The sequence below is a fragment of the Leptodactylus fuscus genome, chromosome 4 (genome assembly GCF_031893055.1).
Source record: "Leptodactylus fuscus isolate aLepFus1 chromosome 4, aLepFus1.hap2, whole genome shotgun sequence".
NCBI classification, from domain to species: domain Eukaryota; kingdom Metazoa; phylum Chordata; class Amphibia; order Anura; family Leptodactylidae; genus Leptodactylus; species Leptodactylus fuscus.
In genome coordinates this window covers 105,078,170-105,150,258 of record NC_134268.1, presented here as the reverse complement: position 1 = coordinate 105,150,258, position 72,089 = coordinate 105,078,170, and the positions used below count along the sequence as shown (strand labels likewise).

Below are 72,089 nucleotides of genomic sequence, written 5' to 3'. Positions count from 1 at the left end.
CAAAGGCAGTAGAGTAATCCAACTGTCATCAGTAACCCTAGGTTCACACCTGCGTTCTGGTCTCCGTTCTGTGCTTTCTGTCTTCTGCATGCAAGAAGACGGAAAGCAAAGACCGGGTCCGGCCGTGAGCAGCGGTGAGCATTTGAATGGGTGAGAAAGACTCCTGCAGGTTTCCATCTCCTGCTCTGTTTTATGCAGGAAACGGAAACCTGCATAACGGAGTGCCGGCGCAGATGTGAACGAGCCCTAAATCTGTTAAATCTGTTCATCAATTCAAATGAATTGCCAGGCAGTGCCTACCACCTCCTCCCCCCAGCCCCAATCACACCACCTCTGCTGCTGCATACAGTAAAAAACAAATCATTAGTGGAACAAATCATAGTGGTCATTAAACATTGAATGATTGGCCCACGTGAATTTAACGCCAAAGCATGGGGCTATGGGGGCTGCTTGCGTCCACTATGTCTTGGATTTTTTTGTTTTAATATTGCTCTAACACTAACGGTGTGAATGTTATCCTTGTAGTGTGACGTCACTGTGTCACAATAGTGGATGAAATCAAAGTGGGGCAACTGCTACTGACAGTAGTTGCTACTGCCTTCCTATTCAGGGCTTTGGGGCTAAACTCAAATGGGACAAAAAGCCAAATCATAACTGTAGAGGCTGATACCGACTATATACAGTATACACAATACACCTTACACACTGATATATATATATATATATATATATATATTTACACACACACAAACAGTATATATATGACACTCATATGGACACAGACACCATAAACATTCAGAGTTCTGAATAATCACTATTACAGACATCACTAACAGGGCCGGCTCCAGGTTTTTATGGGCCCTTGGGCAACAGAGCCTCAGTGGGCCCCCTTGTAAAGGAGGTGGGGGAGTCGAGACGCTCTGCGCGCCGCTGCAAATTTAGCTCCACCCACTTTTATGTTGATTCCACCCATTCTCATTCATTTATTGTGTGCTCCCACACAGTATAATCCTCCTACAGTCACCCGTAAATTATATGCCCCCCCTCCATCTCTCCCCCAGTTTCATATACACCCTTCCTCTGCCCCCAGTTTCATGTCCCCCCTCCATCTCTGTCCCCAGTTTCATCACGTTCTCCCCCTTCATCTGCCCACAGTTTCATGTCCCCCGTCTCTGCCACAGTGTCATGCCGTTCCCCCCCTCCCCTTCATTTGCCCCTTCAGTTTCATTGGGCCCCCTCCATCTCTGTCCCCAGTTCCATGCCGTTCTCTCCCCACCCCCTCCATCTGCCCCAGTGTCATGCTGTTCTCCCCCCCTCCATCTTCCCCAGTGTCATGCTGTTCCCCCCTCCCCTTCATTTGCCCCCCAGTTTCTTTGGGCCCCCTCCATCTCTGTCCCCAGTTTCATGCCGTTCTCTCCCCACCACCTTCATCTTCCCCAGTGTCATGCTGTTCCCCCCTCCCCTTCATTTGCCCCCCAGTTTCTTTGGGCCCCCTCCATCTCTGTCCCCAGTTCCATGCCGTTCTCTCCCCACCCCCTCCATCTGCCCCAGTGTCATGCTGTTCTCCCCCCCTCCATCTTTGTCCCCAGTTTCATGCCGTTCTCTCCCCACCCCCTTCATGTTCTCCAGTGTCATGCCGTTCCCCCCTCCCCTTCATTTGCCCCCCAGTTTCATGGGCCCCCTTCATTATGTTTCACCTTAATATGTAATACAAACAAACACTTACACTCACCTTCCCTCGTTCCCCCGATGCTCCTCTCTCCAGTCACATACGCGATGCAGGAGCTGTGAGATCAGCTCCTGCTTAGCTCCGGCCCGGCTTGCGTGTGTAAGCGTGATGCGATGACGTCATCACGCCTACACACGCAAGCCGGGCCGGAGCTTTAAAGCAGGAGCTGATCTCGCAGCTCCTGCATCGCGCATGTATTTCAGCTCATCGGCGGACGGACGCCGATGAGCTGAAATTGTGACAGGCAAGTGCCGGGGGGCCCCCAGAGGCTCTGTGGGCCCCGGCACTTGCCCGACTATGCCGTGCGCTGACGCCGGCCCTGATCACTAATATAGTCTCATAAAATAAAAGGTATGCACATATTACATATATATGTATACATGGATATGAAGATCTCCCATATGGACATTACATATGGGGTATCTTGATACAGTTTTCATTCTGTTTTGTCCTTTGAAAAAAAAAAAAGCGGCCATGTAAGTTAGACACCAACAACATTTATTGCAAATAAGAATAAGGAACAACCACACTACAAAACATGATATATGAAATTATAAATTTTATTAGTACCCACAATAAAATCATATAAGGATACACATAACATCTAACAAAACAAATGATAAGGGGTAGACATGAGAGACTAAATCTCAGCATATCACAGTGGTGCTGAGTATGGATGTAGCAGAATCACACCAAGCATATAGGTAATTGTGTCCTAGTTGAGAACATGAATAATGGATCCCATTCTATAATGCAACTATCAGGTATAGTAATGAACTAAAGGTAAATAAATAGGGAAGCCACTAGCAAAACCAACCTTTATGTTAAGAAGGAGAACCCGACAGGGTGATGGTGGAAGGGGGGATGCAGAGCTACAAGTATAAGCAATGTTATTAGTCATTAATCCCATTACAGGATGAGAGCAATGGGCATTAATTGACAGATGTAAATGGACCCCTCCTGTCTACATTCACCTCAGTCTATAAACATAATGGGAGCTTTCTTCTGTCATGTGTTTCAGTTTTCTGACGGCAGAAAAGTTGTGCATGCTCCATGGCAAAAATAAAGAAATAGAACAGAAGACAGCGACCATCATGTTGTTTACATTGGAGTCAGTGGGAATGGACACAGACAGAGGGGGCTATGTCAGTGTCTGTTACAGTAAATGTCCTTTGCTGTCATCCTATGATGGATTTTAGCAAAAAACATTGACAATGGTAGTGTGAACATAGCCTTAGACCTCTGGTGGATGTCTCCAATGCATCAGGTGGATATATCACATAGAGATCACTATTGTACAGCTATATGCTGCAGTTTACATTTCAGGTTGTAATTTCCTATAAAGTAAAAAATAATCATACTGTCTATATACTGACTACAGGTATATAGCAGCCAAGTTTGATATCTGTTGAGCCTATAGGTTGAGTTCTCTTAACTATGTGGAATAGCAGAGCTGACTGCGCTGTTCTGCCTGCCCCATAACAACACAAAACTGACCGAGCAGAGAAAACTGATGAAAACTGATTCCACCGGCCAGAGGAAGAAATATTACAGAAATGTCTTGCATTTCATTAGATAAATGAGCATAAAAATGTACAATGAAGCTCATGTGAACAGAGGCTAATACTGGTCATTACTGACACGTCACCCCAGACTTTATGTATAATATGTGTAATATATGATAGGATCTTCAGTATTAGGATCAGACCCCACTCTCTTACCACAGACGTCCCCCCAGAGTTACTATCGCGCTGAGCAGAGCCGAGCACTCACCTCCATCACCGAGTAACGGACACCAGTCAACTGATTTTCCAAACTCAGATCCTGCAATTCTATTGGCTGTAAGTGGCTGCAGTTACCATGGTGACAAACAGCTGAGGATTTAACTCTTTAAGTGCCAACCCTGTTTTATTATTAAGGCCTTTTCTAATTTCCCATCCATATTGCTGTATTAGGGCTTGTTTATTGCAGGACGAGATATAATGATTGATTTTTATTAACACTTTGTAGGGAGTGGAATGTGAAGCAATAGCAAATCTACCACTGATATTGTATTTTACATTTTCCACAGTTCACCATATTAACTTCAGTCAAAGCAAGCAGCACTTTTCTCTCCACATATTTTGTACAGAAACTGAGCGGAAAATACATGGACCCCATTATAGTCTATGGGGTCTGTGGATTTCCTTAGGTAACTTTTTTTTATGCGTATAGGTTTCCTTTTGGGGGGGTGCCCAACAGACTCCCCAACAGAAACCCAAATGCAGATGTGAATAGGGCCTAAGATGGAGATCCTATCCTTCCACAGCTGGCATCAAATGTTTTAAGAGAAGCAGGGTTTGGACAAGCATGGTCACTGAAAAAAGCAGAATGTTATACATTATACAGTAGCTGTGCTTACTGTTACTGTTCAGCCCCATTCGATTGAATGGGACTGTGCTGCAAACAGACCATGAGTGATAAGAATAGTGTTACATGGCCAGCAGTTGAAGTGGATAGATTGGCCTCAGCAGTCATGTGTCATAGGACTTACAGCCAGGAAAATCACAGCTGGCAAGAAATTCACCGGACACCGGAGCATGAGGACAGGTGAGTATGATTATTTTTTTTCCACTTCCCCCAGTCTAATTGGTAAATATTATTTAGCCTGGACAACCTCTTTAATAGGCATTATTAGGGTATGTTCACAGAGTTTTTTGCAGGCAAATTTTGAGGCAGAAGAGGGGACTTGTTCAGACATGCCTGTGACATCTGCTAGGGGCAGATGGGGGGCTGGAGGGGTCATAGGAGGATTGTAGGAGGGCAGAGGACCTGTGACAACACAAAGGAATGGGGGCGGAAAGGGGCATGTTGGGGCGTATTGACAAGAAGTGTTTTGACAGCTAAGGGGTGGGGTTTCAACAAGGGCGCGTGGTACCTGTCACTTTGATGAAAAGTGTTGAACTTCACTACTCATGGAGTAGGATGAAAGGACGACAATGCTTTATGTTTAAGTCTAATGGTAGAAATAACTGTAGGATGTGATAGTGCCCTTGATAAGTGGAGTCTAGCCAAGGATCTGTTGTCAAAGAGATGTCATGAAGGGTGGTGTCCATCTCGACCCAAAAGTCAATCAAGTATTCTGGACAAGTGTACAGCCCTGTAATAGGCCCGGATATTATTAGTTAAGCTGAAACCCCAGGGTGTCTGGTGATTCTGGCTGGTTTAAAGGGGCTCTATCACTGGGAAAAGTCATTTGTAACTAATCACATCCTTGCATAGGCTTTAGAAAGGCTATTATACACCTACCTTTAGTATGTAAATTGCCTCAGCGGGTTTCTGAATAAGTCAGTTTTATGCTAATGAGCTTCCAGCCTGCACAGGAACTTCCCAGCAGCACTCGTCTCTTCTATTATCTCCTATGTGTGTGTGTGCAGACAGGAAGCTGAGTCATCATCAGCAGCAGCCTGTGCTGTATACACTTATAGGAAACAATAGCAAATGGGGTGCACGATGCATTGTGCACCAGTCTAATTAGCATATGAATAAAAACGGACTTATTCAGAAACCACTGAGGCAATTTACACACTAAAGGTAGGTGTGGAATAGCCTTTCTAAAGCATATGCAAGGATGTGATTAGTTAAAAATGACTTTTCCCAATGATAGAGCCCCTTTAATCAGAGTTAAACTGAGCAACTTCTTTTTTTTTTTTGGTTTCTAAGTAGATAATATTCTATAAAGAAATAGTATAGGCAAATGATTTGGATTACAAAGATTTATCCAGGTTTTGGGATATGTCCAGTGCTGTCCACTACTGAAGAAAGCACAGATGTTATATTCCCTGGTGACACATAGAATGATGGTTTTAGAGAGGTTATATTCAGCAATGTCTAATGGGATGGAAATAACAACCATAGAGGAGGCAGCCAAATATCTCCTGCTACTTGTTTTGCAAATGTGGTTGGCAGCAAGTCCATGGTGAAACACTGACCTCACCGGTTTGTAAGTTCAAGTTTTTTGTGTTTTTTTTAAGTCAGCAAGAATGAGAATTAAGTGCTTAGAAGTGGATGTCAATGGAGGATAGAAAAAAGTCTTAGGTTTAGTTCACACAGAGTTTTTTTTGGTCAGGAACCTGCCTCAAAATCCACCTCCAAAAAAAGTCTCCCAATAGAGTTCTACTGTATCCACATGATGCATACTAGCTGCTCATACAGTGTTCCTTACCACATTGTGACTTTTCAAATTGTGGTTTTGAGATATCACAGATCCCTGCAATTGGCCCAAAATGAAAAAATTGCTATTCACCTGTCCCCCAAGGAATCTAGCACTGACACGGCCTCTTCTCTGGTCCTCCCGATGTTGGTTTATTTTCACCAATCAGTGGCAGCAGTGGTTAGGTGCCCTCTTACTAGCACTGGTTATTAACCCAAAACAGGAATCACTCAAGATATAAAAATGTAAAATACATTTTAAAAAAAAACCTATATGTTTGAATTGGCTCTCATTTTGCGGGAAGTGGCTGAGAGCAATTTGATTACACAAAAACAACTTCCTTATTGTAACATTATACTGTGTGCAGAGGTGTAAATACCGGGGTAGCAGCGGTAACAGGCCCGTTTTACTTACCAATCCTCGTTGCTGCTCACGGCTGTCTGCGCTTCCCCGGAGGTGGCTGTGAGCAGGAGCAGGGATTGGTAGGTGAGGTCCAACAAGCTTTGCTACCATTATAGTCTGCGGTCTTTGCGCACTACATTGGTCAAGGAGAGGTAGACTTCTTCCAATTTAAGGCAATATGGATACGTGCAACCATCAGAATATATTGGAGTGGTTTGCATTGGCTGTAGGGGAGACTAGTGAGTTTGAGACTCAGGGGGCATTCACACGGGGCAAAATGGCTCGGATTCTGGCGCAAATTCCGTGCGGGATTGCTGCCAGAATCTGCGCGGTTACAAAGCATCCCCATAGAACTCTATTGAGAGGCTTTTTAACCGCGCAGATTCTGGCAGCAATCCAGCACAGAATTCACGCGGATTCTGAGGGACAAGATAGGAATTGTGCACAAACTTTAGAGTTTCATCAGGTGACCTGCCAACTGCCCTTGCTAATGGACATGCAACAATCAGTCCATTGTGCAGGGGTTAAAGTTAACTCAAGGTCCCGTTCCCAGGCCATCATAAAGTCTAATTTGCAGTCAGGTGGAGGGCTATTCAACAGACCATATATAAAAGATAGAGGTACCCTATCAGCAACTCTATACAAACAGTCTCTCTCAAAATGAGTTGGAGAGATATCTAGAGTTAGTGGATTGATGGAACGCAAAGAATTGAAAGACCTGTATTATCGAAAAGGGCTCTGTGGGAGGCGGGGAGTATGTAGTAGTGAAATTACCTTTGGTGAAGACCCAATGGTTACAGAGGAAATAAATAAGATAGCAAAACCGGATGTGTCTCCAAATGAACACCTCAGAGGATAGGCCATGAGGGAAGAAGGGGTTGAGAAACAAGGGGATCAATGATGAATTCAGGCTTTGCAGTTGATTATGCAAGCGAATCCTCTGCCACAGTTGCAGCATATAATCTGTTACCTTGGCTTTTGCTGGGATTGTATAAGGAGCAGATTTTGGGTTCCAGAGTAGGGCATGCAGGGAGGTCAGGGCAACTAGCACAAACTCATTGCGGCCAATCTGATGTATTATAGATAATAGAGAGTTGAGAAAGTTGGGCAGCTATGTAATAGTTCTATAAATGGGGGGCTGACAAACCGACAAATCGAATTCCTATGTGATCAGTATGGATGAGGGAGGCAGGATAGAGGAAAATAATTTAATATCTAAAGTATAAAAGTGGGATGGGTCTGTAATTAGCTGGGGTGGTTGCACCTTTGCTGGGCTTAGGGATAACAGTGATGGATGCACTAAGCATGTCTCGGGGAAACTTACCACCCTGCAAAATGTGATTAAAAACATCTGAAGATGTGGAGAGAAGATAGTCTTAAATTTTTTGTCGTACTGAGAAGAAAACCCATCGGGATCAGGAGCTTTCCCATTTTTAAGAGCATTAATAGTGGTGTCCAGTTCCTCTCCAGTTATGGGGGCACTTATGGCAGTAGCACGGGAGGGCAAGACAGTAGAGAGATGGCGTGAATGGAGAAAATCAATCTCAGGGGGACTTGCTTTGGTAGAGGCAGATTAAAATTTCTAATAGAACTGATGGAATTGGGCATAGAGTTTGGGTTCTTCCAGTCCATGTAGATGCAGTGTTCATTTCACTGTGGATAATGACACACTCTTACCAGCTTCAGCCAACATGTTCACAAGGTATTATGCTTTTGTTCTTGGGTTGATATGCACATTTCATACCAAAGCACGTTCTCCTCTCGGACACAGAACCCATCTCCTTTCTGAGCGGTATGATGGCTGGACTTTCCCATTTTGCATATAATTGTTTTTACAGATGAGCGAGACACCTTCAGGTATCTGTAAATTGCACCCAAAGATGAACCAGACTTGTGCAAGTCCACAATTCTCTTCCTGATATATTGACTGATGTCTTTAGACTTTACCATGATGTTAAACAAAGAAGCAGTGTGTTTCTGGTGTCTCTAGCTCAGATGTTGCCAATAAACCTAATCAGAAGTTTGCAAAGATTTGATAATATAATCATATGGGCTATCCCAAATTGTTTAAAGGCATAATAATCTTAGTGTATATAAACATTTGACTTTGTAGAAAGTAATAAAAATGCCAAAAAAAACCCAAAACCTCTCATTCTGGAATTTGTCAAATATAAATAACTTTGGTAATCCTAATTGATCTAAAATAGGAAAGGTTTATTCTGATTTTATGTCATTTTGTGAGAAAAACAAACATACATAAAAATGTGTCATTTTATATAGTGTATGATAACTTCTGGTTTCAACTGTATCTACCAGTACAAGGTCATGATCCGACCAGGCACAGGGTATTTGGCATGCCTGGTGTAGTTAAGGTTGGGGAGCATCAAGATGGAGAGATGAATCCCATCTAACCTTGTATAGTGGTGGTGAACAGGAGAAAAGTGAATGTAACCTTCCCAGTTCCCATTGTACTCGCACTATGCATCTGCAAGTTAAAGGGACTGCATGGCTGACCGAGTCTCATCTTTGGAGGAGAGTTTGTCTGCAGAGGGGAAGGAGAGATCTAGAGTACCATTAGCAGTAAAGTTAAAGTCCCCACACCAGACTATTTTAAAGAAATCTAGTTTGTTCAGCAAATTATATCGTTCATGAAAAAAAGGACACCAGAGATTGAGAGGGGGCATAGGAATGAACCAGGTATAGATGTGACATTGGAGAATGTTGTATTGGCTCTAGGGATCTGTAATCGTGTCAACTACCTGCAGTAGGACGGAGGCAGCTGACATAGCATATGAGGATACAGTGAGAATGAAAATATGTGGTAAATGAAGCGGACGTTAAGAGAGATTCTTGGCTACACAGAATGTCAAGTTTCAGACATTATGTGAGAATCTTACACATAAGGGGGATTGAAGAGCGCTAAATAGCTTTCTAGTGAGAAGGGCAACACAGGTCAGGCAGTTAGGAGGAGGGTCAGGCCAAAATTTAAGGTATACATTTACAAATAGTACAATGGCAGCAATAAATACAGAATCAATGCACGCACTCCAGGGTTAAGTGAAGCGCAGGGGTAAACATGAGAGCCACCATCATGGCTAACCTCCATATATTGTAATCGGAAGGGAAGGATGTGGAGGAGGTGTTAGCTTGGACGGTGGTTCCCAGGTCTGCTCTGTGCTCCACTTAATCCCAGAGTACACACCCCGGTTTTTCACTACTAATGATCATTGTTATTGTTTTTTTTAAACACCCTACAGTATTTGTTTTTAAGCTATGCAGAGTGAAAGCTAAGAATTCAGGGGCAACGCCTGGGAAATGGCAACAAACATAACCGTAAAATCATGGTACAATAGTAGCATGTCAGCAGTGGGAACAAGAGTCCCTCAACATCATGTCCTGAAACACGTAAGCTGTGCTTCCTTTTTTCTTGTTCCTGGAGCATGTATATGTTTCTTTTTTTATATTTATTTAATGAAGTAAAAGTTACATTTTAAATAATCTGATTGCCGGACGAAATCCTTTTTGAATGATTGCTGTTGACCCCCACAGTCTGGGGTTGTCCGTTGCAATTGTTGGACATACATAGTCAGATGTAGCGGTTAGTTTTTGGAATTTTTTAACAAGACAGAGAATCTATTGTCAAGAACATATAGCAAAATATGGTCAAAGCCAAGAAAGAGAGAAAGGAGAGAGAGAGTGTTATGAGTGAGAAAGAAAGAAAAGAAAGACCTTTGCTGAGGGATGAACAGGGAGCATTGGCGGCATCCATGAGCGTGAAGTCCACTGAGGCAGTGGGTCAGTTGGAGCTGGTTTATCTACCTCCAGTCGCTCATCATAAAACCTGGAGGCCTTGGATGAGAGTCTCTCTCATTAAGGGTACAGGCCATATGAAAGTGAAAACCCCAACAATATTGGATCTGAGCTTTTAGTAGTATAGATCCACTGGGCATAGGGTGCTACACCTAATCAAAGTGGCCAGAGGTAGGTCCGTAACGAGCTGCACTGTAGGAGTTATGGCTGCTAGAGGTTGTAAATTCCAAGCAGCTGCAAGGATTTGATCACAGAACTCTTGGTAGTGCAATTTAAGGATGATATCTCTGCATATATTTGGGTTCTTAGAGTGTCCCAATTCACATTGGATAAGGTCCATGCAAAGCAGGGAGGGATCGACCTTGGGAAGTAGTGTCAGAGTAGAAACTGGGTCGCACAATGTTGTTACGGACTCTGGTACTCCTTGGACAGGGATGTTATCCCTCCTGGACCTATTCTCCACGTCCTCCTTTCAGGCCAATATAGTTTCTAGTCTTTGGGCATAATTATCAAGCCATTGGCAACTTCAAATATTGTGCCCTCCACTACTAATACTCGTGGGCCAAGATCTCGTATCTGTTTGGTACAGTCAGACACAAATTTAGAGAGTTCAGTGGAAAACAAGAGTTGTATTTTAATGACAAGAGCTGATGACGAAAGTCAAAAGGTACTGTGGTGCCTCCATAGTTTCATGGTCATAGGTAGCGAGTGATGTGGTAATACTGTGACGCAAGTCAGGAGCAGATCCAGAAGGGAAAGGAGATTTGAGGAGTTCAGGCAGGGTGTGCTAGGTTATTGAGTCTTCCCTCAGTTTAGGATTTTTTTTGGTTTCTGGGATTAGTGGACATGGAAGCAAGTAATAGGGCATCTTAGAAGCTGCAGTTAGGTGATACCGGGGAAGCAGTGACTGAGTGCTGAATTGTTAAACAGACATTAGATATGGTGGGGGAGGGAAACAAACCAGGAGATGCAGTCGGGCATCCGGGGAAAACAACGCATAAAAGCAGAATGTCCAAGATGGCCACTTGGTTCAATCTGTCAGCAGGGTTAGGCAGAAAATCGAGCAATGGTGTCTGGATGTTGTAGGAGCATGACCGTTATAGCTTTAAAAAGGTCACTAAACCCTGAAAACCAAGAACAATCAAAAAGCTTCATAACACGGTTCTGCAGACATAACTAGAGATGTACTAACTGCTATAGAAATGGATTGGGCAGATATACAGGTAGTTTCCTGCCTTTGTGTAGTGCCATTACCAGTTGAAGACAAGCTATAAGGCACTAGCATATCACAGGAAGTTCATGAAGGGGTGGAGCTTAGATCCTATTCAGTCTAATGATGTAATGGGCACAATTCAGTGTAACAGAGAGAGCAGCTCCAGAGAATGAATTACATGTACAGAGTGGAATTTATTTATTTAAATGAGGTATTCCCCATCACAGTGTCACATGCTATGCTACCCAGCTTTCCCAGACCCCTGAAAGATAAATCAAGCAAAATTTAGCATGATTTGGGAGCAAATAAGTTTTTTTTTTTTTTTAATAAAAAGGTACACAATATTCATCAGTCCCTATTACTGAATTACCTGGTAAGTTACCCAGCTTTACTGGGACCCTGGAAAGGCAGTCTGGGATAATATGCCATACTGTATAGTACATATAGCATTGGGGTAATAATTAGATCTGGCATTCAGAATACCTATCCATTGGTTAATAGATTTCCAAAGCTCCTGAAAAAAAAAACATGCATAAGATCTCAGGAATAAAGTTAAGAGGGGAATTATTAAAGCATAAAAGTATTTGCCAATCAGTAGGCTAGGAAAGTTGGGCGACTTTTTGTATGGAGCTGTACTGTTGCTGTACAGAGTCTGTAAGGTACAGCTGGCTAGATTCACTGTACATATCCTGCTTCTACTGTTTTTTTTATATTTCACATTGTACACCGTTACTTGGTAGATCCCTTCCAACAAAATAATCACGCTCAATACAGAGACAAAGTGTGCAATTAGCATTAGAAAAGGAAGAATTTTTTTTGATTTGGGGACTATGACTGCTGCATAGGAGGACAATATATTGCTTTTTATATTTATAATTACAAATCATGAAAATAAGACTAACGGATCACTTTTGTATAATACATCCATGGGCTTCCACAAGGATTAATAGCCATTGTGTCAGTCATTTGAAACGTCATATTTCAACTCCTATTTCTAGAAAAGTTTAAGAGGGAGTCTTTCAGCAGGAAAATATGTAACAAACTAATGCCAGTACATCAAAGGGGGACTTTACACTTTCCAAAGATGTCTTATTCTGCATTGCACCTCCAATTTAATTAAATTCAGCATTAGTATGCAAATTGAGCAACATCTTCCATTTGGTCACACTTTGTCTTCAGTTAAGGGCGGTTATCTGAATTAGAGAGTTCAGCTCTGGTGAGAAGATAAACTGTAAATGGCTTTAGAGATGTATCTGCATAAGAATAAAATGAAGATTTGCATAAAAATAGAGCTGCAATGCAGAATAAGAAAGGAATCTTTGGAAAGAGAGTTAAAGCCACCCTATGCTCCTGTCAGTTAGGTTGATATTGATTTTAATGCCGACAGACTCCATATAAGAAAAGGGGAAGACAAGTTGGTAAGAAAGGACACAAACTTACTCTTCACCATAGCGGCCCATCTCCCTGAAATACTTCATATACATTAGTACTTCTTTAGAATGTCCTCCATGATATTTCTGTGCAAGCACTAGAGAACTAGTCAACATATGGAGAAACCAGGTAATCTCTGTCTTCTGGTCATAAAAAACCAAGTATAGAGTCAACATTGGAGAAAAACAACTAAAAATGCCATATACAAGTCATAATGGACAGAAATAAGGCTACCCTTTCTGTAAACACGGCACGTTATCCCAAAGTTATCCAATGGGTAGGATTTCATGTTTTGAATATTCAGAACATGGCTGCATCTTTCAGTTATATACACTAGTTAGAAGTTTCCATTTCTCAATAAATTCAGTTCACGTAAGTGAAATTGCATTTTTATTTATTTTCTCCATAATTACAAAAACATACTTGTATGGGATGGCACGGCACAGGCAAGTAGAGCAGAAACTGTGTTAAAAGTAAGTCATTTGGTGAATGCAATTACAAATGCGCTGGTATTTTCTTTCCCAATTCCTAATCTCTCCCAAAGCAATGTTACCAAGTATACTACTGAACAGTTTGGACCTATTCTTCATAGTAAAGTCAGCCAGACATGTATATTCACATTAAGGTTTGGGTAAACTCACAAAAATGTTGGCAGGATTTTTTATGTTTGCACATGTCACAATACTGACCAGCAACTCTGATTACATAGCGGGTGGGAGAATAAACAAATAAAAAAACGCTTCAAAGAAACAGATGAATGGCATTTAAAAGGGAATCTGTTAGAGCGTTTTGGGATGCTAAACCATCCACAGGTCCTTATAGAACCAGTGATTAGTGTCCCAAATCACCTTGTAATAAAGCCATCTGTGCTGCAATAAAAAAAAAAAAAAAAAACGTTATACTTTGCACCTTTGTGGGGGACACTGGTGTAGTTCTTCACTGAAGCCAGGGGAGTACACCTCGGCTTCAGTGCACATGCCCCGTACCTCTGGAAGCCTGGGAGTACTTGCTTAGCCTCACTGAACAACTGTACAGGTTCTGGGAGCACCAAAGAAAAGTCTTGAGATTAATCAGACTCATTACTATGCAAGTACAAAGGTTTATTTTTAATTTCAGGCATGGATGGATTTAAGGCAGGGCGATTTGGGACACTAAACCAAAGGCGTATTAGGGCCTTTGGGTGTTTAGTGTCCCAAATCGAATTGACAGGATCTCTAAACAAACCATTAACCTATGTGATGTCAAAGTATGTATATTCTTTGGCATAAGAAAAGGTTTTGTTTGGTCTTTAAAAAGAAAAAGCTCTGGTATTCCTGTATTTTATATTTACAGCTCACATAATATGCCATAACTGCTTGACAGGAGGTTCATAACTGCAAAGCTACATGGGGAGTTACAGAAACTGCTTGTATGCAACCAACACCTCAAGAGGGAACAAATATGCAGATGCCGCAGCACATTACCTCCTCCTGTTTGTTTCCATCTAATCTAGTCATGTCAGTATGTCATATATGAACAAAAAAAAAAAAAAAAAACTTTTTTATATTGTAATAAAGGTGAGCAATATGTAGCAGTATTAATAACATTTACTACTGAATAAGCTATATTTGGATGCAATATGAAAATTCATTGTTTAGTATTTGGAAAATACGCACACTTTAGAATTTCAATGTGTAATAAAATGATTCACATTTCTATGTATACTTATGACAAACTTATTTACATGTTGCCTTGTCAGTAAAGCAAATTACATTTGACATCTTTTAATGCATCTATTCAAGCGAGTGCTTATTGCTGAAATGCTAGTTGATCTCAGCTGTAATGGTAAGGTGAACTCCTTAGCATTTGGAACACACAGTAGAAGAAATTATCTCAGAGTTAGTCATCTCTAGCAGGCTCAAACAGAAGATTATGAATCACTTTTTGTATTATAGTAATCTATGTAAATATTAATCTATTCAAGAACCTAAGGCACAACTCTTAAAGCATACTTCAAATTATAAACTTTTCATAACATAATAGCACATGTGAATATAACAAACTTACAATATATCTTACAGGACTGGTAGCCCCTAGCATAACAGGATTAGGGTGCATTCACTCGGAGGAAAATGGCGCTGAATTTGGTGTGGAATCCGCGTCAGATTCGGCGCTAAAAAAAAAAAAAAAAAAAAAAAAAAAAAAAAAGGAAAAAGCTTCCCATTCCATTTTCTACTGAGAAACCCACTGAAGTCAATGGGAGTCTTTTATTCAGCGCTGAATCAAACACAGATTCCTTAACAAATTCAGCACTATTTTCCGCCATGTGAATGCACCCTTAAAGGAGTTTCCTCATTCACAGAATAGTAGAGGGTAGCAACTAGAGATGAGCGAGTAGTATTCGAAATGGCAGTTTCAAATAGCACGCACCCATAACAATGAATGGAGCCGGCCAGTTGCGTCCATTCATTCCTATGGGTGCATGCTATGTGAGACTACCTTTTCGAATACTACTCGCTCATCTCCCTTCTCAATAGACCAATATATAAAAAGTAACATTGCTTCTTAACTGAAGGAAACATATCTAATAAGATATTACATAGTTGCTTATATTCAAATGTACTACTTATGAAAAGGCTTTTAGAATTGAAGATATGTTTTAATATACTTTTGTAACATTGGCAGGATGAAGTGCATAAATGTACAGCTTCCACTGGAGCTAAATCAGATTTTTACTTTTTTTTTTTTTTTTTTAATATCCCCAAAGACAAAAATTTATTAAATCCCACCGTACAGGATTTATGGAAAAAATAATTCACAGTAAAACAACATATCTAAAAGAAAAGAACACAGGAGTTTTCCTAGCAAGGCCTATACAAAGAGCTGCGGCTATGATGGCACAAGTGAAAAAATATATCTAATACCAGGTCAACAATACATACTAGAAAACCTAATACATCAGCACTAATTTTTATTTTGCAACAGTGTCATGCTTACGCAAATTTTGGGGTTAAACTGACACCTCATTCACTTAGATTAGTTGTGATGTCGCAGGGTTACAGTCATCTTTGGTCACGGCAACCATCTCACATCCAAAGTCATCATGCAAGTCTTACCCTCAATTTACAGAGAAAACTACAGAGAAAACTACAGGAACTTGTTTACTCCATTGTTCTGATCCTCTGTGAGCAGTTCTGTCAATTTTGACAGAGTCAAGATCAGCATGTGCCTATTTTTGCTCTAAAAAACAAAAAAAACTACAGAAAATGCAATGGCACCTCAAAAATCAATAAACGTCAATAACTGTATTCAGTCATAAAATAGGTAATAAAGAGAAGCAACTATTCCAGTAAGAGCATATTCCAAAGCCAGGTTGCAAATATTGTAGTTTTTTGCAGATTGGATGCCTAAAAACTGCACCCAAAAACTCCGACCACTTTAATTTTTGAAATTTTCCAGTAGCTGCTGCATCCCGCCCCCCCCCCCAGCTTATACTCGAGTCAATAAGTTTTCCCAGTTTTTTTGTGGTAAAATTAGGGGCCTCCGCTTATATTCGGGTCGGCTTATACTCAAGTATATACGGAATATAGATATAATTGAAGCAGAAAGTCTGCAGAGGAAAACTTTGCAGACTTTCTATGAAAAGCACAGCATGAAAAACTGCTTGTCACAGCTGTTCCTGCAGCACTATGTTACTGTGGCTTGCTAAATGGCGCCTTAGGGAGCATTCACACTGGGCAAAATGGATCGGATTCTGGCACGACTCCGTGTGGGATTGCCACCAGAATCCGCGTGGTTAAAAAGCCTCCCCATAGAACTCTGTTGAGTGGCTTTTAAACCGAACGGATTTTGGAGGTCCAAGCTCCATCCCCATGTTAAAGGACACGACTGTTGACGGCTCAAAGTTTTATGTTTGTGTAATGACAGTCACCTCTATTACAAAAGTGTCTGACCTCTGTACAAGCAATGCCGCCCCTGCTACCTCTTGTGTCACCCCCTCTACCTCATAGATTGTAAGCTCTTGCGAGCAGGGCCCTCAGTCCCATTGTGTGAAATGATTATTTCTTTGTAATGTATCTTTCTATCTGTATTTGAACCCTACAAATTGTACAGCGCTGCGGAATATGTTGGCGCTATATAAATAAAATGTATTATTATTTATTATTATTATGGGGGCAATTCCGCACGGAATTTACATCGTGTGAATTCCGCATGGAGTCGAGCCAGAATCCGAGCCATTTTGCCCCATGTGAATGCCCCCTTAGCCTTAAGCCAGTTCATCAAACACCAGCAACACCCTGTGTTAAAGTGGTGAAAAGTCAACATTTTTAAAATTACTCTAGACACCCTTAAAGGGAGGTTGACAGCAATAAATTGATTAAAAACCTAGCCTTGTAAAAGTGATTCTGCCGCTCTCAAATATGCCTGTCAGCTAGCTTTGTGAGCCTACTTTCGTGTAAATTGACATTTTATGTATATGCAAACGAAGGGAAGTGTCACCCCCCCCAAGAATCTAGATCTGAAATGGGTCTCCAAAGCTGAATTACAGAGGCCTATTTGTAAATCCCAGAACCATTTCACAACTTCACATTTGATACAGTATGAAACATTCCTGAACAGTGCAAATATGCCTACAATGCGGGATTCTTAGATATATTGCCAATTAACAAAAAAAAAAAAAATTAAAAATATTCAAGCTTTACACATACACGTTAAAAAATAAAATAAAGCATCTACACTATTATTGCTGATAATGACAACCACTAAACACTTGTTTATGCTGCTGCAGTATCAAACAGAAATAACGATTGGAGCTCTACTTCAAAAACTAAAGTTGCTATATCATCAAAATTTCCTGGTTAAATCAGGCTCTTAAAAGAAAACCTGTCACATGAATTTGGCCCTATTCATTGACTGATCGCTATATTTGTATGCACATATAAAAGATAAACTGTCTACTCAGATAAACTGTGTAGAATTGCTCACTGGACCCGTAAACTGAACACGAGCAGAGATTTAAATGAAAAAAAAAAAAAAATGACAAAGTTGGAACTTTCCTAACAAAACTATATATCAATGTGCTCCAACACATGCTGCCAGCAGGAGCAGGGTGCACTGCATTTTCAGATTAACAACTTCCTTTAATAATAAGGGCGGGTTCACACCTGCGCCCATGTCGGCTTTAGGCAATCCTGCTGGGTTTCCGTCTTCTGCCCCGAGAAACTGGGCAGGGGACGGAAACCCGGCAGTCAGTTTTCAATCCCATTCACTTGAATGGGTTTGCACAGTGATCGCCCGTGAGCGCTTTGTGCCTGTCCGTGGCGATAGTTTTTTGGTTTTTTTTTTTGTTTTTTTTTTTAAAACCGGACACAAAGTCCTGCATGTCTGACTTTATGTCTAGTTAAAAAAAAAAACGGTATCACCGCAAATAGGCACAAAATGCTCACGGGCGATCACTTTGCAAACCCATTCAAGTGAATGGGATTGAAAACTGACTGCCGGGTTTCCGTCCCCTGTCCAGTTTCTCGGGGCAGAAGACGGAAACCCAGCAGGGTTGCCTAAAGCAGGCACGGGCGCAAATGTGGACCCGCCCTAAGGAACAACACACTGCCTAACGTTATGTGCTCTTCAATCCAATGAAATCTGACAGCCTTGGTGTAACATTTTGGTATTCTGAGGGTGCAAAGAGGTAGAAAACAAACAGACATTAACTGAATACTAGTCACCAGGTCTCAAGAGCATGAAATACACAAATTCTTCTGAAATATCATAAAATTAGATTTTTGGTTCATAATTTTATCCATATACAAGATATAATTTATATTTTATTTATTTCAAAGTACTAGACTAGTTCCCAGGTTATCAGATGATGAAAACCATGCCTGTGACAATCAATGTCACAGCACCAACAAAAGGAACTAAGAACAAAGTTCCAGAAAATTTGTGAGGCACAAGAGGGTGAACAGAACATGACTTCATTACTTTGCACACCAGTAGTTTGCCTAAAATCTACAAGACAGCGTTGGCTATGGCATCACAATGTTATTTACAGGAAACTAGTGACTCCAAAGAATGGGAAAGGGGGAGGAGTTTAAAGAGTTAGGTATAACAGTAAATAAAGTGGCATAGTATGCACCATGCCCAGTTCATCAACTTTTCATCTGAAAGAAAAAAAAAAAAGAAAAATAGGCCTTTCAAGAGTTTGCATAGTATTATGCTGGTTGCCAGCAAACATATCAGAAATGCACTTTCATGATCTTTGTATACAAGTGCCACATCAGGTAAAGTAAGAGTAGTAGTGAGGGGGGGGGGATTTTTATCAGGTTGTGTGCTCTATAGCAGCAAGCATAAGAAGTTCTTGGCGGTTCAGTCAGTCTGTTTTCTCTTCTTTCTCACAGTGCTCTCTTTGCATCATGCAACGACGGACAATGCTATCAAAACTTCCAAGGTAAAACAATGCAATTGTTCTAAAAAGTCCCATTGTGACAACCTGTAATGAAAAAAACAAATTTAGTAATCTGGTCAAAGCACAGCCATTAATACAATACACACGTGGACAAAATTGTTGGCAGCCCTCGTTTAATTAAAGAAAAACCCACAATGGTCACAGAAATAACTTGAACCTGACAAAAGTAATAAATAAAAATTCTATGAAAATGAACAAATGAAAGTCAGACATTGCTTTTCGCTTCAACATTTAAAAATAAAAATAAAACTCAGGAAACAGGCCTGGACAGAAATGATGGTTGCCTTAACCTAATATTTTGTTGCACAACCTTTTGAGGTAATCGCTGCAATCAAACAATTCCTGTAACTGTCAATGAGACTTCTGCACCTCTCAACAGGTATTTTGGCCCACTACTCATAAGCAAACTGCTCCAGTTGGCTCAAGTTTGAAGTAAGCCTTTTCCAGACGGCATGTTTCAGCTATTTCGAAAGATGCGTAATAGGATTTAGGTCAGGGCTCATAGAAGGCCAAATACGAATAGTCCAATATTTTCCTCTTAGCCATTCTTGTGTGTTTTTTAGCCGTGTGTTTTGGGTCATTATCCTGTTGCAAGACCAATGACGTGCAACTGAGACCAAGCTTTCTCACACTGGGCAGCACATTTCTCTCTAGAATCCCTTGGTAGTCTTGAGATTTCATTGTACCCTGCACAGATTCAAGACACCCTGTGCCAGATGCAGCAAAGTAGCCCCAGAACATAACAGAACCACCTCCATGTTTCACAGTAGGGACAGTGTTTCTTTTCAAGATGCTTCATTTTTCCAACTGTGAACAGAGTTGATGTGCCTTGCCAAAAAGTTAGATTTTTGTCTCATCTGTCTATAGGACATTCTCCCAGAAGCTTTGTGGCTTGTCAACATGTAGGTTGTGGTTATTATTACTTTTGTAAGATTCAAGTTATTTCTGTGACCATTGTGGGTTTTTCTCTGATTAAATGAGGGGTACCAACAATTTTGTCCACGTGTGTATGTGCATAAAAAGGGACACATCTGTCAGAGTAATTTTAACACAGTATTAATAAGAAACATTTTAAAACTTGCATAAAACACTATCAAACCCCCCCCCCCCAAAAAAAAAAAAACAAAAAAAAAAACTTAAAGCTGAACCTGAAAAGCAGGGTAGAGTAATGTCAAAGTACAACCTGCTCAAAGGCAACCTCATAATAGAAAGATTAAATGAAAACTATACATAGCTGTTAAAAACAAAACAACCCCCCCCCCCCAAACGTAAAGGTTTTTTTTTTAAAAGGTCTGTTAATGCCATTAATGGGTTAATAAGTGCTTCTAGATACCTTTAGCAGTGTTTTGAGTGAGTTATGTGTTTCTCTGGGAGCTCCTGGTATCTTCTGCATTTGTTTACAGCTTCTTGCTGTCTTACCTAAAGCATCATGGTACTTGTAGGCGGACTTGTTCTCTCCCCCTCTCTGTCTCTAGCTATCCCGCCCACCACTAGCCCTTTCCACCCCTATAGTTAGTCTGAAAAGAAAAAAAAAACAAAAAAACACGCAAGTATGATGGGGCGGAGGGGAAATATTAGTGACGTTCCCAGAAACAGGGAACGTCACTGGATAACAGAAAATATCGATAGGGCGGTCCTCAAGGATATGGTAAATATACATCTTTGATAAATTATGTAATTTAGAAAGTAAGCAGGGAGAGGGCGTTTTAAATTAGTGTAGGAATTATATTTTATCCCAGACAACCCCTTTAATACAATAATATACATTTATGAATTTTTGCAACGTGTTTGCGCGCCCCCCTGCCCATGCTGAATCCCTTGTTACAACTGTGGTCTGAATACAAATATCAATGTATTATTTTAGTTCCCCACTTTTCAACATAATAAGAAAATATTTCTAGACTTTACCAGGATGGGATATTAAGGAACACAAGATTAGAGAATAACAAAATGTAAAGAGTCTAAAGCCTTTCTGATTGCATTGTACATATATCTAATTCAGTGCAGATCATTTTTCAGGAACATGTACAGTGCTAGTTGTCAGTTTTGAAACCCAACTCTTAGTTATTATCCATCAAAAAAGTTCTACCCATAGATGTGCTCTTCAAAGTGAAGAACTGTGTGTAAACAATCACCTTACCCAAAATTTTTAGCTAAACCCACGTCGGAATATCCTTAAGAAAGGCTATTTTTCCCTTACCTTGAGAAGTCCTCTCTTGCAGCACAGGGGACACCCATAGTGCTGTGAGAAAACTCATTCCTGGATTCTTCATTATGGTAATAAAGGACGGAGGTGCGAGAAGACTTCTCAAGGTAAGGGAAGAATAGCCTTTCTTAAGTCTATTCCAACGGGGATTTAGCTAAAAACGGGATTCTAATGATAGAGTCCCTTTAATGCAAATCTACCACCTACAATATCACTTCTAGAACACTCCCATGCTGTTGTAGAGGCTGCTAGATCTATATCGAACACCTGTTAGAGTACCTGTTTTTAAAGTCAGTAGGAAAATCTGAAGAAATGAAAGACAGTACTTTATAGGATTGCTTCTACACTTTCCAAAGATGCCTTTCTTATTCTTCATTGCAGCTCCAGTTTCATGAAAACCAGAGTTTTATTCTTATGTAACTTACATGAGAAGTGCTTTATTGGGGTTTCACTCTCTGTCTGAAGTTAGGGTTGGTTATTGAGAGCAAAGTGGTAAGTGTCATTTAAGAAATGGGAGTACAAAGCTGGTTGACCAAGGAGATTAGAGTGAAGAGTGAAGCCCCAGCAGAAGTTAATTTGTATAAGGATAAAATCCTTACCTAAAAAAAAGGTGCCTTCTGCTTTACAGCTCCATTTTCATAAAAATTGGTGGTTTAGTCTTAAGAAAATATGCAAAAGGGGCTTAAGAGGCATTTCTTCCACTGAGGCTCCACACCCTGCTCTAGATTTCTGTCCCTAACTGCAGCCCGGTTCATCCCCTCGTTGCTTGAGTGAGATCTCCCACTTTGTCTACAGTTAGGGGTAGTTATCTTTAGAAAGTGTATAAAACAGCCCTACAAGGTAGTGTCATCAATTAGCATCAAATTAATATTTGAAAACAATTTTCCTTTTGACAGACTCCCTTTAAAGATAAATAAATATCGCATAGTAACCACCCACAGGTGCTTCAGTAGTGGCATCTTCATTTACATATGGATTAAAAGTTGATTTTCTCAGCAGCAAGACTGCAATTGGACACTACAACACTATATACGTAGTTTAGAAATATGGTAGTGATAGACTCCCTGTTTACACCATAAGGCATACTCTAAAAAAGAACAAAAGGACGTATAATGCTCTGGCTGCATGAAAACAGTTTCATAAAGTATATGGTTTATGCTGTAGTGTCCCACTAAAATACAATGGGTCACAGCTATACCTTGTACAGTTGGGAAAAAGCTGCTGCAATTTAATTATGCATTAAAGTAAAATATAAAAAGTTTGAAAACAGTTTAGGCTTCTAATTCACACAGGTTTTCCATATACTTCTTAAATAGTTGCTATTCTTCAATAGATGCCAGGGTTGGTGCAGTCATCAAAGCACTTAGGAAGTGTTAAAAGTGCTCCCACTTGGTTATAAGGAAACTTAACAGGGTTATCTATCAAGAAGAAGTTAAGATTTTGTATTTGAACTATGGATAAGACTGAAGAAAGAAAGTAGCTTTAGAAGTAGCAAGTATTTTACAAACTGAGGCGGAGTTCACATCAAGTTTTTTTGGTCAGGATCTTGAGACCGTACTCGCCTTTAAAATCCTGACCAAAAAGACAGCTCCCATTAATTTCAATGGGAGCCGGTTGTTTCTTTTTTACGGGAGCATGCTCATTCTTCAGGCGGAATCCACCTGAAGATACTACAGACTAGGCCCATTCATTTGGGCCTAATCCAGTCGCGACTACCCAGTATTTTGGACCGGATCCTGAGGCGGCCTCCGTGTCAAATTCCGGTCCGAAATACTCCGTGTGAACTCAGCCATAAAGAGGTTGTCCAGGATAAACTGATAATTATCCCCTAAACTAAACTCCCTCCCAACCTAATTTCGAATTTACTTCAATTAAAAAAAAATATATAAAATTGTATAATTCCCGATATCTCTGGAGCAGTAATGTGACCACTCCAAGGACACTTTCTGATAATCCATGGACATTCCATTTCACCACTTCCGAAACAGAACATCACCATCACTTCCCAATCCCCAATCAAAACTTACCAAGTCTTCCTTTGTCCGGGGAACGGCTCCTCCCCCTTTTCCTGTCTTCTAGTAGTGGATGGAATGGGTTAGTAATGAAGACGGTGAGGGTGGGAGGGGCTAGTAATGTGTGGGATCGATAGACAGTGAGATACTGAGGGTTGGACGGGCTAGTAATGTGCAGGATGGGCTAGGCTTATTGAGATGGAGGGTTTTGTAACGGAGTGAGGGGAAGGGGGGCTGAGTGAGAGGGAATTAATGTAGCAGCTACACAGGAAGCTGCACAGCAGAAAACTAAGGCTCCATTCCCACGGAATAACGCGCCGCTCATTTAGCCAAGTAAACACGTGTCAGAGCGAGGCGCGTCAAAACAGATCCCATTGACTTCAATGGTTGCCGGCTTACGCGCGCTACCCATTGAAATCAATGGGTTATAAAGCCTCCTAATGATTTCAATGGGTAGCGCACGTAAGCCGGCACCCATTGAAGTCAATGGGATCTGTTTTGAAGCGCCTCGCTCTGACATGTGTTTGTGTGTCTAAATGAGTGGCACATTACGCCTAACAGCATATAAACAAACACTGAAGATGCAGCAACAACCAGAGACACTCAGAAATCACTCCAAACACTGCTAAAGATACAGGGGTGTACTTATTAACCCATCACTAGCACTAACAGACCTTTCAAAATCTTTTTTTTTAAATAAAAGTTTTTCTGCCCGGAAAACCCCTTTAATTGATTTGCAGGCCATTGCAATCTTTATCTTGTTATTCAGGTCTTCAAGAGCTTATAAATAAAATTACATGAGCAACTTACCTGCTGAAGGCCCTCTGTTATAGTGGTGACAGGTGACATACCACATGTTAGGGATGACAACATGTAACCATCTGAACCAACAGAACTGTTGAAGTTACCTTGCTAGATATGGCAAACCAGAGAGCAAACATTAAGAAAAGTGTACATGGCAACAAACATTTTAAATGTAAAGTCAAGTTCACACACTGGGGGAACATTATAGGAGGCACTAAGGGGGTATTCATGCCTAACATGTTAACTCACTCAGAACATTCATGACCACCCCAGAAAAAGGGGTGACCTACCAGAAGACTGGGCAAGTCTCAAACCTAGTAGAAAGCTCAAGGGGGCTCTTGATAATTTTCTATAGGCATTATATGTCAATCAAATCTCAAATAAAGGAGCAATGGTGGAAATGCAGTTGGAAAAACACTGAGTATTATAGCACCTGCAAAGTGGATGGCATTCTGGCTAATCCCATCCACATACTGCAGAGAAAAAATAATTTAGCGAAAAAGCTGCAGTTTCAAAAACCATTGCATTTTTGTGAGTTGCAGCATTTCAAAGCATACCTACAGAAATGCTGGAGTTTTCCATATAGGTAAAATAGAAGCAGAAAGTCTGCAGGAGAAATTCCCCCCCCCCCCCCCACAGTATTTTTCACAAAATGTCTGCAAACAAAAAAATGCGTTGCATTTCCACCATGGTCTTTTCTATTCTGTTCGTTGGCTCACTCCATGGGGCCTTAGCATAAAGAGGCATATGTTTATTGAAAGTTTTCAGACAAAAGAACTTTTTTTTTTTTTTTTTTAATCACATACTTACTACAGCATCCTTAACAATTAGTCTGGCCACTTGGTCTGCTTGACAAAGACTTGAGGTCTCAGAAATGAGCTTAGTCTCCAATGGCTAGGGAAAGGAAACAGACATGGTCAACTTCATTATGCAAAAACCTTAAAACTTAACTAAACTGACAACTTTTGATTTTCTAGCTGTATTTGTGGCATTAATAAATTTTGTAGTATACTTTTCTTAACACATTTTGGTTCCTTTCTGTGAACTCCTGTACCTCTTTATTCTTCCCTTCGCTTCTGCACGGAGAGCTGTTCCTGCCTCTCACAGAACAACTAAGTATGTTTTTTTTAAATAAATCGGGAGGGGGGGGTATGTTTTTTTTAAATAAATCGGGAGGGGGGGGGGATTTCTATACAAGGACCCTCACAATGCTGCTGGAAGTATTGCAGTACTTTCTGAATTGACAGAATATGATAGGATTTATTAGCATATCAAAATAGCCTAGACAAAAGCGTTGTGTAGTCTGGACCAGTAAAGTTTATGAAGTACAGGCATGGCAAAGGAATTATTTACAAAAGTCCAATAACATTTTGTTTCAGCCCTGATAAAGGCTCTGCTATACACCACGTTCCAAATTTATTATGCAAATGATATCTTATCCTGATTTTCCTAAATGGTTGATGCAAGTCATTATAACGTTCAAGTCTTCAATCTTCAGAATATAAATTAAATTGTACTGATGTAACATCCCAATGATTTTTTTTTATTTGTGAAAAACAAAAAAAAAACAAAAACACAAAATAAAAAACAAAACCCTAATTCACTGTTCCAAATTATTATGCACAACAATAAATAAACATTTTATAGGTTGTAAAGAAATGAAATTGGTTATTTGTTGAATTTGCAGCATTAAAGAGGACCTTTCATGTCCTCTGGCACATACGGTGTAATACACTGCTACAAAAGCCAACTTTTCCGTTATGTGCCCCTGGAGAAGAGATATCAATGCCGTTACCGTAGCTTTTCAGTGTCAGAAGGACGTTTCTGACAGTCTGTGAGGAACGCCTCTCCTAACAGTAGAGTCTATAATACTGTACTGTCAGAGGGGGCATTCCTTACCGCCCAGCGATGACGCCAAGCAGCGAGGAACGCTCACACACACACACACACACCTGACAGTGCTCTGCCATAGACTTTATTTGGTTTATTTTATATTTTTCACCTTCCTCGGCCTAATTTATAAAAAAAAAAAAAAAAAAAAAAAAAAAAAATCTACAATGTTTTTCTAACAAATACCATACAAATATTACTGAAAAATAAGTGCAGCAGAAATTATGCTATTTACAAAACCTCTGCGGACTTTTTGTGAAAAGCACTGCGGGGAAAAACTGCAATATGTTTCCACCATAGTTTTTCCCACAGTGCTTTTTTGCTGCAGCCTGCCATCTGAGGCCTTAGCCTTAGGCTGAGTTCACACAGAGTTTTTTGGCAGCAGGTTTTGATGCAGAATATGCTTCAAAATCCGCTGCCAAAACGGGCTCGCTTCTTTTTTCCGCTACCTAGTAGCGGATAAAAGAAGAGACATGACCATTTTTTCAGTGGATTCCACAGCTGAATCCGCCGTGGCGCAACACTCCCCTCCAGACTAAGGCCATTCACTTGGGCCTAATCCAGTCATGGCTAGCCGTTTTTTGGACTGGATTCTGAGGCAGACTCCGGTCCAAAAATCCCTGTGTGAACTCAGCCTTAAGTAGATTTCCTTTAATTGGGCTCACCTGGTAAATTAAATTACAGGTTTTTGATATTGACTTCAGTTAACCAGAGAGCTTTGAGGCACAATACCCTCCAAAAGTTCAGTTGGAAAACAAAAAAAAGGTTTTCAATTTTTGTGACAATTAAATCCTATTTGCATAATAATTTGGAACACAGCGTACACTGAGGCAACATACTGAATAAAGTGGACTCCAGGGCTACGGCACATGTCAAAAAGCTATCTTAAATGTCCCCCCACCGTCAGAAAGGCAGTTCTTAAAGGAACAACAACAACAAAAAAAAGGTCTAAAATTATAGGTGCCATAATACGGTGACCCCAAGCAAGTTATTTATTCATAAAAAAAACCAAATTATATATGTGTAAAAATTTGTTAAAGCGGACAAGCTGCAGTGTTATTTTTAGTGCAGTGAAAGCTAATCAAAACATTATAGGTATCACAAAATGGAGCCAAACAAAAATAAAAACTTATCCGCAAGAAATAAGCTCTCATATAGCTATGTCAAATAAATTTGGCAGAGATGGAAATTATGAAGAGGAGTTACACATTCAAAGCCAAACTACCCAGAGTTTTTAAAAGGTTAAAAGCCTTCAACACAAAGTGTAGAATTGGCTTACCTTAGATTTATTTTCCTCAGCAAACCCAGGTGTATCAGTATCCGGAGGATAGGCAACAGTCACATAAACATTATATGGCTTAACCTGGAAAGGTAAACAAAACTTATAACATTTTAATATATTCAAATCTTATAGATTTTAGTTACAAGACCCCCACTTATAATACTTTATTCATGTTGATCAACACATCAAAATATCTAGATAAGTGCCACTCAGTACCTGTCAGTCATTGAAGCACAGCTCTAGTCACTTGAATATTAACCACAAAGTAGACATGGCCAATTTATAGGAGATACAGTTTCTGAAAGAATGCCGCCATGTTTTCCTTATCTACATAGATAGATGCAGCAAAGCACTTATAAATCAAACGTACCTCCATTTGAAGTGCTTCTGCAAGGCCTCGAAGTGCAAACTTAGTTGGAGAGTAAGCAGTGTAACCAAATAACCCCAACTGTCCTGCTTGTGATGAAACAAATACAATTCTTCCCATCCTCCTCTCCTTCATAGTAGAGATCACTGCCCGGCTGGGGTACACACTGCCCAAATAATTCACCTCCATTAGTCTCTGAATAAAGAAAGACACAGATAAACAAATCATATTTAAAGCATACCTCCAGTTTGCATAAATGAATAGTACGAGTTTTCTTCTACATCTTACGGGCTGAGTTACTGTCTACATATAGGTCTATGAAGAAAGGAGGCGGGGGGGGGGGGGATGAGGCTTCTAGAAAAGACACTCAAATAACTGCTGCTACTACACTGATACTCTATGCTCTTTAAATATAAAACAGGAGAGAGAAAATCTTTTCTTCACTTATACGGAATCACATATGCACAATCAAGAGATAAAGATGGACCAACAAAAACAAAAAACACATACTAAGTTTGTGTCCGTCAAACAACGAGCTGAAACTGAATATACCGTATATACTCGAGTATAAGCCGACCCGAATATAAGCCGACCCCCCTAATTTTACCACAAAAAACTTGGAAAACTTATTGACTCGAATATAAGTCTAGGGGGGAAATGCAGCAGCTACTGGAAAATTTCAGAAATTAAAATGGTCGGAGTTTTTGGGTGCAGTAGATGCTGGGAGGGCGTGTTTTGGTTGTCTGTCTGCCCCTTCACTGAGCTTGAGGACTAGGGTTTTTTCTTTCCCCACTTGGAATTCAGCCTGGCTGAATATAGGGTATCCTCCTATTAACCCCTTCCCGACGGAACAGGAGCACTGTAGATCCCCTATATTCAGTAGACCGGGCACTTTCAGACACAGGGATACCTAATGTGTTTGTGTTTCACAGTCATTTTCTACTTCTGTATGTATTCGAGGGAAAGGAGTGATTTAGAACTTTTATTTTTTAAATTTTTTTTTTTTTTGCTGACACTAGTATAAGCCGAGGGGAGCTTTTTCAGCCCAAAAACTGGGCTGAAAAATTCAGCTTATACTCGAGTATATACGGTAATAGCTCTTTTTTTTTAGTCATACAAAATTTTAAATTATATAAAATATCTATCTCTAGGTAAATTGATTCATTTGCTGCCGTTTTTGGATCCATTCATCCAATAAACTGTTCTGCTACTTGGATGTTTTTGTTTTAAAAAAAAACAAACAAAAAAAAACAAACAAAAACAAAAAACAACCTAAATGGAAACCATCACTGCTATGTGTCGGGAGAAAAGTCTACCACTGCATACAATGAGGCAATACATTAAAACATGGCCGCCTCTTCCCCTTCTCATCCATAGAGTTCAGTGTTTGAGCTGGAAATAGACTATGTAAAACAGTGAGTGAGGATATGGAGGAGGAGAGCAGAATAATAAACAGAGTAGGAAACAGATTTCTTAATCAAGTTCCGACATCCGCCATACTATTACAGCAGATGCTGTTACTTTAAAGGGGCTCTATCACTGGGAAAAGTCATTTATAACTAATCACATCCTTGCATAGGCTTTAGAAAGTCTATTCCACACCTACCTTTAGTATGTAGATTGCCTCAGTGGTTTCTGAATAAGTCCATTTTTATTCATATGCTAATTAGACTGGTGCACGATAGATCGTGCACACCTCTCCTACTGTTTTCTATGGGAGACTGATGATGATGATGAATTCCTGCTTCCTGTTTGCTTCACACACATAGAAGATAATAGCAGAGAGGAGGCTGCTGGGAACTTCCTGTGCTGGAAGCTCATTAGCATATGAATAAAAACAGACTTATTCAGAGACCACTGAGGCAGTCTACATACAAAAGGTAAGTGTGGAATAGACTTTCTAAAGCCCATGCAAGCATGTGTTTAGATGAAAATGACTTTTCCCAGTGATAGAGCCCCTTTAAAGATGGCGACCACTCTGTAGCAGAGCAGCATTGTATCTACAATAGTGTACAGTGGAAAACCAGAGCTAATGCCTGCAATCAGAATGAACTACTACTCAAGAAGTACCCCCCCAGCGTATTTAAGTCCCCCACACCTGTTATAAAACTATGGGATATGCTATTAAAAGAGAGCTAATGAAACAGTTAAAAAAGAACAAAAACAAAACACACACAAAACCTAAAAATTCATATCACTCCCTTTTCCCTATATTTGAGCCAAACCGCCATTTTTTTGCCATTTTCATTTAACATAGAAATTTTTATGAAAAGCTATGAAAACATCAGACATTCCACCCAAAATAGTATAACTAAAAAGTACATCTAGCCTCCATCATACAAACCAATAGAATACAGGTGACTTGTCATTTTGATTGCACAGTGAACACTAAAAACCAAGCCTGTAAGAAAGTGGCAAAACACACACACACTTTCTCCAGTTCCACCCCATTATTAATTTTGTTCTCAGCTTGCCAGGATATCACATAGAATATCAAATGGCACCATTGGAAGCACAATTTATCCCACATATATTAAGTGCTCATATGGCTCTGCTTTCATTTCTGAAAGCAGGTTTTATAATTGGAGGTACGCTTCAAGATTACACTATAGTCAATGGGCAATTTTCTGAAGACTGACGTTAATGCCAGTCTTCATAACCCCAGAGTCACGCTTCATTTATAGCAAGGGGCACACCTCCTCAAATGAAACACACCCTCCACTGGCATACATTTCCTTCATCAATCCCGCCATGTTTCTGGTGTAAAGGATAATAACTCTATACGCCTCCTTTATGGGAAAGTGGTAAAGTTGATACAAAAATTAGAAATTTTACATTTTATGTGAAAAACCATGATTTGTACTCAAAAAGATTTATACATACAAGGCATGATAAAACTGCTCCAAGGTTGCTACAAAATGACATTTTGGACAGTTCCTATCTATTTGACTTCAATCAGGGAAATAGGTTAAACTTTTTAATGGTAGTACTGCCACCCTGCTTTACATTTAGGGACCACTAACAAGTCTTCCAAAAGAACAAAACTTACTGAGAATCGCTCAATGTCTATTTCTTCAAATTTTCCAGCAAATGATGTTCCAGCGCAATTCACCAACATATCCACTGGTCCAAGTTTTTCCTGAGCCTAAAATGAACAATGCAACAGCTTTTTACTATTTAAAGTTAAGACAATCACTCAATTTACTCAACGTCATCTTCATATAGGGAGAAAGAAGAAGAGGCTTACATACAGTATAATATAAACAATAAAAGTATAAAAATAGATTTTTGTACTCACAGTAAAATCCTTTTCTCCTTCATTTGGGGAACCATGGAACCTGACCACTAGGAGACTGACACTAACAATAGCAAAAGATGTCAGCTCCACCTCAAAACTATACCCTCTCCACATACACTGTGCTAGTCAGTTTGTCCTGCAGCAGGCGGAGAGAGACAATATAACCAAAAAGAACACAGAACCAACCAACCAACCACCACATCCTAAACCCGAAAAAAACTAGAGACCCGGGGCATGAACAATAAGAGTGGGACCTGCATCCCCCAACGAATACAATGAGAAATAATTGCAGAGTACACAAATCTATTTTTCTCGCCCATTTCATTGTGGGGGTGGGAGGTCATGTCCTAAAGCAGTCCGAGCGGGTGGGAACTACATGGCCAAGAGAGCAATTTAGCACACAGGCGCTCGCAGAACCTGACAACCTAAACTAGGAGGGTGGATCTGTGAAGAGAGTGCTCACACAGGTGCTTGGGGGTTTGGAGATCCTACATATGGAAGCAATAGCTGATAAGGTCAGAGTCACGTTTATGACTAATTGACCAATGACCAATAATCCCGGGTAACTGTCCTTGTCATAATTAATTAGGCTGAGTGCCAGACGGTAAGGTAAAGAAGTCACACCACTCTGTATTGGTATTCGTTCTTTTCTCAACCAAAGAATGTGTGCGGACGCACTTTTTATTGAAACACGGGGGTTAAATAGTAGCAGAGAAAGGAAGTGATATAACAATGTAAGTTTTCATATTCATTCCTGATTGGTATGGTACATCTCAATCAAACAGAAAAAATTTAAAGCAGTGCCATATATAGCCAGCTACTCCCAGGCCTGCGTGGTAACCTTGGGGAGCTGTCTTGTGGCAGCAAGCCAAGCATTTGCTTTTCTTGCACCCATCGTGGATGCAGACGCCAACTTCTCATTTAACATTATACCTGTTTCAAGCATAAGCAACTATATCTAGCATTCAGCTTTTAAGGATAACAATGTTTTTCATACATTACATGGTTATAAACTTCACATTGCTACCAGGAAGGCAACCTCCAAGACAGAAGGCAAAGAGGGATCTCATGCAAGGGCTGAAAAAGGGGAGCCAGAAACACCACAAGAATGAGATTAAAGGTCCCACGGTTCCAAGGGAGATTTCCAGACCTGATTATGGTCTGGATAACAGGCTCCGAAAAACCGCAACAACTCAGGACCAAGGAAGAGGGCAGGAAGCCATTTGCATGGCCGCACAGCTCCTGTTGCCCCACTGATTGATGAAGTATGCGAACAAGGTGGAGTTGTCAATCTGGACTTTGACTGGATGTCCCTGAAGGAGAGAGATCCAATGAGAAGACTACGAAGAGGGCCATCAGTTCCAGTATCTGCTTTGGACCACAGGCCCTGAAAAGATCAAGGCACCAAAGACTGCTCCCCAGCCAGAGACTGGCATCAGTGAGATTACCTGCCAACGGAGAGGAGACGGACCCCATAAGACTCCTGGTGAAGAGAGTTACCAAAGAATCGCTTGACTAACCCAGGAAGGCAACAGAATCAGCTGGTCAAAGCTGTATAGAGACTAGTCTCAGCAGGACAGAATTGACATTGCAGAGGAAGCAAAAGGAACTGAGGAAAAGGGACAACCTTGATAATAGAGACCAGGGCACCAAGGACCGCATGCAGAACTGAAAAAGAGCACGGAGAGTTCCTCCGAAGGTGTGACACACTGGACCAGAGGGCCAGGATCTTGGACTCCAGAAGAAGGATGTTTTCCAGGAGCAAGGCTAGAAAAATGTACAGGAATTCCATGCACTAAGAGGGCACGAGACAGGACCTTTTCTCGTGGATGAGCCAGTCGAACCTGCGAAGGAGGTCCAAGTGATCCGCAAACTGATCAGATTGTCAGTCTTGAAGGGAGCCTTCACCAGAATGTCATCCAAGTATGGAAACATGGCAATTCTTCTGGAACGGAGGACAGCCATGAGAAATGCGATCACCTTAGTAAATACACAGGGATACGGAGGCCAGACAGATGGGGAGAGCAAGAAGCTAAAAATTATGCACACCCACCGCAAAACGAGGAGGAGCCACCAGACTCCAGGGATGCCACCAACAACCACAAGGGCTCCATGTGAAAAGCTGTGTACATGTGAAAAGCTGTGTACATGGATAAACCTGTTGAGCACCTTCAGAAGCAGGATGGGGCAAAGAGCCATCCTTCCTGGGAACGGTGAACATTGAATAAAAGCACCGAAAAACGCTCTGAAGTGGGAATAGGAACAATGATGCCCTGCTGCTTAAGCATGGAGACTGCCTGATGAAAGGCAGTTGCTCGAGCAGGGAAAGAATGCAAAGTGCAAGAAGACATCTTCCATTTGAAAGGGAGGGAAAGATGATCAACGCCACCTCTTGAACCTAGACATTGACGACGCCGGGAAGCAAGATCTCCAGAAGGAGAACAAAGGAGAATCCCTGAGCAGGGTAGACAGTCATGTAGTGGAAGGCTTGGAAGAGGAGAGCCTGGAGGACTTGGTGGGGGACCTTCTAGGTAGGTCTGGGCCTGAAAGGGGACTACTCCTGGGAAAACACTCCTCCAGAGTGAGAGGTGGAGCCACAAAAAGGAACAAAAGCTAAAAGCAGCTGGAGGAGGGAAGAGATTTTTTTTCCCCCCTGTAGCCGGAGATTAGCTTTTCTAGGCTTTAGCCAAAACAACAGCTTTGGTCGTCCGGAGAGAAAGGAAGAACCACTTCTTAGAGATTGATGGGCGTTCTAAGGAACTCTCAACACGCACCTTATCCACCGTCTTCAGGTGCCACAGAGACACGCCTAAAGTGAGCCTCACACATGGGAGCAGGGTCAGTGGCATTCCAGCCGCTGATTTAGCAAGTGAGAACTAAGTGACCAGCAAGGTGTTCTTTGGCAGAGGGCTGAGCCCACAGTGGGGTAGGACTAGAGTGGGGCAAATGCTAAAGATTTTCCTGCACCTAAAAGAAAGCGATCAATAAAAACAATGCAAGACAAAACGGCCCGACTCTGGTTTTGTCTGCGTCCTACGGACACTAGGTTAAAACTGACTAGCACAGTGCTGTGTAGTGGTTACAGCCTGGAGGCAGAGACAACATCTTTTGTTATTCCTAGTGTCAGCCTCCTAGTAGCACACATACACACAGTCACAATATTCACAAAGGTGAGTACACCCCTCACATTTTTGTAATTATTTCATTATATATTTTCATGAGACAACACTGAAGATATGACACTTTGTACACTGAAATATTTTAGATTGTATCAGTTTTTACAACAGTGTAAATTTGGTGTGCCACCAAAAATCACAGCCATTAATGTCTAAACCCCTGCCGTTAACAGAAGCCCCACAAACTCAATAGGGTTTAGATTTGGAGACATGCTTGGCCAGTCCCTTTACCCTCAGTTTCCTCAGCAAGGCAGTGGTCATTCTGTTGGGATACTGCCCTGTGACCCAGTTTCCAAGGTATGGGTAGGCATGCTTCATCTCTCCACAGCCAGCAGCACTTAAATCATGACACGCCCACCACAATGCTTGAATGTAGGCAAGACACGCTTGTTTTTGAACTCCTCACCTAGTTGTCGCCATACACAATTGACACCGTGTGAACCAAATAAGTTTATCTAGGTCTCATCAGACCACAGGACATGGTTCCAGCTTTCCTGTGTTTGATAGAGTGCAGCGTATGGTCCAAGCACTGACTGGCTGGACTCCACCACTTTAACTTCTGCAGCAATGCCGACATCCAGATGTTGTTGTTGCAAAATAGATGTAGGACGTTGAGCACGGGCACACAATTTCTTTGGTCCACCATGGCGAGGCCTTTACAGAGAGGAACCTGTCTGGTTAAACCAAAGGTCTTTACCACCGTGCTGCAGCTTAGTTCAAAGGTGTTGGCAATACTCTTATAGCCTAGACCATCTTTATGTAGAGCAACAGTTCAATTTTTCAGAACCTCATAATGTTCATTGACGTGTTGCCATGCTAAACTTCCCATTGACCAGTATAAGAGTGTGAGAGCCGTAACACCAAATTTAAGTCATCTGCTCCCCATTCACACCTGAGACCTTGTAACACTATCGAGTTACATGACACCAGGGTGGAAAAGGGCTAATTGGGCACAATTTGCCATGAGTTTAGACATTAATGGCTGTGTATTGAGTGATAAGTGAGCTCAGCTTCTCTTCCTTATTCTATGCTCAGACAGGAAAGCAAAAATCATCTGTAAGCTACTTTAATTCATCCTTTAGCATTTTGAGGGACAATCTTCTAGTAAGCAACATTCTTGGTGACACAGATTACTTGTAGATGTATCTACAAATCCAGATTGCGATCTGAAAGCAACCAACCTGCATACATAGTCATGTTACCTGTTTTATGACATTTTCTACTTGTCTGTAATCTTTGGACACATCCACGGATATACACAAGACTACCTAAAGGGGAAGAAAAGGATTATAGAGTTTAACTAAAATGTTATAAAAAACAAACAAACACAAACAAACTACAAGCAACACTAGCGCTGGGTAACGATAGTGGACATTTCTCTCCACAGATTTCAGGCAGAAACCAGGCACGCCCCATTAGTCTACAGGGTCTGCCAGTTTCCACTTTTTAAGTAGATAGGATTTCCGTTTTTAGGGTCCCCAAGCAGACCCAAAGAACGGAAACCCGAACGCTAATGTGACCCTAGCGTCATACACCAATTAGCTACAAAATTAAACAAACTGAATATTTTTTTTTTCTCTTTCATGCCTCCAAAAAAGCTCTGGTCCACTGAGGCATCGCCTACACAAGACCTGTGCCTGTGTCCAGTGGCATCCTGAACTAAGGCATTAGAAGTGGATCTATAAGTCCTGTGAGCTTCAAAGTCTAACTAATATCATGTATTAAATGATCTCCAAATCTTTGCAGTGTGCCAGTTCACAGTAACCTGCTGAAAGAAGCCACTGACATTAGGCAATACCATTGCCATAAAGGGTGTATTTTGTCTAAAATAATATTTAGGCAAGTGATATATGGCAAAGCGACATCCAAATGAATGCTAGGATCAAAAGGTTTACAAGACCATTTAACGCTGCCTCCACTGGTTAGCCTTCTCCCTGTAGTAAATCCCCAGGTAAGTAATTACAAATACTTGGCTAAAAACATATTGATTCAATAGGTGAGGTGTTTTTACCTGTGGAAAGAGGTCAGCATGGAAACTCACTGCCTTACAAGTCTCTCAGACTTGAATAGAAAATGGAGCTACCAGCAAGTCCAATTTTGTACTGTGAAACCCTCAATGTACTGGGAAGGGAAACATTTCTCACAGTGTCATCACTTGGTGGTAAGGAACGCTCCTTCGGACAGTACAGAGCCAAGGACGAGTACTGTCAAGAGATTGGGAGGTGTTGCTCATACCCCATCGATGACACTGGGTATGAGAAACACCCTTCTGACTGCAGGGGGATATTGGTGCCTAAATTAACGACATCAATATCCCCAAAGCACATAACGGAAAAGCAGACAGTGCACTGAAATCAACACAGTCGGCTTTCTAGTGGTATATAAAACTGCATATGCATGACGACATGAAAGATCCTCTCTGCAAACACAACATGGCATCCAAAACCCAAAAACCTGCACTGTAAGAAGAAAATGGCACTCCTTCACTGCATCATGTTGTGTGCCCAAACAGCATTTTATGTCCACATATAACATCGGGGTATCCTAGGATACCCACTTAATGTCATATGTGGGCATAAACTGCTGTTTGGGTACAATGTACTCCAAAAATAAAATAGTGCTTCTGTACCCAATTGTTTGGCATTTGGATGCTGGCGAAATGCCTGCAAAGTTGGAAACTGCATCCCTCAGGAAATTATCCCGGTGGATAAATGCTCACTACACTCTAGTGTTGAATTATTTTCCAGAAATGAAAGTACAGCTGATGGTGAAAAGTTATTTTTTTTCTAGAAAAAATAAATAAACAGCATAATATGTTGTGCTCATGCTTGTGTCAGATGAATATTCCATAGGCTGTTTTAGGGAGTGATTTTCTGCTAGGCACAAGATATTGCTCACTGAAATTACTTATATCTAGAAAATTGTTAATACTCAGCTGCACATTTATTTCTTAAAATAAATTAATGCAACACCCAGAGCAGCTGCCCAGGGTAAAATTTATTAATTTCTTTTAATTAACAGAAAAACCAAAACAAAACACACAACCCCCCCCCCCCCCCCTCACACACACACACACACACACACCACCACCACCACCAGCACCAGCACCAGCACCAGCCTGTCCCCAATGTTCCAGTGCCTCCCAGCATAGTCAGGTCCACAGCACCATTGTTTTCTTCCAGAAGTCCCCACCATGATCAGCCACTGAAGCCAATAGACAAACTTCTGATTTTGGCTTACAAATACTGGTCAGGAATATACGGTAGATGAAATACCGACTGTGTGAAATTGGCCTAAGGGCCATGTTGGCAGCTGGGTCATCCAACTTGCATTGTATTGAATATACAGCTTTTAAACACTTGTTTCCTTAAAACAGTCCTTACCTGTTTGTCATTTATAGCATGTTTTTCCACTTCTTTTTTGGCCTGGACTAGTTTGCCCTAAAAAAATAAAATGAAATGAATTAAAAAAAAATAAATAATAATTATATCCGTATATGATCGAGTATAAGCCGAGGCCCCTAATTTTCCCACAAAAAATTTAGAAAACTTATTGAAGAGTATAAGCCGAGGGGGGGAAATGCAGCAGCTACTGGAAAATTTAAAAAATGAAAATAGTCGGAGTTTTTGGGTGCAGTAGATGCTGGGTGCTGGGGAAGGGGAGGGGGTGTTTTGGTTGTCTGTCTGCCCCTTCCCTGAGCCTGAGTTTTTTTTTCCCCCACCTGGAATTCAGCCTGGTTGAATATAGGGTATCTGCAGTGCTCCTATTAACTCCTTCCCAACAGAACAGGAGCACTGCAGATACCCAATATTCAGTAGATCGGGCACTGTCAGACACAGGGATACCTAATGTGTTTGTGTTTCACAGTCATTTTCAACTTTTATATGTATTCTAGGGAAAGGAGTGATTTAGAACATTTTTTTATTATATTTTTTTAAAGCTTTTTTTTCTTTTTCACTATTTTATGGGAGATTCTATAAATTACTATTGCGGCTGGTCATAGACCCCCCCCCTCCCAAATTTTTTTTAAAAAAATGCTTTTGTTTCTTTTTGCTTGACTCGCCTATAAGCCAAGGGGGGCTTTTTTCAGCACAAAAACTGTGCTGAAAAATTTGTGTATACACACACACACGTGTATATACACACAAACTACAAAAGTATGTCTATTACATTAACAAGCCTAGTTATTTTTTGCAGAATATTTGCCAGACAGATAAGAGTGAAGTCTAGTTCAGTACAGACATTAGATAATACAGGTTGAAGTCCAGTCAGCTATTATCATCTTTGTGCATGTTCAAAGTTTACATTTAGAGGCTACAATGAAGATCAGCTATCCAATTCTACATACTTAAAGGGGTCTCCCATGTACATAATCATATCTATATTTGTAGATAATTAAAAGTTAAACACTTTTGCAAATATAAGTAAAAATTCTGCAACGTTTTAAAGATTTTCTCCAACCATCTTAGTGGTGACAGTCTGTTGTCTTGATTGGTTGCCAATGGTTACGACCACTAATGCAGAAACTTTCTGTGGTCTGGGACTTGTCAGGAACCCAGTCATGATTTTCTTATTGTAGCTGGGTTATCAGGCAGGGACACTACATGTATGAGAAAATATCCTGGCCACAATAAAGAAATCATGGCTGATTTTATGACCTTAGAAAGTTCCTGCATTCATGGTCGTATCCACTGGCAACCAATCAAGATAACAGACTGTGACCACAAGATATTTAGAGAAAATCCTTAAAACTCTGCAAAATGTTTACCGTATTTTCAGACTATAAGACGCACCTAGGTTTTAGAGGAGGAAAATAGGGGAAAAAAAATTTTGAAGCAAAAAATGGTAAAATATTTAATATATGGGAGTTGTAGTTTTGCAACAGCTGCAAGGCCACATTGACAGGTGACCCTGCAGCTGTACGGGGATGCATAGAGTGGTTTTTTTTGCAGGGCCAGAAGTACTTTTTAGTTATACCATTTTGGGGAATATCTATTGCTTAAATCACCTTGTATTGTAAAAAAACCCGGTGGTTTATGATATATGATTTTCTACTTTTATATATATATATTCTAGAGACAGGAGGTGATTTAGAACTTTTATTTATTTCATATTTTTAAAGTTTTTTTTTTTTTTTTTTTTTTACTATTTTATTCCCCCCCGGGGGCTTGAACCTGCGGTCGCTTGATTGCAAGTCCCATAGACGGCAATACAACTGTATTGCCGTCTATGGGACATTCTGTCTATTAGTATTACGGCTGGTCATAGAGACCAGCCGCAATACTAATATATAGCAGTGACAGGCCTGGGAGCCTCATTAGGCTCCCGGCTGTCACCCGAACAGGTCGGCTCTTGCGATATCGCCGCGCAGGAGCCGGCCTGCAACTTTACAGGTACGGGGCCGGTGGGGACCGGCCCCAGGGGAGAAGGGGCCACGGATACTGACCCGGCATCCGCTGTACTAGAGAGGCGGATGCCGGGGAGGGATAGACGCTGGCACAGGTGCCGGGGCCTGAGACATCGCTGCGCTCCTCTGCCCTGCATGAAGCCAGCGGCGGGGGGACGGAGGAGCGGAATAGCATCACTCCTCCCGCTGCTGGCTTCATGCAGGGCAGAGGAGCGCAGCGATGTCTCAGGCCCCGGCGTCTATCCCTTGCCGGCACCCGCCTCTCTATTACGGCGGGTGCCAGGCGCCACATTCAGACTATAAGACGCACCCTTCTTTTCCCCCCAAAAGTGCGTCTTATAGTCCGAAAAATACGGTAATTACTTATATTTGCAAAAATGTTTAACTTTTAATTATCTACAAATTTAAAAATAATTATGTACATAATAGTACACAGTAGACATTCCACAAGAAATAAATAAATATTGTCATAATCTAATCTCCACATGCAATTTGGGCAACTGTTCATAAGCTTTCATCAAAATAAAAATAAAAAAATTAAAGCGGTTGTCCAGAAAAACAAAAAACCTACAGTGGTTTATGGCCTGTTAATAGTAGATCAGCCTTGTGGGAGATGGAGGGGAGAATGATAAAAAAAAAACAAAAAAAAACGCACACGCACTATATACCAAAGACAGTCTCAGGACTGTCATAAGTGGGAGCACAATAAGGACACTTCTCCTGTGGTAGGTGTTCAATCGCTGGGAATGGGAACCCTCAATCCCCCGTTCTGAACGACAGGGGATAACTTGCTGGTCATTGGGCATCCCATTGCTGGAACCCTCGTTGATCTTGGGACACAGGGAGTTTCGAACCCTGGTCATACAGTGCACTCTGCTCCATTCATGGGAATGGATGGAGACTGCTGGAGATAGTAAGTATTTGGCTATCTCCAACTGTTTTTAGTGGTCCTATCAAAATGCGTACACGTAATGAAATCATAAATGAAGCAGAGGCACACACCAGTACAACCACTTAGCCAACGCAGAAAAGCACCTTCTGTCATAAATGGAGGTCCAGCAATGGGGCCCCTCACCACCGAATTTAGACCAAAGCCACACAGTGGAGACAACATATTTGGTTATTGCGGAGAGGCAGAATTTCAGGCTGTGTTCACACATAAGAATTTGCTGCAGAATTAGGGGTTGATTTCGTCCTCCGAATCCAGAGCAGATGCCTCCCCGAACCTGCTTTCCATGGTTTTCAAAGGGAGGCAAAGATCGCAGTAAGAAGTGGAAAAAATAAGCATCCTGCTTGATCACAGTGGGGATGGTGTGCTCAGGGTGATGAGCAGTGTTACTTTTCTGCCACACATAGCGCTTTACATTTAGGTCAAAAAGTTCAACTTTGGTCTCATCTGACCAGGGCACCTTCTTACACAGGTTTTCTGTGTCCCCTGTATGGAAAGCTGCAAACCGCACTTCTGATGTCTTTCTTTCAACAATGGTTTTCTTCTTGCCTCTCTTTCATAAAGGCCAAATTTGTGGAGTGCACGACTTATAGTTGTCTTGTGGACAGATTCTCCCATCTGAGCTGTGGATTTCTGCAGCTCCTCAGAGAGACCATGGACATCTTGGCTGCTTCTCTGACCAGTGGTCTCCTTGCTTGATCTGTCAAATTGGCCATGTCTTGGAAGGTTTGCAGTTGTAGCATACTTTTTCCATATTTGGATGATGGATTGAACAGTGCTCCTTGGGATGCTCAAAGCTTGTGATATATTTTTATAACCTAACCATGCTTTAAACTTCTCCACAACGTTATCTGACCTTTTTGGAGAGTTCCTTGGTTTCATGATGCTGTTTCTTCACTAGTGTTCTCTAAAACCACTGAGGCCTACACAGAACAGGTGTATTTATACTAAGGCCTGTTCACATCTGCGTTCGGTAATCCGTTCGGGAAATCCGCATGGGGACCCCCCTGAACGGACTACCGAACGCACTGGCAAGTGGTGTGCAGCGAAAGCACACAGACCCCATAGACTATAATGGGGTCCGTGTGCTTTCCGCACAGAACATGAGAACAGAAAAGTACTTCATGATCTACTTTCCTGTCTGCACGAATGCATTATAGTCTATGAGGTCCATGTGCTTTCACTGAACACCACTTGCCAATGAGTTCGGTAGTCTGTTCGGGGGGTTCACATGCGGACTTCCCGAACAGATTACCGAACCAGGTCTGAGACAAAATTACACACAGCTGGACTCTATTAACTAATTAAGTGACTCCTGAAGGCAATTGATTGCACTGGATTTAATTTAGGGGTATCAGATTACGGGGGGGCTGAATACTTTTAGATGTCCCACTTTTCAGATTTTTATTTGATTAAAATTTTGAAAACCATGTATCATTTTCATTCCACTTCACAGTTATCTGCTACTTTGTTTTGGTCTATCACCTAAAATCTCAAACTACATTTAAGTTTGTGGTTGTAAGGTAACAAAATTTCAAAGAGGTATGAGTACTTTTGCAGGGCACTGTAAGCCACTCCAAGTTAACACACAAACGAGGTCAAAACAGTAAATTTTGAAACATTAACTCTGCTAGACTGCTGTACAAAAAATAAATAAATTACAAAATCTAGTTAAAAGGTCACATGTCAAAAAAAGAAAAAAGTATTTCTAGTCACAATTTCATCTGTACTATGTATTTTGGGACAGTTACCCCTTCTGCAGGTACTCTAAGGGTATGAAAAACTGATTTATATGAAAATGTTGCTGTGAAGCAGAAGAGAAAGCATATTTGTAAACTTGTAAAGGGTACTATTTATAAAAATTTTTTTTACTGTTGAGAGATCCTTTAAAATTCACACCAAAAAAAAGACACAGCTAGCCCCCGAGTCTCTTTAATTTATTAATAGATACACCATTTAAATTTAGCTATATTTAAAGGGGCTGTCATGTTATGGCCGACTCGCCAAGTCCCCAAATGAATTCCCCCAAGGCCTTCTTATGAATGTCCACATCTCCATAGAAATGAATGGAGCCCTCACCGATCAGACTCAAATTAATTGTCGTTTCACTTTCTGAAATGTGAAAGAACTGGCAGCCCTAGGATTGAATGCAGATGCATCATAAGTGCTGCACATCGGGTGGAGTAGCGCATCAAAGTACTGTACATTGAAATTTTCTTCCCCCTCCCAAAAGATGCAGATATCCTGATTTTAATAAAAGTTTATCTTCAGCTCTTGTACAGATTCAGAGCATGCTTGTAAATGTCAATAAAACATTCCTGGTACCTTTATCTTACCTCATCACGAGCAACCAAAGTAATAAAAGCGCCTTGCTTGAAACATTCAATTGCAATACATTTGCCAATACCGCTGGAGCCACCAGTCACCTATTTTGGGAAATGGGAGGGTTCAAAAAAAGAAAAAGAAAAAAATGAATGACAATGTATCTTACTATACAATATTCAGTCTGGTGCAAATTAGAACATTTACATCAAGCAGAATTGTGACGGCTGATGATAAGCAAGACCATCGCATTACAAGAAACCAGATGTAACACAATATACAATAGTTATACATATTCAGTTGGCAAAAGTGTCAGTACAATGCAACCGCTGCTAGATTTGTGATCCCTTGTCCAGACTTGAGCAAAATTTTCAGAACAATGGATAGTTAATGTCTGTTATCCCTACACTTAATTAGAATTTTGATTAAATTTATAGGACTGGATTGTTGGTTTTTTTTTAGTTCTCATATTTTTAGGAAAAAAGTAGAATTACTTCTTACCAGTAATTTGGTTTCTAGAAATCCTTTATGACAGCATCACAGAAGGACAGGAAAAGGTTTTAAAGGGTAATTCTGCCCCTCTACACAAAGTGCTTATAAATTACCTAAGGCAAAATACAATACACGGTGGAATATAAGGTTACGGTCATGAAGGAAACCGAACTATCGGTAACAGTCAATTCTAATTTCTCCAGTCATCCTTCATGGCAGCACCACAGGAAAATAAAACTTTCCTCCCAAAGAAGAGATTGTCTTGAGAACCTAGGTCACGTCCATAGTGTTGGATGAAGGTGTGTGGAGAGGACCAGGTCGCAGCTCTGCAGATCTGCCTAATAGACACTTTCACCCTCTGAGGCCAAAGTTGGTCTTGTAAAATGAGCCCTGATGTTGAGAGGAAGAAGATTCTGCAAAGAGTAGGTTGCTGTCATGGTCTTTATCCAATTAGATATTGTGTTCTTGGATACTTAATTTTAGTTAGGATAAATAGAATAAAGGTTCTGGTCCAGTTTTCAGTTTGTTTCATCCAAGTACTGGATTACTGCTATGCGAACATTCAAGGTATGACAAAAGTTTTTCTTGCTTAGAAGCTTTTCAAAAAAGATGGTAAAACGATATCTTGAGCTATATGAAAGGTTGACAACTAGAGATGAGCGAACACTAAAATGTTCGAGGTTCGAAATTCGATTCGAACAGCCGCTCACTGTTTGAGTGTTCGAATGGGTTTCGAACCCCATTATAGTCTATGGGGAACATAAACTCGTTAAGGGGGAAACCCAAATTCGTGTCTGGAGGGTCACCAAGTCCACTATGACACCCCAGGAAATGATACCAACACCCTGGAATGACACTGGGACAGCAGGGGAAGCATGTCTGGGGGCATAAAAGTCACTTTATTTCATGGAAATCCCTGTCAGTTTGCGATTTTCGCAAGCTAACTTTTCCCCATAGAAATGCATTGGCCAGTGCTGATTGGCCAGAGTACGGAACTCGACCAATCAGCGCTGGCTCTGCTGGAGGAGGCGGAGTCTAAGATCGCTCCACACCAGTCTCCATTCAGGTCCGACCTTAGACTCCGCCTCCTCCGGCAGAGCCAGCGCTGATTGGCCGAAGGCTGGCCAATGCATTCCTATGCGAATGCAGAGACTTAGCAGTGCTGAGTCAGTTTTGCTCAACTACACATCTGATGCACACTCGGCACTGCTACATCAGATGTAGCAATCTGATGTAGCAGAGCCGAGGGTGCACTAGAACCCCTGTGCAAACTCAGTTCACGCTAATAGAATGCATTGGCCAGCGCTGATTGGCCAATGCATTCTATTAGCCCGATGAAGTAGAGCTGAATGTGTGTGCTAAGCACACTCATTCAGCACTGCTTCATCACGCCAATACAATGCATTAGCCAGTGCTGATTGGCCAGAGTACGGAATTCGGCCAATCAGCGCTGGCCAATGCATTCTATTAGCCCGATGAAGCAGAGCTGAATGTGTGTGCTAAGCACACACATTCAGCACTGCTTCATCACGCCAATACAATGCATTAGCCAGTGCTGATTGGCCAGAGTACGGAATTCGGCCAATCAGCGCTGGCTCTGCTGGAGGAGGCGGAGTCTAAGATCGCTCCACACCAGTCTCCATTCAGGTCCGACCTTAGACTCCGCCTCCTCCAGCAGAGCCAGCGCTGATTGGCCAGAGTACGGAATTCGGCCAGTCAGCACTGGCTAATGCATTGTATTGGCGTGATGAAGCAGTGCTGAATGTGTGTGCTTAGCACACACATTCAGCTCTACTTCATCGGGCTAATAGAATGCATTGGCCAATCAGCGCTGGCCAATGCATTCTATTAGCGTGAACTGAGTTTGCACAGGGGTTCTAGTGCACCCTCGGCTCTGCTACATCAGATTGCTACATCTGATGTAGCAGTGCCGAGTGTGCATCAGATGTGTAGTTGAGCAAAACTGACTCAGCACTGCTAAGTCTCTGCATTCGCATAGGAATGCATTGGCCAGCCTTCGGCCAATCAGCGCTGGCTCTGCCGGAGGAGGCGGAGTCTAAGGTCGGACCTGAATGGAGACTGGTGTGGAGCGATCTTAGACTCCGCCTCCTCCAGCAGAGCCAGCGCTGATTGGTCGAGTTCCGTACTCTGGCCAATCAGCGCTGGCCAATGCATTCTATTAGCCCGATGAAGTAGAGCTGAATGTGTGTGCTTAGCACACACATTCAGCTCTACTTCATCAGGCTAATAGAATACATTGGCCAATCAGCGCTGGCCAATGCATTCTATTAGCTTGATGAAGCAGAGTGTGCACAAGGGTTCAAGCGCACCCTCGGCTCTGATGTAGCAGAGCTGAGGGTGCACAAGGGTTCAAGTGCACCCTCGGCTCTCCTACATCAGAGCCGAGGGTGCGCTTGAACCCTTGTGCAGCCTCGGCTCTGCTACATCAGAGCCGAGGGTGCGCTTGAACCCTTGTGCACACTCTGCTTCATCAAGCTAATAGAATGCATTGGCCAGCACTGATTGGCCAGAGTACGGAATTCGGCCAATCAGCGCTGGCCAATGCATCCCTATGGGAAAAAGTTTATCTCACAAAAATCACAATTACACACCCGATAGAGCCCCAAAAAGTTATTTTTAATAACATTCCCCCCCAAATAAAGGTTATCCCTAGCTATCCCTGCCTGTACAGCTATCCCTGTCTCATAGTCACAAAGTTCACATTCTCATATGACCCGGATTTGAAATCCACTATTCGTCTAAAATGGAGGTCACCTGATTTCGGCAGCCAATGACTTTTTCCAATTTTTTTCAATGCCCCCGGTGTCGTAGTTCCTGTCCCACCTCCCCTGCGCTGTTATTGGTGCAAAAAAGGCGCCAGGGAAGGTGGGAGGGGAATCGAATTTTGGCGCACTTTACCACGCGGTGTTCGATTCGAACATGGCGAACACCCTGATATCCGATCGAACATGTGTTCGATAGAACACTGTTCGCTCATCTCTATTGACAACCATTGCAAGAAATGCAGGTTCTACTCTGAAGATTTTTCTAGGATACATAATGAAGGCTCTCTTACAGAAAGGGCTTGAATCTCTCAAATTCTTCTTCCAGTCGAGTCATCTCATTAGATCCCACTGCTGAATGCTGTTTAGGACTCTAGGATGTAGCTTACAGCATAACTAACCTTTTGGACTACTTGATTTTCTGGCATAATGTGACAAATACATTTTGCAATATACTTTACTAACAGATTTTGGATCCTTTCTGTGAAATCCTGCATTTTCTTTTACCCTTTCCCTTTCCTCTGAATTGAGAGCGGTTCCTGCCTCTCGCTAAATGTTACTGTGTATGGGAGTGCGGGCTGTAAAAGGAATAGAATATGAGAATAGGGGAGAGTTACTTCAAACAGTTATATTTTGGACATTATAAAGCTTTTGAGGTAATATGAAAGGGGAGATTCTCTTTCATATGACAAACATTGCAGTGCTATCTAAATTAATTCTAGAGATATCACTGGTTGAAAACAGTCAGAATTGGGATTTTTATATCATGTATACTCCAACTGCATATAAATATCCTAATCTCCACTGTTTTCAACTAATCTCCTCTTTTAAATGGAGGCTAAAAGCAAGTTTGTATGTTTTATAGTGTCCGAGGTATAATTGATGAGACTCTCCCCTACATTTTTTTTTTTTTTTATTTTAAATGTAGATTGTGAGTCCCATTTAGGGATCACAATGTACATTTTTTTCCTATCAGTATGTCTTTGTAGAATCCACACAAACACGGGGAGAACATACAAACTCCTTGCAGATGTCGCTCCTGGCAGGATTTGAACCCAGGACTCCAGCGCTGCAGTGCTAACCACTGAGCCACCATGTTGCCCCCTCCCTCCCCTACATTTTACACATTTCGTACACTGTAACATTTGGTAAGAGGCAGAAACAGCTCTCAATACAGAAACAAGGGAAAGAGTGAAAAAAAATATAGGATTTCATAGAGAGAATCCAATAATTGTTAATAAAGTATATTACAAAACTTATTTAGGACACAAATACTGACATAAAATCAGTTTCTTTAAAAGAAACGTAATCCAGATGTGATTAGCTGAACTGAAGAAAGCACTTGGAGCTAAAACCTGTATTTTGAGTACTAGCTTTTTTACTTGTTATTTGTCCAGGCTATCCTGGATGAAGTAGAGAATCTACCCATTGAATTTGAAGATTTCACAGACCTTCTGGTTGATTGATGGCCAGCAGAAAAATGGTTACAGAAACAGTTTTTATTACATTAACAGAAAGACTTCTGGCTTTCAAGATTTCCACTTCAAGTAGACATTCTGCCAGTTGGAGTTTCTGGGGATCTGGAAGCCAAACTGATCCCTGAGAAAGAAGGTCTCTAGTAAATGGAAGTACAAAAGGTCCATCCACTAGGAGATGCTTTGGCTTCATAAACCATCTCCTCTTTGACCAAAGTGGAGCTACCACAATTAGAACGTCTGGTTCCAAGTTGATTTTTTGATCCAACCCAGATCTAGAAGGAGCTGGCAGGTCATCTTCCAGTGTTCTTACATGACCACAAAAGACTTGCTGATTATTAGAAAGGTAGCTCAGATAAGGAACAATGTTGAAGTCTTGCTGTCTTAAAGAGGACCTTTCAGCTCCTGGGGCACTTGTGGTGTAATATACCTCTAGAAGGCCGACAGTGCACTGAATTCTGCGCACTATCAGCTTTCACGTTCTGTGCCCACCGGTGAAGAGCTATCAGTGCCGGTACCGTAGCTCTTCACTGTCAGAAGGGCGTTTCTGACAGTCAGGAACGCCCTTCCTCACAGTAGCGTCTATTGCGCTGTACTGTGAAAGGGGCGTTGCTTACCACCCAGCGGTGAGGAACACCCCCTCCAGTACTCATCTATGGACAAGTACTATCAGGAGGGGAGGAGGCGTTCCTCACCGCTCTCACAGTACAGCACTACAGACGCTACTGTGAGGAATGGCGTTCCTGACTGACTGTCAGAAATGCCCTTCTGATAGTGAAGAGCTACAGTACAGGTACTGATAGCTCTTCACCGGGGGCACAGAACGTGAAAGCCAATAGTGTGCTGAATTCAGCGCACCGTCTGCTTTCTAGCAGTATATAAAACCGCATGTGCCCCAGGAGGTGAAAGGTCCTCTTTAAAAAGGTTACCTTCGCCATGATCTTTTAAAGATCCAAGGAGCAGAATGGATGCCAAACATAAGGGAGCAAAATTGATAATGGACGATCAGCCCCACCAGATGTATTATCGTTTATGCCAGAAGTCTAGCTTAAATGCTGCAGGAAATGCATGGACCAACAAAAAGTGATCCTTATTTATCTGGAGATGTACGACTCATCATAAATAAGGTGTACCCTCTAATAACTCGGGGGTTAAGAACAACAAAAGTTTCTTGACACTTGTTTTTCAATTTTTGTTTTTTTTCTCCCCGCTTCCCAATAAGAATAACATTTTTCAAAGCCATATGAGGTGCTTCCTGAAGACTCTCCAGCGACGCCTCTCCTCCGCGTCATCCTCTGGCAGAACCAAGTGTACATGTCAGTTTTCCAATGGACGCTCAAGTAAAAGACCAATGGAAAATGGCAGAACAGACATGCACAGTCGGCTCTGCCAGATGATGGCGCAAAGGAAAGGCATCGGAAGAAGAAGACAGAGGCATCGCTGGAGAGTCTTCAGTGAGCACAGGGGACGCCCCATGTGCTTTTTGAAGACTCATTTGCATAAGAAAGTAATAAGAAAATTCTCAGGAATGGCGGTGCCGATTAGAATAATAACAAACGTGGTATTTGTAGAAAAAAGGGACTCTAATGATAGAATCCCTTTAAGTTGCACATGCACAGCTGTAATGTGTATTGTAACCACAGTCCTGCAGCGGCACCATCAGCAATGGATTAGCCCAAACACTGCCAGGACAAAATCCATCTGCAATGGGAAGTTTTCTGTAGTAGGATTCTGAAGCCAGACAAGCAGCACCACAGGTCACTCTGCGCTACAGGTGCGCCACACGTCACTCTGCGCTACAGGTGCGCCACACGTCACTCTGCGCTACAGGTGCGCCACACGTCACTCTGCGCTACAGGTGCGCCACACGTCACTCTGCGCTACAGGTGCGCCACACGTCACTCTGCGCTACAGGTGCGCCACACGTCACTCTGCGCTACAGGTGCGCCACACGTCACTCTGCGCTACAGGTGCGCCACACGTCACTCTGCGCTACAGGTGCGCCACACGTCACTCTGCGCTACAGGTGCGCCACACGTCACTCTGCGCTACAGGTGCGCCACACGTCACTCTGCGCTACAGGTGCGCCACACGTCACTCTGCGCTACAGGTGCGCCACACGTCACTCTGCGCTACAGGTGCACAACATCTGCACCAAGCCATTACTCGTAAGGAGCCCGCCTAGTCCAGACACCATTCCTGCCTGTGCCCACCACCGCTCAGCCCGCACTCACCACAACATGGGCACCTGCCAGCTTCAGGGGTTTGGGACTGATGAGCGGAGACACCATATACAGCAGCAGCACAAACGCCACTATGAAGGCGGCGGCCAACAGCAGCATGACTGACTGAGTGAGGGAGTCCAGCCTGAAGAAAGGTGAGAGCAAAGGCAGAGGAAACTGGGTGAGAGCTGAGGAGGACAGGAGCCGGGACAAGGAGGCTGAGAATACAGTATGAGAAGGGTCAGATAGAGGGAAGCCAGCGGAGGGACAAGTCAGCTCGTGCCCGCTGACTACACTGTGTGACAGCGTGCGCCTCCAGCACAGCCGTATCCCAGCACAGGCGCCGCCCACAACGCTTCTTCCTGTTTATACTGCACATTCTCTGCTGTCAAGAAGGCTCCATTGCCTGGAAACTTGTGGCAGATCGAATGTTGCCATCTAGTGGCAGAGCTGAGAATTGTTTTATCAATCAGTCGCAGTTGAATTAGGAGTTTTGGCATTGTGTCACAAAAATGGTTCATCCCTAATCCCGAGAATTTCTGTGTTTTAGTCCTGTTCATTATGTAGCAGTGGATGCGTCCCCACTCCATCCATATCAATAGGAGTACTGGACATAGGTGAAGTACAATTGGCTACCTCCAGCACCCTTATTAAAACGAATGGGTGCAGGGGCGTAACTATTGGGGGTAGCTGCGGTAACAGCTGCCACAGGGCCTGGGACACCAGGGGGGCCAGCGACAGCCGCTACTGCTGCCGATTTTTTATTATTATTTTTTTTTAAATAGTCCGTTACCTGCTGGAGTAACTCCAGAAGGTAATGGATCCTTATTTACTTACTGATCCTAGCTCCTGCTCCTGGTGCTTCCCCTTCTGCAGAGGTGGCTGTGAGCAGGAGCCGGGATCGGTAAGTGAGGCCATGGGCCTGCAAACCTCACAAACACTATCATTATACTCGGAAATCTTTTAGGAGGACCAGGGGAGGTGAGGGAACATTAAAAACAATGTTACCTCTCCTGGCTCCGTAAGGCTGCAGGCCTTCTTGTGATGTCCGGTCCATCATTGAAGATGGCAGACATCATCGAGGAGTGCGCTGGAGCCCAGGAGACGTAAGTAATAGTGTTTTTTTATGTTTGTACCTTCACCTGAGTCTCCATTGTTCATGGGTGGTCCACAATAGGGCACAATACTTTGTGCAGGGGTCACTATGGGAAATAATACTGTGTGCAGGGGCCACTATGGGAAATAATACTGTGTGCAGAGGCCACTATGGGGCATCACTGTGTACTGGGGCCACTATGGGGCATAATACTGTGTGCAGGGGCCACTATGGGAAATAATACTGTGTGCAGAGGCCACTATGGGGCATAATATTGTGTGCAGGGGGCCACTATACGGCATAATACGGTGTGTAGGGGGCCACTATGGGGCACTAATAGTGCGTGCATGAATGTTGGCGGGGGGAATTGGTCAAATCGGGGGAACCATGGACAAACGCACACAGCAATAAATGACATACCATGTGTTTGAAATATGCAGTGTTTTTTTCTGCAGTTTCTTTAAATCTCATCGACTTCTCTTTTACTGTACTACACAACAGCTTAGCTATTTTGCTCCAGCCAACCCGGTACGAGTGGGCAATGTGTATCTCCAACCCACTGTTTCCCGACCTTTACAGACTCGGGGCACCACTGGGAAAAAAAATTCTTTGCGGGAACCCCTACCAAATAAATTTTACCAAAAGACAAAAAAAAATACAGTTTTGATGTATTTTTTTAGCGCAGTTTTTGAAATTACAGCTGGAACCACATCAAAACTGCATGCACTTTTCTGTTGCAGTTTTGATTCAATTGTAACTGCATCATCACAACTGCACAATGTGCATCGCACATCCCCAAAGCTACACACTCCACCTAGCACATACAAAAATCCACCATTTACCATCACCAAGCAGCAGAGGTGTAGCTAGGGGTTCAGCACAGGTGGCGAACTTGTCCAAGTGGACTCCCAACTTAGGTATACTAATATTATCACTCTGTAGACGATTTAGGTGAATACAGTACAGTAACATTTAGTGACTTACAGGTGATGTCTCTAACTCATCGTTCACATTTCTCATCTCTTCCATCTGGACCACCATGGCCACTTTTTTTTTTAAAGAGGCTCTATCACTGGGAAAAGTAATTTTTAACTAATCACATACTTGCATAGGCTTTAGAAAGGCTATTTCACACCTACCTTTTATGTATAAATTGCCTCAGTGGTTTTTGAATGAGCCGTTTTTATTCATATGCTAATTAGCTTCCAGCCAGCACAGGAAGTTCCCAGCAGCCTCCTCTCTGCTATTCTCTCCTATCTGTGTATGCAAACAGGAAGTCATCAGCAGCAGCCTGTGCTGTACACATACATAGGAAAGAATAGGCAGAGAGTGCACGATGAGACTTCCAGGGTGCACCAAGAGGCTAATTAGCATATGAATAAAAATGGGCTAATTCAAAAACCACTGAGGTGATTTACATACAAAAGGTATGTGTGAACTAGCCATTCTAAAGGCTATGCAAGGATGTGCTTAGTCTCTGTAAAATTTGCAGCACAGACATCTTTGGCCCCTCACTTTTCCGGGCTCCGTGACCCCTTTCTCTGTTTACATAGTGTCATTCTTCTCATAGCGGCCATGTAATGTATCTACAGCATCGTCCTATACACGTCTATGTGACAAGACTGTAATTACATCACACGGTCACTATAAACAGAGAGCGTGTGATATAAACAGGAGCCATAGCCACTTCATACAGCTGGTCAGCAGGGATTCACTGATCTCATATTGATGATTTATTCTGAGGAGAAATCCTACTAATCCTATCCTACTAATATTATAAATGTGAAAGTTTGTATGTAGTTTGTATGTTTGTGTGTTTGGATGTTTGTTCCTCAATCATGCAAAACCTCGATTAAAATATAGGCTACTTTTTATCTCGGTAAATGACATGGCTTCATGACTGTTATGAATGTATGTTCATATACTATGTTACACTGCTCTTATCTCACCTTCTGAGAAAGCCAGGGCTGTTATCTCTCTGTGTAAACACACACTAACCCTCAGTGTGATCTGCTCCAGTGCAGACAAAATGACATGGGCAAACACCTTTATTCCAAATTGGCAGTTTGCCAATTTTCAACATGCCTGGAAAACAGAGTCAACAGAGTTCTCCTCAAGTGCAGCTGAGGAGGATCATCAACGCCAACAAAACGCTCATTATATGGCATCCTAGAGAGCTGCTGAGATGCCGGAATAGTCACAGTCACAGTGCGAGGAACGAGCTCAGCGGCAGGCCAACTTGACAGCTGCAGAAACGCCAGAGCAGGCGGATCATCAACACAAACAACATTCTCATTATATGACGTTTCAGCGAGGTGCTGAAATGCCGCAACAATCACAGGCACAGTGCAAGAAACAAGTTCAGTGGCAGGCCAGCTTGACAGCTGCCAAAACGCCGGAGCATGTGGATGAGCAACGCCAACAACACGCTCATTATATGGCGTCCCAGAGAGCTGCTGAAATGCTGGAACAATCACGGGCACAGCGCGAGGAACGAGTTCAGCAGCAGGCCAGCTTGACAGCTGTCAAAACGCTGCAGCAGGCGGATCATCAACACCAACAACATGCTCATTATATGGCGTCCCAGTGAGCTGATGAGATGCCGGAACAATCAGAGACACGGTGTGAGGAACAAGGTCAGCAGCAGAACAGCTTGCAACCTGCCAAAAGGCTGGAGCAGGCAAACCATCGACAGCAGCAATTTGCTGAATATAGGCGGATCATCAACGCCAACAACCCGCAGACGAAGTCGCGGGCAGAAGCTAGTCATCAATAAAAATGAGATGGAGATCTCCTTAAAGAGGACCTTTCACCGATTTGGGCACCAATTTTAATTCAGCGCACTGTCGGCATTCCCAATCTGTGCCCCGGGTAAAGCACTATTGGTGCCGGTACCATAGCTCTTTACAGTCAGAAGGGTGTTCCTGACAGTCAGTCAGGTACGTCCTTCTTCACAGCAGCGCCTATAGCGCTGTACTGCGTTCCTCCCCGCTCACACTGTACAGCGCAATAGGCACTGCTGTGGAGAAGGACATACCTGACTGACTGTCTGAAACGCCCTACTGACTGTAAAGAGCTACGGTACCAGGACCGATAGCTCTTTACCCGGGGCACAGATCGGGAAAGCCGAATTCATATATAAATATAAAAGAAGCACTTATACATCTACCTTCTGCTAATTTCACTCCTGAATTCTTTGAGGAGTGCAGTTTTCAAAATGAGGTCACTCCTTTGGGGAAACCACTTTTCTGGTACCTTACAGGCTCTACAAACATGACATGGCATCCTGATACTAAACATCTGACTCTGTACTCCAAAAGCCGCATCATGCTCCTTCCCTTCTGCGCTCTGCTATGTGCCCAAACTCAAGGAGGCGCCGCATGGCCAGGGTGCGATGGGAGACATCCGGGAGGAGGGAAATCGAGCCATCCATGAAGGGAACCGGACCATGACGCCAGGCAGCCTGTAAAATCCCCTCCTTCTCCTTGTAAAAGTGGACCCGGCAAAGGACATCTCTTGGGTTGGTGGAGGAAACTCTCCTGGGTCCCAGCACTTGGTGAATCCTATCGATAGTCATCTCCGTGTCCAATGGCCTGGAGAGAACGGTGTTGAAGACAGATAAGGCAACAGAGCGAAATTCCCCAGTTGGAACAACATCAGGGATGCCGCGGATCTTAATATTATTCCGACGGCCTCGATTTTCCTGATCATCAACTTGCACCAGCAAATGGCGGTTAAACACGCGTTGAGTAGAGAGGGCATGCTCCAGGGACCCAAGGCTCCAGGAATCCGTGCGTTGCTGCTGGGCCGAGACCCTGGTTTCCAAGAAGTGGAGGTCAGACTTGAAGCCAGCCAGAATCTTGTCCTGCCTCTCCTCCACCCTACGGACCATAGCCTTCAGGTCCGATTTAGTAGGCATGGAGTGGAGCAAGTCCCAGATGTCCGACAGCTTACGGCATTTGGGACGGCGGGAGGAGGGAGAAGCCAGTGAAGAATCAGAGGAGTCCGAGGCAGGCGGAGCACGGAGGGCCACGGAGGCATTAGAAAAGTTAGGGTGCAACTCAGCATGGCAGGCAGCCAGAAGGGGGTCACAGCTCTGAGGTGGGGGCAGCGGCAACACAGAGGTGCAAGCAGGTTCCCACCCCCAGGAGGGCAGGGAGGGGCCCCTAAGGGAGGGCAAGCAGAGTCCATGGAGGGAAGCTCTAGATGTTGAGGCACGGTGTGCTCTGGCAAGGGACCTTTAGTCTGCTGGTGGGGAGGCAGGGAGATTGCAGGAGAGCTGGTCACAGTAGGAGCCAGGAGGGAAGGATGGGCAGCTGTGGAGCACCGCTCACCTTGCCAGGAAGCAAGTGACCTGGAGGCCGTCACAGAAGTCCCAGGAGCAGAGTCTATCATAGTGGAGTGGGGAAGGGGGGCCACCACGGGGCCAGTGCCTCCAGCATCCTGATGCCCTGGAGGGGTCTGCACCAACCTGTCAGTAGCCGGAGTCCCCAAGTCGGGGGAGAGAGACACCGGGGTCAGAGGAACAGCAGCAATTATCGGAGAGGTGAGCAGCGCTGCCGGGGTTAACTGCTGCTGCAGGGAGACCTCCTCACTTGTCGGGGAAACGCGCCGGCGCCATTTTGGATCTGCCGGCCAGCGATGCAGGAGAGGCCGCGGCAAGGAGAAATCTTGCCAGCGGCGGCTCTGTCCGGGCCACAGAAGCAGATTTACGGCCCAGGCGACGTACCATGACGGAGCCGTGAAGAGGAGGGAGCCTTGACCAGCAAAAGCCGGGTGAAACACTGCCAGGGTCCGGGAGCTCTGAATAGGTGAGTCCTTACAGCGCCATTGCCTAGGCCACGCCCCCTTAAAGTGAATGTTTTATGAAAAAATGCAAATAAATTTATATTAGCTGTTAAAAGTGGAAACCAAACAATACATTATATGCACCAATCCTCCTAAAAATAAGAATTCAACATGTGCAGAGTTCATACATATCACTATGGCCTGCACCCGCATGCACATGTCTTCAGAAAATTGCTAGAACTGGAAGGAACAAAAATCTGCTTTGAAGCTGGAAATGCTAAAAAAGTATCATCCTATAAAATCTAGGGATTACACACCATGAAAAGCAAGTGAACCCCTAAATCCTATATATTTTTTGAAAGTAGACAACCTGAAGATTACATATATCTCAATGGGTCATCAATAGCCACATCCACCTTCATGCAACTTAGTGACAAACACAAAACATTTTTTTTTAAAATGCACTAAAACACATATTTGCACCTAAAACTCATGTTCAATCTCAGATTCATATACAAAATACATCTAAAATAATAAGTTAAGGTGTATACAATGTGTATATATACTATATGTACCACAAACATCAACTACAACAAGAGCTCGGACTCCCAAAAACCCTAATACAGAAGATAGGCAGGATTTTGCTGTTATTCACTAATATGTTATAAAGCTATACTGCACCTACCAAACTGTGACTGTGATACCAAAATCTAACTTTTTTTGAGATTGCACAGCATACCGTATATAAAAACACAATTTAATAGTTCATATATACAACCACCTTCATGCAATGTTGCGGCAAACAGAGATTGCAAGCAAAAATTGCACAAAAATTCAAATTTAACACTAAAGTGCGGCTCAAGCAATCCCTTTCTGCAAACATAATGTACTTTCCAAAAAACTGCAATATGTGAGGAGTTCATACATACCACACATGTATATATTTACAGGGGCGGGTGTTAAAGAAACGCCAAAATCGCAGAAATGCGCCATTCCATTTTGTGCATGCAAATAGGACTTTACATAAAAATATTATTTTCCATCCCCCTATAAAAATTTTAGCAATCTATACGTTCATCTCTAGTGATAATAGTTTTTACTATTATTTTAGCATGTAACGGATATCGCTTGAGGCGTATTTTACTCTAGAAAGCTCAGATATGGACAGGGATTGGGTGATATATAAACTTTATTCATGACTTTGTATGTGTTGTGTAAGTGTTTGGTGCGACTTTTTTTTGGCGCTGCGACCTGGACAATAGTAAATGTCTGGGTCACAGCGCCAATAACCTTCCTGGTTGTGTTCAGGAGGTATAACATAAGAATACCCCACTAGTAAAGCTCAGGGCGAATTATATTATACCTGTATGTGACAATCAGACAGCAAATCAGTATGCTATCTGATTGACAGGAGGGGGGAAATAGGGACTAAATCCCTCCTCCCCCCTCCTCCTAGGGTCACATAGAGGTTGTCCACAAAGATTAGAGAAAATGTTTCTCTATCTCTGTGTCTCTGTGCAAGCTGCTGCAGCTGCAAGTCCTTCTCCCCTTCCTGTCTCACTAATGCTTCCCGAGACAGTGGGGGACACTTTAAAGTCCTGTATCTCAGGACTCGTTTGGCCTATGAAGATAATTTTAGATTCATTTTAAAGATGAGAAACTCATCTTTAAAATGACACCAAAGATCTTCATAATAGCCCTTACAGATTTTTACCGAATTGCTGTTAAAAACGCTGTCAGGAATTGAGATCTTCAATGAGATCTAAATCCCCAATAGCGTTTTCAACAGTGAATCGCTTTGGCACAATAAGGGTTAACATGAAGATCTTGGTGTCATTTTAAAGATGAGATTCTCATCTTTATAATGAATCTAAAATTATCTTCATAGGCCAACGAATCCAGAGATATAGGCATCAGAAGTTAAGCACGTACCTCTACGTTCTCGGCTATGCAAGTGACACCCTGGGAGGACATAGAGCTACGTGATTGGCAGTGAAAGGGTTAATACTATGGGAGTCCCTCATGAGGATTCCAATTCCCAAGAGTCGTCCTCTTTCAACCCTGAGGGTGTTTCTTCCCCTCCATGCAGTCCTAAGCAAGAACTTGACTTGTAGCCCTCAAAAAAAAAAAAAAATTCTAAAATTGCTCTCCTGCAAAAATAAAACAGTGCACACTGACATAAGGCCGAATATCAGTGTACTATCCTTAATCCTTAGAGTGGCCTTTCCCAACTCCCTACTTCTAAAGCTCCTATTACTGTTGATACAACTAAAAATATTGATTTATCCTGGACAACCCCTTTAAGTATAAACCTACCATGGCCATCCCTCTAACTTTCTAAATACCATTTATTAATAATTTTTCTTAGTTTTACAGTAATATATGTAGGTCTTGTGACCTACAAAAAAAAAAGAGTAATTTTACCTTTTCATGTCCCAATGATAGTAAATACAGTGAAACAACTGTGGAATAAGTTCTCATTATTCCCCTTGAAAAAGTCCTTAAGGGCTGTATTTTCTTAAATGGGGTAATTTAATGGGGGTTTTATTACTGTTACCTCATGTTCTCTGCAAATGTAACATGGCACCTGAAAACGATTCAAGTAAAGTCTGCCATCCGAAAGCTCAATGTCACTCCTTCCCTTTCTGCGTCCTGTCGTGTGCCCAAAGAGCAGGTTATATCAACACATGGGGTATTTTTGTGCTTTAGAGAAATTGTACAACATACTATGGGATGTATTTTCTCCTTTGGCCCCTTATGAATGTGCAAATTTTAGGGTTAAATGAACATAGTTTTGAAAAAATTTGAAATGTATATTTTTCACCTTTCATTGTTTTAAAATTCCTGTGAAGCGCTTAAAGGGTTAACAAACTTTTCAAATGCTGTCTTGAATTGTTTTGGGGGTGAAGTTTTGAAAACAGGGTGATTTATGGGGGGTTTTTAATACAAAGACCTTTCAAAGCCCCTTTGGAACTGAATTAAATACCTTAAAAAAATTACTTTTGTAAATTTTCTTGAAAATTTCTGTTAGACTGCAAGTCTTATAATGTCCAAAAAATGTAAATGAATGTTTAACATTGGATAAATTATGTTTGTTTGTTTTTTTTTTAACTAATTTGAGTGGTATGACTATGAAAAGAGGATAATTTCAAACTTTGAAAATTGCATATTTTTCTAAATGTTCACCAAATTTCCTATTTTTATAAATAAACAAAACATACTGACCCAAATTTAACATGAAGTACAATGTGTCACGAAAAAACATTGTCAAAATCAATAAGAAAAGTTAAAGCATTCCAAAGTTATCACCACATAAAGTGACACATATTTGAAAAATGGGACAGTGTCATAAAGTCCAAAGCTGGCTGTGACGCCAAGAGGTTAAAGGCATGCATCTTGTTTTGCAAAATTGAAATAATGTTTCGCCACTAATCTTAAAGCTACAATATTACATCAATGATTTAGAGGAGCATACTGACCGTATCAAACAGAAAATGGGGGCATTCTCCAAAGGTTATAATGAGCTGGTGGATGCTCAGAACACACTAGAGGACGGTGTCAGATGGCTTAAACTCAAAAGCAGCAGCTGTAGAGAATAGATCCATTGAAAGCAATATAAAAATTTGGGGCATCCTGGAGGAGATCCCTGTTACTGAACTCACAACCTCTCAAGCAGATGCTCCCATCAATTATCCTGATCTATGCAAACAATGGACCAAAGATTCCAGTACTTAATAAAAATTGTCTGCGCTTACCAGAAGTTTCCTTGTAACAATCCTTTATTGAGCCACTTTCACCACAACGCGCTTCGGGATAGGCACATTCAGTGGCGTAACTAGGAATGGCGGGGCCCCGTGGCGAACTTTTGACATGCCCCTTCCCCCGACTGACACCGAAGACCTCGACCGACCCCCCCCTCCTCCACATTTCTGCACGTTCTATTATGCCCCATAGTATCTCCTTAACACAGTATTATCCCCCATAGTGGCCCCTGCACACAGTATTATGTCCCTTAGTGGCCCCTGCACACAGTATTATCCCCCATAGTGGCCCCTGCACACAGTATGATGTCCCTTAGTGGCCCCTGCACACAGTATTATGTCCCACTGTGGACACCCATAAACTATTATAATCTGGGGTCTTTTCACACCCCAGAGTATAATAATCGGAGACCCGGGGGAATAAAACCATAAAAATCTACTGTTACTTACCTGTCCCCCGGCTCCTACGTGGTCTTCTCCGCTGCTGTCCATGTTCAATGACGTCGGACGTCACGCAGGCCGGGTTTCATGTGACGTCAGAGACGTCAGGAAGGAGGCCTGGCAGGATCGTGGAGAGGTAAGTAACAGTGTTTTTTATGTTTCTTACCTCTCCCGGTCCACCAATCGTTATAGTGGGGGTCCGAAAAGACCCCCGAGTATAATGATAGCAGCGGTAGCAGCTGTCACTGGCCCCTAATGTCCCGGGCCCTGTGGCAGCTGCCTCCGCTGCTATGGCAGTAGTTACGCCACTGGGCACATCCCTTCATCAGGTGTACAGTAGGCAAGGAAAAAGCATCACAAATCAAGTCATGGGGATTTATGCCACAACCCGTCCCACTGGAGAGGGGGGGTGCACCTTTCCACCGAAACACATCGTGTATGCACATAAAAACATGCATTTTCTTCATCCATTAATAATTAAACTTGCTCCAAAAGAAATCAAATCGGCATGGCATCTAAATAAATGTAAATTACAAGGACTCCCACTTCTTTCATTCTCTCGGCGTCTCTATCCATTTATTGTGCATGTGTGGGACTTGTTCGCACCAGAAAACTCACGGATGTCACTTCCTATATGTGTGATATCATTCTAAGTAGTCAATACGGCCGGCCGGCTAAAGCAAAAGCGACATTTTCCTGATCTAGTCAGCCTTTGATCTGACTATTGATTTGGCTCACAGGATTCCAAAGTCTGAATCAGCTCCTGAAAATGCTTCTCAAGACATGCCATCCAGGATATACTTTTATCTTGTCATGTCTTCTTTCTGCTCTTACCTCGTTTCTGGATCTGTCTGCTGCATCATTACAGGCCTGTTGAGCATTTCAACTGATCGCTTCAGCTTTGCAGGACCATGATGTTGGATACCACTGGGGCTTTCAAATGAAACTTCTTTAATGCAATAGAACCCCGCAAAAAAAAAAAAAAAAAAAATCACCACAACACAAGGCCCCTCCTCAACAGCAAAGAAGTTTATCCCCCTACCACACAAAGCTTTCCACTTGAACTAGAATGGTCATAGTGAGTTGGGCATGATGAAAGTTTCTAACTTCATGCACATGATACAGGTGTTTGTATTGCCATATGCTCATATGGTTCTAGTATAAGGAAAATATTTGTTTTTGTATCGTGTTAGCCAGTGGGTAGGAAATATAAAAAAAAAAAAAAACAAACTTGAGTCTTCAGTAGTTAATACCTTTTTTTTAATGGCTAATAATGATGACCGTTTACAACGTTTCAAAGCGTCCAGCTTCTTCTTCAGGTATATCTAAAAACAATTTCTGAAGGATGCCTATTTATGTACAAGAGAGACACATAGGAATTGAATTCTAGGAGGGAGAGTGGAAGAAGGTTATTGGTACATACAAAAACAATTCATCAGTTTGCAATGTTCTTATCAGTTCAGAGTGTCTTTTATGGCTGTGTCAGTTCAGTGATTTCTGTAGGATGCCATGAACCCATGTGACAGATTCATCCCTTTCTGCAATGTTTGAAGCAGGGTCATAAACTTGTACTCATAAATCCATTTCTCTTTCCTTGATTTATAATTCCCCCTTAAAACCAAAATTTTCATGTCATTGATGATATGCAGAAATGTTTTGACACAGGAAGGTCCATTGTTTGTTCTCTAATTATATGGCGATGTCAGTTAATCCACATTCTAAGCATCTGACCAGTCTCTCCAACATACAAATTTTCAGTGGAACATTTGGTGCATATTATTAAATATACTACATTAGGTGTGTTACAGGTGAATGTACCTGGGATTTTATATTCTGTTTTAAAATTATGTATCTCTATCTTGACGGTGGTTCTAGTTACTAGTGCTCTTTTTTACATTATGGGTGAAGTGGCACTTCACTAGATGGAGGTGGAGCTAAATGCAACCTAGGCCAGCAGAAACCAGGGCCTAAACTAGTTCAGCCATATTGCAGCAGAGCAGACCCTAGTGCAGAGGGTAACAGAGAAAGAGGTGGAAAGGACTAGGGAGCTCCACCCTCATTGGAGGGGATCCCAGGGACACCCAAGAAGTGACAATGCACCTACCAGGGGACCATGAGTACTTGGAGGGACATTAGGTAGCATGACGTGAAAGATATGGGCCACTGGAGATGGGGCCTATCCAGGAGGAGATCCAGGGAGTGAAACATACGCATCCATTCAAACGCTTCGGGTTGCAGGGTCACCTCTTTGGTAAACTCACACTCAGAGCCCAATTACTGGCACTTGAGCTGCAGACAAGTAGGGGAACTACATGACTGGCAGCAAAGAGAAAGCCAGGCCTGTGCAGAGAAACCTTAGCTGCCGGACTCCTAGCACCCATGGCAAGGGAGGGAGGGGGGACACAGACAACTAATGTGGCAGTACATGCTGAGGACCCGTCTCCCCAATTTCCCTGTAATTTGAAAGGGAGAAGAAATAAAACTAAAGATAAAAAAAGTAGATCTCCAAGCAGGATGTCTGTCTAAGGACACAAGGCTAAAACAGATAAACTTCCTGTCTGTGGAGACGGTATAGCCCACTTCAGCGGAGCCAACACTTTCTAATTTCCAAGAGTCAGTCTCCTAGTGGCCGGGCCTATTCCCATGGTACTGTGTCTCCCAATGATATAAATAAGAAATGTCTTGCTTTGAGATTGCGAATATGTTTATGAAATTATTCATCTTTTACACATGAACGCAAGATACAGTCAAGAGTGAAGGCAGGAACCTCTTAGCAGGCATCCTGAGTTGTAAATACATAACATTTTGTTCATAACATTGCATGTTAATTTTTTTTTTTACTTGATTCAATTGTAGACCACTCAGTTTTAGCATAACAACTGTTTATGATGTGTATGTTCTGGTATGGAAACTTGAATTTTAAAGACACCATTATGTAGTCTTAATGTAATGACAGATTTTAACCACAAAAGTTTTTGGATTTTTTTTTTGTCTTTAAGAGGTCAGACTTTACAAATGAGAATCTAGAAAGGTTTATATGGAGGATTTAAGACCTAAAAAGATTATTACCGTATATACGCGAGTATAAGCCGACTAATGTAAACCAAGGCCCCTAATTTTACCACAAAAAACTGGGAAAACTTATTGATTCGAGTATAAGCCTTAGGGGAGAAATGCAGCAGCTGCTGGAAAATTGCAAAAATAAAAATGGTCGGAGTCTTTGGGTGCAGTAGTTGCTGGGTGCTGGGGAAGGGGAGGGGGTGTTTTGGTTGTCTGTCTGCCCCTTCCCTGAGCTTGAGGACTGGATTTTTTTTCCCCCACTTGGAATTCAGCCAGGCTGAATATAGGGTATCTGCAGTGCTCCTATTAACCCCTTCCCGACGGAACAGGAGCACTGCAGATACCCTAAATTCAGTAGACCGGGCACTTTCAGACACAGGGATACCTAATGTGTGTTTCACAGTCATTTTTTACTTTTATATGTATTCTAGGGAAAGGAGGGATTTAGAACTTTTACTTAATTTTTTTATTAATTTTTTTTTTTTAAAGCTTCCTTTTTTTTCTCACTATTTTATGGGAGATTCTATACATTACTATTGCGGCTGGTTATAGACACCCCGCTCCCAAAAAAAAAAATATATATTGTTTTTTTTGCTTGACTCAAGTATATGCCAAGGGGGGCTTTTTCAGCACAAAGACTGTGCTGAAAAATTCGGCTTATACTCTAGTATATACGGTAATTGGTTTCTGGGAGTTAACCAGAAAACAACAAAAAAAAAAAAACTTTACCTTTGTCATTTTTCACTATTCACTGTGCAGCTTAAATCACCTGATACATTTATTGTCTGGGTTCATGCAATTGCATTGATACCAAATTTAAAGATGACTATTTTTGCAACGGAAAACCCCTTTTTCTAATGAATTATTATTTTTTTTTGCATCGCTAATTTAAAGGCACAAAGGTGCATATGTAACAGACAGACTTAGTGCACACCACTCCCCTTTTAAGGGTACTGACAGTTGAGTACAGCACATTAAACAGAAGTGAATGCAATAGCGGCCAACATGTCTACTATACAGCTTTCATTCACACTGGGGAAAGGGTGGCAGTTCTCCCCAAAGTGTTCAGCAACTTATAAACTGTCCTGTGGACCTAAACTGCAATTACACCATTTTCTTACATACCATATATACTCAAATATAAGCCGAATTTTTAAGCACAGTTTTTGTGCTGAAAAAGCCCCACTCAGCTTATACTCGAGTCAAGCAAAAAAAGAAAAGTTCTAAATCGCTCCTTTCCCTAGAATACATATAAAAGTAGAAAATATGACTGTGAAACACATACACATTAGGTATCCCTGTGTCTGAAAATGCCCGGTCTACTGAATATAGGGGATCTGCAGTGCCCCTCTTCCGTCGGGAAGGGGTTAATAGGAGCAGCCCCCCTGCAATCCTATATTCAGCCAGGCTGCGTTCCAAGTGGGGGAAAAAAAAACCCAGTCCTCAAGCTCAGGGAAGGGGCAGACAGACAACCAAAACACCCCCTCCCCTTCCCCAGCAACTACTGCACCCAAAAACTCCGACCATTTTAATTTTTGAAATTTTCCAGTAGCTGCTGCATTTCCCCCCTTCGGCTTATACTCGAGTCAATAAGTTTTCCCAGTTTTTTGTGGTAAAATTAGAGGGGGGGGGGGGGGGCAAGGGGGGGGGTAGGCTTATACTCAAGTATATACGGTAATTTATTTTTACAGCATTGACTATGCCGCCAAAGTTAACAGTTTTTCTAGTAGGAAAATCCCTTTTAAAGGACTTTATAACCACCTCCCACTGCAGCCATTTTTTTGATTTCCACTTTTTTACTCTCTGCCTTCCAAAAGCCATAACTTTTGTTTTTAATTTTACCATTCACAAAGTCATATGAAGGCTTACATTTTGCAGAACAAATTGTTCTTTGTAATGGTACAGTTTATTATTCCATGCATTTCCCTGAAAAAAAAAAATGGAGTGGAATTAGAGAGAAAAAACATTTGTGCCACATTCATAGGAGTTTTGTTTTTGCAGCATTCAATGTGCAGCCAAAACGACGTGTTACCTGTTTTCTGCAGGTCATTACAAATACAGAGATACCAAGTTTTTGTTACATTTTAAATACCTTAAAATAATCCAAAACTTTGGAGAACAAATTAAAAATTTATTGAAGTCACCATATTCTGACCTCCTGTCTTTTTTTTTTTTTTTTGCAGGGCCATTTTGTACTTCGTATTTATAACAATGATCATTTTTAGAGATGAGCGAACACTAAAATGTTCGAGGTTCGAAATTCGATTCGAACAGCCGCTCAATGTTCGTGTGTTCGAACGGGTTTCGAACCCCATTATAGTCTATGGGGAACAGATACTCGTTAAGGGGGAAACCCAAATCCGTGTCTGGAGGGTCACCAAGTCCACTATGACACCCCAGGAAATGATGCCAACACCTCTGGAATGACACTGGGACAGCAGGGGAAGCATGTCTGGGGGCATCTAACACACCAAAGACCCTCTATTACCCCAACATCACTGCCTAACAACTACACACTTTACACACTCAATACCACCTCTCTGACAGTAGGAAAACACCTTGAAACATGTGTATTTGGCACTTGCAGTGAGGAGAGCTTGTCACCAGCAGTGAATTTGGCCCTTGTAGTAAGTTGAGGTTGGCACCAACATTTGTTTTGAAAATCAGGGTGGATTGAGCCTCTAACCAGCAGAGTTTGGGCAAATTCATGGTGGAGGGAGCCTCTAAACACCCCAGTTTGGGCAAATTCATGGTGGAGGGAGCCTCTAAAAACCCCAGTTTGGACCAATTCATGGTGGAGGGAGCCTCTAACCAGCCCAGTTTGGGCAAATTCATGGTGGAGGGAGCCTCTAACCAGCCCAGTTTGGGCAAATTCATGGTGGAGGGAGCCTCTAACCAGCCCAGTTTGGACCAATTCATGGTGGAGGGAGCCTCTAAACAGCCCAGTTTGGGCAAATTCATGGTGGAGGGAGCCTCTAAAAAACCCAGTTTGGACCAATTCATGGTGGAGGGAGCCTCTAACCAGCCCAGTTTGGACCAATTAATGGTGGAGGGAGCCTCTAAACAGCCAAGTTTGGACCAATTCATGGTGGAGGGAGCCTCTAAAAACCCCAGTTTGGACCAATTCATGGTGGAGGGAGCCTCTAACCAGCCCAGTTTGGGCAAATTCATGGTGGAGGGAGCCTCTAAACAGCCCAGTTTGGGCAAATTCATGGTGGAGGGAGCCTCTAACCAGCCCAGTTTGGACCAATTAATGGTGGAGGGAGCCTCTAACCAGCCCAGTTTGGACCAATTAATGGTGGAGGGAGCCTCTAACCAGCCCAGTTTGGACCAATTAATGGTGGAGGGAGCCTCTAACCAGCCCAGTTTGGACCAATTAATGGTGGAGGGAGCCTCTAACCACCCCAGTTTGGACCAATTCATGGTGGAGGGAGCCTCTAAACAGCCAAGTTTGGACCAATTCATGGTGGAGGGAGCCTCTAAACAGCCAAGTTTGGACCAATTCATGGTGGAGGGAGCCTCTAAAAACCCCAGTTTGGACCAATTCATGGTGGAGGGAGCCTCTAACCAGCCCAGTTTGGGCAAATTCATGGTGGAGGGAGCCTCTAAACAGCCCAGTTTGGGCACATTCATGGTGGAGGGAGCCTCTAACCAGCCCAGTTTGGACCAATTAATGGTGGAGGGAGCCTCTAAACAGACAAGTTTGGACCAATTCATGGTGGAGGGAGCCTCTAAAAACCCCAGTTTGGACCAATTCATGGTGGAGGGAGCCTCTAACCAGCCCAGTTTGGGCAAATTCATGGTGGAGGGAGCCTCTAAACAGCCAAGTTTGGACCAATTCATGGTGGAGGGAGCCTCTAAACAGCCCAGTTTGGGCAAATTCATGGTGGAGGGAGCCTCTAACCAGCCCAGTTTGGACCAATTAATGGTGGAGGGAGCCTCTAACCAGCCCAGTTTGGACCAATTAATGGTGGAGGGAGCCTCTAACCAGCCCAGTTTGGACCAATTAATGGTGGAGGGAGCCTCTAACCAGCCCAGTTTGGACCAATTAATGGTGGAGGGAGCCTCTAACCACCCCAGTTTGGACCAATTCATGGTGGAGGGAGCCTCTAAACAGCCAAGTTTGGACCAATTCATGGTGGAGGGAGCCTCTAAACAGCCAAGTTTGGACCAATTCATGGTGGAGGGAGCCTCTAAAAACCCCAGTTTGGACCAATTCATGGTGGAGGGAGCCTCTAACCAGCCCAGTTTGGGCAAATTCATGGTGGAGGGAGCCTCTAAACAGCCCAGTTTGGGCAAATTCATGGTGGAGGGAGCCTCTAACCAGCCCAGTTTGGACCAATTAATGGTGGAGGGAGCCTCTAACCAGCCCAGTTTGGACCAATTAATGGTGGAGGGAGCCTCTAACCAGCCCAGTTTGGACCAATTAATGGTGGAGGGAGCCTCTAACCAGCCCAGTTTGGACCAATTAATGGTGGAGGGAGCCTCTAACCACCCCAGTTTGGACCAATTCATGGTGGAGGGAGCCTCTAAACAGCCAAGTTTGGACCAATTCATGGTGGAGGGAGCCTCTAAACAGCCAAGTTTGGACCAATTCATGGTGGAGGGAGCCTCTAAAAACCCCAGTTTGGACCAATTCATGGTGGAGGGAGCCTCTAACCAGCCCAGTTTGGGCAAATTCATGGTGGAGGGAGCCTCTAAACAGCCCAGTTTGGGCAAATTCATGGTGGAGGGAGCCTCTAACCAGCCCAGTTTGGACCAATTAATGGTGGAGGGAGCCTCTAACCAGCCCAGTTTGGACCAATTAATGGTGGAGGGAGCCTCTAACCACCCCAGTTTGGACCAATTCATGGTGGAGGGAGCCTCTAAACAGCCAAGTTTGGACCAATTCATGGTGGAGGGAGCCTCTAAAAACCCCAGTTTGGACCAATTCATGGTGGAGGGAGCCTCTAACCAGCCCAGTTTGGGCAAATTCATGGTGGAGGGAGCCTCTAAACAGCCCAGTTTGGGCAAATTCATGGTGGAGGGAGCCTCTAACCAGCCCAGTTTGGACCAATTAATGGTGGAGGGAGCCTCTAACCAGCCCAGTTTGGACCAATTAATGGTGGAGGGAGCCTCTAACCAGCCCAGTTTGGACCAATTAATGGTGGAGGGAGCCTCTAACCAGCCCAGTTTGGACCAATTAATGGTGGAGGGAGCCTCTAACCACCCCAGTTTGGACCAATTCATGGTGGAGGGAGCCTCTAAACAGCCAAGTTTGGACCAATTCATGGTGGAGGGAGCCTCTAAACAGCCAAGTTTGGACCAATTCATGGTGGAGGGAGCCTCTAAAAACCCCAGTTTGGACCAATTCATGGTGGAGGGAGCCTCTAACCAGCCCAGTTTGGGCAAATTCATGGTGGAGGGAGCCTCTAAACAGCCCAGTTTGGGCACATTCATGGTGGAGGGAGCCTCTAACCAGCCCAGTTTGGACCAATTAATGGTGGAGGGAGCCTCTAAACAGACAAGTTTGGACCAATTCATGGTGGAGGGAGCCTCTAAAAACCCCAGTTTGGACCAATTCATGGTGGAGGGAGCCTCTAACCAGCCCAGTTTGGGCAAATTCATGGTGGAGGGAGCCTCTAAACAGCCCAGTTTGGGCAAATTCATGGTGGAGGGAGCCTCTAACCAGCCCAGTTTGGACCAATTAATGGTGGAGGGAGCCGCTAAACAGCCCAGTTTGGACCAATTCATGGTGGAGGGAGCCTTTAAAAACCCCAGTTTGGACCAATTCATGGTGGAGGGAGCCTCTAAAAAACCCAGTTTGGACCAATTCATGGTGGAGGGAGCCTCTAACCAGCCCAGTTTGGACCAATTAATGGTGGAGGGAGCCTCTAAACAGCCAAGTTTGGACCAATTAATGGTGGAGGGAGCCTCTAAACAGCCCAGTTTGGACCAATTCATGGTGGAGGGAGCCTCTAAAAACCCCAGTTTGGACCAATTCATGGTGGAGGGAGCCTCTAAACAGCCCAGTTTGGGCAAATTCATGGTGGAGGGAGCCTCTAACCAGCAGAGTTGGTGGAAATCAGGGTGGAGGGAGCCTCTAACCAGCAGAGTTGGGGGAAATCAGGGTGGAGGGAGCCTAGTATTAGCAGAATTGTGCAACGCTTATGGTGGATGAGTATGAGGATGCGGAGGAATTGGAGAGGTTGAGTACAGACATGGAGTTTCATGTTGGGGTGCTTTACACAGGTGGGCACAAAAATGACGGCTCTACCCAGTGGTGGTTCATTTTTATCAAAGTGAGCCGGTCGGCACTCTCAGCTGACAGACGGGTGCGCTTGTCAGTGATGATGCCACCGGCTGCACTGAACACCCTCTCAGATAGGACGCTGGCGGCAGGACAGGACAGCACCTCCAAGGCATATAGGGCAAGTTCAAGCCACAGGTCCAACTTCGACACCCAATACGTGTAGGGCGCAGAGGGGTCGGAGAGGACAGGGCTGTGGTCGGAAAGGTATTCCCGCAACATGCGCCTATACTTCTCACGCCTGGTGACACTAGGACCCTCCGTGGCGGCACTTTGGCGAGGGGGTGCCATCAAGGTGTCCCAGACCTTAGACAGTGTGCCCCTCGTTTGTGTGGACCGGTGAGAACTTGGTTGCCTACTGGAGGAACTGCCCTCCCTGCCGCCAACGTCACATGCTGGAAACATCTCCATCATATTCTGCACCAATTGCCTGTGGCAAGCATTGATGCGATTGGCCCTCCCCTCTACCGGAATAAAAGACGAGATGTTGTTTTTATACCGGGGGTCAAGGATAGCAAAGATCCAGTACTGGTTGTCCTCCATGATTTTGACAATACGCTTGTCGGTTGTAAAGCACCCCAACATGAACTCAGCCATGTCTGCCACAGTGTTAGTTGGCATGACTCCTCTGGCCCCACCGGAAAGTTCAATCTCCATTTCCTCCTCATCCTCCATGTCTACCCATCCGCGCTGCAACAATGGGACGATTCGAAGTTGCCCGGAAGCCTCCTGTATCACCATCACATCATCGGACAACTCTTCTTCCTCCTCCTCCTCCTCCTCCATTAAACGCAGTGAAGCGGACAGATGTGTGGACCTACTCTCCAGCTGTGACGGATCGGATGCTATCCCTAACTCCTCTGTGTGATCTGAGTTATCCCTGATGTCAATCAGGGATTCTCTCAGAACACACAAGAGCGGGATTGTAAGGCTCACCATCGCATCCTCAGAGCTCACCCTCCTTGTGGACTCCTCAAAGACCCGTAGGATGTCACAAAGGTCTCTCATCCATGGCCACTCATGGATGTGAAACTGAGGCAGCTGACTTTGTGGCACCCTAGGGTTTTGTAGCTGGTATTCCATCAAAGGTCTCTGCTGCTCAACCACTCTATTCAACATCTGAAACGTTGAGTTCCAGCGTGTGGGGACGTCGCACAAAAGCCGGTGTTGTGGCACATGCAGGCGTTGCTGGAGAGATTTTAAGCTAGCAGCGGCTACTGTCGACTTGCGAAAGTGGGCGCACATGCGCCGCACTTTCACCAGTAGCTCTGGAACATTGGGGTAGCTCTTTAGGAAACGTTGCACCACTAGGTTGAAGACGTGGGCCAGGCATGGAACATGTTGGAGTCCGGCAAGCTCCAGAGCTGCTACCAGGTTCCGGCCGTTATCACAAACGACCATGCCTGGGCCCAGGTGCAGCGGCTCAAACCATATTGCCGTCTCATCGAGGAGGGCATCCCTCACCTCGGAGGCAGTGTGCTGTCTGTCCCCCAAGCTGATCAGCTTCAGCACAGCCTGCTGACGTCTACCAACGCCAGTGCTGCAACGTTTCCAACTCGTAGCTGGGGTCAATCTAACAGCGGAGGAGGAGGCGGTGGCGGAGGAGGAGGCGGTGGCGGAGGAGGAGGCGGTAGAGGAGGAGGAGGAGGGGGGTGTTCTTCTCGTGTCCCTGCCAGGAATGTTAGGCGGGGAGACGAGGTACACCGGGCCAGTTTGGGAAGCAGTCCCAGCCTCAACTACATTCACCCAGTGTGCCGTCAGTGAAATGTAGCGTCCCTGTCCGCATGCACTTGTCCACGCGTCGGTGGTCAAGTGGACCTTTGTGCAAAGCGCGGAACTAAGGGCCCGCCTGATGTTGAGTGACACGTGCTGGTGCAAGGCGGGGACGGCACACCGGGAGAAGTAGTGACGGCTAGGGACGGCATAGCGAGGTGCCGCAGTTGCCATCAGGTCCAGGAAGGCGGGAGTTTCAACAAGCCGGAACGCCAACATCTCCTGGGCCAGCAGTTTAGCGATGTTGGCGTTCAAGGCTTGCGCGTGTGGGTGGTTAGCAGTGTATTTCTGCCGCCGCTCCAATGTCTGAGAGATGGTGGGTTGTTGTAAAGAAACGCCTGATGGTGCCTTTGATGGTGCAGGAGAAGGAGATAAGACAGGACCAGGGGAGGATGAGGTAGAAGTCAACAAAGTGGCGGAGGCAGATGAAGTGGTGTCCTGGCTCGTCCTCTGGATTGCATCGCCAGCACAGTCAGCAGTGGCAGTGGCAGAGGCAGAGGCAGTGGCAGAGGCAGTGGCAGTGGCGTGAACGGCAGGCGGCCTTTGTCCTGCCGTTGCTGCCTGCCACTGATTCCAGTGCTTGGATTCCAAATGACGGCGCATTGAAGTGGTGGACAGGTTGCTCTTCTCAGAGCCCCTAATCAATTTCGAGAGGCAAATTGTGCAGACAACACTATATCTGTCCTCGGCGCATTCCTTGAAAAAACTCCACACCTTCGAGAAACGTGCCCTCGAGGTGGGAGTTTTTCGGGGCTGGGTACGAACTGGAACATCTTGGGAGATTCCGGGTGTGGCCTGGCTTCGCCTAAGCTGCTGACCTCTGCCTCTAGCTACCCTTTTTGGTGCTGCACCTGCCTCAACATCCACACTACTTTCCCCGCTTGACATCCCCCCTGTCCAGGTCGGGTCAGTGTCCTCATCATCCACCACTTCCTCTTCCAACTCCTGTCTCATCTCCTCCTCCCGCACAATGC

The 72,089-nt window shown here is 43.1% G+C and overlaps 1 protein-coding gene across 1 annotated transcript; it reads right to left on the bottom strand.

The window, feature by feature from the left end:
* Window positions 1-18,607: 18,607 nt before the first annotated feature.
* Window positions 18,608-50,237, bottom strand: KDSR (3-ketodihydrosphingosine reductase). Its single transcript, XM_075272198.1, has 10 exons — window positions 49,920-50,237; window positions 42,950-43,039; window positions 37,641-37,697; window positions 35,460-35,525; window positions 30,833-30,928; window positions 27,787-27,978; window positions 27,414-27,497; window positions 25,055-25,138; window positions 24,251-24,352; window positions 18,608-19,246 (listed from the first exon to the last, which is right to left on the bottom strand). Exons 1-10 carry the CDS (start codon window positions 50,025-50,027, stop codon window positions 19,127-19,129), a joined length of 999 nt encoding a protein of 332 aa, XP_075128299.1. The 5' UTR covers window positions 50,028-50,237; the 3' UTR covers window positions 18,608-19,126.
* Between the last annotated feature and the right edge of the window lie 21,852 nt (window positions 50,238-72,089).

Excerpts from the sequence above, each read along its gene's own strand:
- KDSR (XM_075272198.1), bottom strand. The coding sequence starts at position 50,027 with ATGCTGCTGTTGGCCGCCGCCTTCATAGTGGCGTTTGTGCTGCTGCTG. Across the intron at positions 30,929-35,459 it reads TAGAAAATGTCATAAAACAG|GCTCAGGAAAAACTTGGACC; the intron begins GTAACATGACTA and ends TGTTCATTTTAG. Across the intron at positions 24,353-25,054 it reads TAATTGTTAAGGATGCTGTA|CAAGGTAACTTCAACAGTTC; the intron begins GTAAGTATGTGA and ends TGCCATATCTAG.